The sequence below is a fragment of the Papio anubis genome, chromosome 13, assembly GCF_008728515.1.
Source record: "Papio anubis isolate 15944 chromosome 13, Panubis1.0, whole genome shotgun sequence".
NCBI lineage: Eukaryota > Metazoa > Chordata > Mammalia > Primates > Cercopithecidae > Papio > Papio anubis.
In genome coordinates, this window is record NC_044988.1 from 93374484 (window position 1) to 93444835 (window position 70352).

Here is a 70352-nt window from a genome sequence, read left to right on the forward strand (position 1 = left end):
CCTGAGTTTGCTGGAACCTTGCCCAGAGTGATGTTAAGCTCACCACCCCATATATTTGCAGAATCTCTTGGCTTCCAGATTTTGAAAATGCAAAGCACCCTTGTCCATTCCTTAGGCTCTTGGCTCTCTCTGGTTTGCCTAGATTCCCTAGGGAATCCTGTGCACAAGTTCTCTTGATGCCCTAAAATGGACTCTTCCCAGCCCAGAGGTTTCCATTTCTGTGCCTCCCAGTGCCCTCTCAGAATTGCCTCACCTTCCCTGGCCTCCTGTTCCCTTTCATAATGTTCACTCTAGTCTTGTGGTATTTTCCTTGCTAGTTGTGGTGGGTTGAATGGTGACCCTCAAAAAGAGATATCCGTGTCCTGGAATCTGTGAATGTAACTTCATTTAGAAAAAAAGAGTCCTTGCAGAAGTAATTAAGGATCTTGAAATGAGATCCTCCTAGATTACACAGGCAGGCCCAAAATCGAATAACAAGTGGTCTTATAAGAGACAGACAAGGAGAAGACACAGATACAGAGGAGAAGAAAGCCACGTGAAGATGGAAGCAGAAATTAGAGGGTTGCAGCTACAAGCCAGTGAACACGTGGAGCCACCAGAAGCTGGAGGAGGAATTCTTTGTTGAGAATTCTCTCTTACAAGGCCAGGTGTGGTGGCTCATGCCTGTAATCCCAGCACTTTGGGAGGCCAAGGTGGGAGATTCAATGGAGCTCAGGAGCCTGCACGCCTTGGCAACATGGTAAAACCCCACCCCTACTCAAAGTACAAAAGGAAAAAATTAGGCAGGTGTGGTGGTAGGTGCCTGTAATCCCAGCTACTCAGGAGGCTGAGGCAGGAGAATCATGTGAACCAGGGAGGTGGAGGTTGCAGCGAGCTCAGATCACACCATTGCACTTCAGCCCGGGCAATAAGAGTAAGGCTCTGTCTAAAAGAAAAGAAAGAAAGAAAGAAAGAAAAGAAAGAAAGAAAGAAAGAAAAGAAAGAAAGAAAGAAAAGAAAGAAAAGAAAGAAAGAAAGAAAGAAGGAAGGAAGGAAGGAAGGAAGGAAGGAAGGAAGGAAGGAAGGAAGGAAGGAGGAAGGAAGGAAGGAAGGAAGGAAGGAAGGAAGGAAGGAAGGAAGGAAGGAAGGAAGGAAGGAAGGAAGGAAGGAATTCTCCTTCACAGCCTTCAGAAGGAAGGCTCTACTGACACCCTGATTTTGGACTCCTGGCCTCCAGAACCATGAGAAAATAAATTTCTCTTGTTTTCAACCACCCACTTATGGTATGATGAAAGCCATGGCATCTCACGGAAGTGAATCCAGCGGCGGAGAGGGGAGCTCCTAGCTCTGCCTCCTCTTGGTCACGAGCCTTCTTTGGGATGACCATGTTGGCCTCCCCACTGGCTTGGCTGCCTCCAGCCTCACTCCCTCCAGTCCCTCTGCTGCACCACGGCTGCCAAAGTGACATTGCTAAAACACATGACGGCGTTGCATTCCTGTTTGAAACCTGTATCAGCTAGAACGCTTTCTGTTCCAAGTGACAGAAAACCCAACCTAAACTGGCTTAAACAAAAAGGAATTTATTGGATCACAAATCCAAAAAGGCCAGAGACTAGGGCTGGCTTCATCTCGGTTGGATTTGGGGCTCAAAAGATGTCACTGGAATTCATTTCACTCCACCGTGCTGCCTTCTGTTGTGTTGGCTTCGGTCTCAGAAGCCCCATTGTTGTGAGGTGGTGACAGCGGCCCCAGCCCCTACATCCTGTCAGATTAGAGACCAGCAGAATGGATCAAAGACCTCTCCCAGGTCCTCAAGCCAAAGCCCAGATGGGCTCCCATTGGGCCAGATTGCCAGTCCCTCAGCCAATCACTGTGGCCACAGCAGTGGAAAGCATGGATTGGCTTAGGTTTGGGTCACATGTCACTTCTCCTGGAGTCCTAGGGGAACTGCCTCTACCAGAACCGCTGGACTGGGAGGAGAGAAGAGGAGGAAAGGAGTAGGACACAATCCCCAAAGTCCCACCCTAAATATAGTAAACGCATGCAGAGCAGCCAGGAAAAAAACCCAGCATGTCCCTCAAATGCTCTTCCATCCTCCCTGCCAAGGTTCATCAAGATCTAAGTCCCTGGTCTTCAGCCTCACCTCCAACTTGCTTGACAGCCCCAGGCATATCCTGTCTTTTCCTGCCTATGTGCCTTTGCATGGTCACCTTTGCCTGGACCACTCTTTTCCCCTCCCCGAGCCCTGATCTGACTAGTTTCTACTCCTCCTGCTTCACTGGACGCTTTCTCTCCACTTTGGGCCCAGAGCATCCTTCACCCCTTCGACAGAACTTGACTGCTAACGAGTCCGGCTCCTCCACTGAACTCTGCACTTCGTAAGGGCAGAGACTTACTTTATTTTTATTTTTAACAAACACATAAAGCCCTTTCCAAGGGTCAACCACCATTTAAGCTCTTTACAAGCATTAACTCATTTAATCCTCATCATAAATATATGAAGTAGGTTCTATTATTAACCCTACTTGTAAAGATGGGGAAACTGAGGTACAGAAAGGTCATATCTGACTTATCTGTATATTTCTTTTTTATTTTTTTTTTTTTTGGCAGAGTCTCTTGCTGTATCACCCAGGCTTGAGTGGAGTGTAGTAGTGTGATCACAGCTCACTGTAACCTCAAACTCCTGGGCTCAAGTGATCCTCTTGCCTCAGCCTCCCCAGTAGCTGGGACTACAGGGTCATCTTTGTATTTCCCAGATCCAGCCCAGGGCTAAGCACCTGGTAGGTACTCAAAAAATACTTATCTTTCAGACTGTCTCTCCTGGTCTCTGCCCCTAGTCCTACCAGGATGGCTGCATCTTCCAATCTCCCCATTTCCCAAAGTTGCCCAGATTCTGGATCTTCCCAGACTGGAAAGGGAGTGTTGCTAAGGCCACCTCAACCGGAGCAACTCTGGCACAGCATCTGGTGTCCAGGCCAGCAACCCAAAGGCTGGCACAGAGGCCTGTGACATGAGGAAGGAGCCCCATCTGGACCCTTTAGGCCTATGAAAGCCCTGTTGTGGGAGGATGAGCCCAGGAGCCCTCCAGGTGGCCCTCTGCCTCAGTACTCATGATCACTCCCCCTGTGTTCCTGAGCCCAGTCCAGGGATCCCATTCCGACAGTCAATTACCTGCAGACTGCTGAGGACCGCTGTGTCCTCAGAATCCTAACCTGAAAGCTCCCAAGCTTTAACTGGTTCCAGATGAAAATGTGCATGTATAGTCCTCACAGGAGCGATGACTGACGACTACCCACAGCCTCCACTTCTGCATATTGGCCTGACTCTCTCTTCTGCCTCCCTCTCCTCACTCAGCTGGTTTCCTGTCCCTCCTCCATCACTATCAGAGCTGCCTCGCTTTCCCTCCCTCAGCAGCTCCTTTCTCTGTCTGTCCCTGTCTGACTGTCCATCTCTGGCCTTAGCCAGATTCCTCTCCCTCACTTCTCTTCTGCCTGTCTCTTTTCTTTTTTCTTTTCTCTTTTCTTTTCTCTTTTCTTTTCTTTCTTTCTTCTTTTTCTTTCTTTCCTTTCTTTTCTTTCTTTCCTTCCTTCCTTCCTTCCTTCCTTCCTTCCTTCCTTCCTTCCTTCCTTTCTTTTCTTTCTTTCTTTCCTTCCTTCCTTCCTTCCTTCCTTCCTTCCTTCCTTCCTTCCTTCCTTCCTTCCTTCTCTTTCTTTCCTTTCTTCCTTTCTTTTCTTCTATTTTGAGATAGAGTCTTGTTCTGTTGCCCAGGCTGGAGTGCAATGGCGCGATCTTGGCTCACTGCAACCTCCGCCTCCTGGGTTCAAGCAATTCTCCTGCCTCAGCCTCCCGAGTAGCTGGGATTATAGGCGTGCGTTATCACACCCAGCTAATTTTTGTATTTTTAGTAGACACGGGGTTTCACCATGTTAGCCAGGCTGTTCTCGAACTCCTAACCTCAAGTGTTTCAACTGCTTTGGCCTCCCAAAGTACTGGGATTATAAGTGTGAGCCACTGTGCCCAACTCTCCTTCTCTCTCTCTCTCTCTCTCTCTCTCTCTTTTTTTTTTTTGAGATGGAGTCTCACTTTGTTACACAGGCAGTACAGTGGTACCGATCTTGGCTCACTGCAACCTCTGCCTCCTAGGTTCAAGCGATTCCTCTGCCTCAGCCTCTTGAGTAGCTGGTACTACAGGTGTGCGCCACCATGCCCGGCTAATTCTTTTGTATTTTTAATAGAGACAGCGTTTCACCATGTTAGCCAGGCTGATCTCAAACTCCTGACCTCAGGTTATCCACCCTCCTCAGCCTCCCTAAGTGCTGGGATTACAGGCGTGAGCCACTACACCCAGCTTTGTCTCTTAATGCTTGACTGTTCTCTACTGTGCCCCCTGCAGTGCATCTGCCTGTTTATGTTCCCTGGATATCGGGCTGTCTGTCTGTCTTCCAGCTGCCTTCACCCCCATCCTTGGTTACCTGGGCTGTCCAGTAACGAGCCTGGGACCTCTTTCCCATCAGAGTGAGAGGACCCCTCCGTAGCAGGGCAGCCTCAGAGACCCCCATCCATGACTCTCTTCCATTCTCTGAGCCTCCTCCTGGATCCCTTTACTCCTTGGGGTCCCTCTGCCCAGCCCAGGAGGCAGGAACCCTCAGAGCCACATGGGCAGGGTGGCTGTTTGCTGCCCTGAGGACCAGGTCTCGGCAGCCTCCGTTAATGAGCGTGCCTTTGGTGACACATTCATTATTCCTGTTCGGTCGCTTCGAGTCAAAACTGATTAGTTACACTTACCGCCGCAAAGATGTAATGATTTTATTGTTTATCTTCAATTTATTTTGATTAACATCTCCGTTCTTTTCATTGCAAGTGCAATTAGGTGCAATCTAACAGCGACTACTTTAATTTTGTTGAAATTAAGATGAATAAGTGACGGCTTATGGTGCTTTGTTTAACAAATAAATCATAGTTAAGAGGAGTGTATTAGTAATAAATGAAAAAAGACAGCTTAATTAAAATGCATGGAGCCAGCCTCTTGATGTACATCCAAAATCCAAATCTGAATTCCAAAAATCAGAGGGAGCTGAGGGTTAGGAAGACCCTTGCTGCCTCTCGAAACGGTGAACAGAGGAGACAGTGTGGCTTAGTTTTGAGACTGCTGTGCAGAGAAGAGCAAGGAGTACATCATGATCCTCATGAGGTGGTCGCATCTTATCCACAAAAGCCACCCAGAACCCAGGTAGAAGCAGATTTGGGAGGATACAGGAAGAGAGGCCTTATCCCCCCTGGGGCCGGGGGGTGGGGGGGACTGGCTGCCAAGCCCACATCCTGAATTCTTCCTGGGAACCCGTTTCGGGCAGGGGACAGGGCCCCCCACCCCTACATCGGGGGATCAGCCCATTTGCCCTATTGAGGAGCTCAGTGCCAAGCCCAAAACCCTAGGGCAAGTCTCGCAGTGCGATCTCCTCCCTGCTGGGCTGAGAGGGACTTCCCCATCTCTTGATTTGGAAACAAAGTGCAAAAAGTCAGCCCTGGAAAGTTTCCCGTGTGAAGTTTAAAAGCGCCTGTGCTGAAGAGGCCGACTTTGAAGCAGCTTGCAGGGGCCCCTCGGCAGGCTCCTGCGAGTCAGAGGGCCGGCCTCGCCTCAGATCCGTTGCGCCTGCCTCTGCAGGGCTGGGAAATGGGAATTGTTTTTAAGTTGAAAAATTACTCGTGGAGCTCACTCCTTTGCCACTGCTCTTCTTTTGTTCTCAGTCATCGCCTTCCTCTGCCTTCTCCTCCTCTTTTGCTCCCTCCTTTTAGCAAAGAGGAGCAGGCGGACCGGGGTTCAAATCCGGGCGCAGGCTCTTACTGGCTGTGTGACCTAAAGCCAGTGACGCAACCCCTCTGGACCCTAGCGCTTTAACAGAAAAGCGGGGTCAATGGTGCCCTTGAGGCGGAGCGCTGTGGAGGCTGGCCCAGGGAACTGCACAAAAGTGCCCAGCACCCGCCTGGCCCCAGGAGGAGGAGCCCCAGAAGCATCAGCTCCCTCCCACTACAGAACCCTTTGCCTCCTCCTCACAGAGCTTCAGAGGCAGGTCTCCTCCCCCTTTCCTGTGGCTCTCTGAGCTACTGAGTCTTCATCCTTCTGTGTTTAAACTCCGCTTTTCTTTTTCATCCTCCAAATACATGTTTCCGAGTGTCCACCTTGGTGCCACACACACAGTGCCACACCCTAATGACGGTGCCAGGTGAGAAAACACACGACGCACCTGCCCTCAAAGAGCTTCCAGCCTCATGCCTCAGGTCCCCTGTGGGACTCCTTCATCATGGTCATTGCAGCCCTGTGTGCTCAAAAATGTCTTCCCAGAAAAAGGAGTGCTTTGTGAGGACAGGGCCATGCCCAGCACAGGGCCTGGCACACAGCAGGGGCTCAGTGGCCAAGGATGATGCCTCCTGTGGGCCTGATTTAAGGGCACAGAGAGAAACCAAGCCTGAGCATGTGTTGCCAGAGAGGCCACCGTCGGGTGGGGGCATGGATGCCATAGTAGACATGGGTGCACAGTGCTGGGACATAGCAGAGGAGGGAAGAAGAGATGGCAGCCCCCAGGAATAACCAAAAGCAAAGAATGAGTCTGCATATTGGCCTGGCTTCTTCCTTCCAGCTCAGAAATCAGGACTCATGTGACTGAGAGTTCACAAGAGCAGTTTCTATGCGCTGAGGCAGGGACTTCCCAGCACAGCCTACAAGACACTGCGCGCCCACGCCTGGCCCCGCCCACCTATGCAGCCTCATCCGGCTCCCCACCCCACACCGGCCACTCAGGCTTTTCCACTGGCCTTGCTCCCTCACACCAGGAACTCTCTCCCTCCACCACCTCTTTTAGCATCCCCTGCCCACTTCCTACCAACCGTGATCCTGGTGCCCCAACTGACTTCAGATCTCAGTTTCGATGTCATCACCTTTGGGAAAGGCCTTCCTGAGCCCCAGACCAGGTCAGTTTCCCTGGATAGCTGGTCTCATCATACTCTCTATATTCCATGGCACTTGTATAACTGTCATGAAATTGTGTAATTGCTGTCCACAGTCTGTCTGCCACCTAGAATGCAAGTTGCCTGAAGGCAGAGGCCATGCCTGCCTCGTGAATTGCTGTCTCCTCAGTGCCAAGCAAAAAGCTTGAATAAAAGCTGGATAGAATAAATAACTTATGGACTGGGCACTTTATGGATTCCACAAATGACCCCAATGGCAATCCTGAAAAGGACGTAGTTATTGCTCCCATTTCACAGATGAAGAAGCTGAAACTTGGAGCAGTGTGACTTACCCAAGCAAGTGGTCTTGAACTCACATTTCTCTGACTCTGAAGCCACACCTGTCCAGGGAAACATCCTTGAAGCTTAAAAGTCAATCATGGTGTGATGGGGAATGGGGAGGGAAGGAGGGAGGATAGATTTTACTCCTGCTTGGGTCTAAGGACAGGGAGAGAGCATTGCCCCTCTGCTTGGTGTCAACCAGGGAGGAACCAGCAAGTGACAGGGCCTATCAGATCCAACTCAGGTTGTGCCCAGTCAAAACCTGAGGACAGGGGAAGAGGAACCACAGTCACTTTTCAGGAGGGGCTTTAGGGATTCTGGAGGAAACCACCATTGACTATTCCCGCGGAACTGGCCTCTGATACTGGCCTCTGATACTTGTCCTCGAGGTTGAGGAAAGGTGTTTTGTGGGGCATATATGGCGCCCAGCGAGCCCTGGGTGGCCGCTGCATTTGAGGAGGCGTGAACTTCAACAGGGGACCAGAGGCATGGGGCACCTCCTGCGTCCCCCATCGCCACCCCACCTAGAGCTGCTCAGCAACTCCTTTTAGAGATAGGAAACTGCAGCCCCGGCGGCGAGCGACTTGAAGCCGGGAAATGGCTTCAGTTGCATTCTGGGGGCCGCTGTTCCAAGGAGAGACAGAGAAAGAGATAGCAAGTCCCCCAGAGCAAGGCGAGAAAGGGGGGAGAGTGAGGGGAGGTAGAAGGAAGCCGGAGAGGGAGGGAGGAAGTGGTGAGAGCAGCCGAGGAGAGAGGGGTAAGAGAAAAAGAGAGAGTCAGTGAGGAAGAGAGCCAGGGACAGCCAGAGAGGCCGGGAAAGGCGAGGAAGGAGGCAGAGAAACGCTGCGGAGACCGGGAGATGGAGAGAGACAGGGGGAGGCGGGCGGGGACGGCCGGGGGTACCGGTCGCCGGAGCTGGTGACAGCCACGGAGCAGGGGGCGGGGGACGCCGAGCGCTAGCGGGCGCGGGACGGCGGCGGGAGGGGCGGGGGGGCCGGGGACGCGGGAGACGCCGCGCCGCCCCCTCCCGGCGCTCACCGCCTCCCCCGCCCCCGCCCCCGCCCCCGGCCGCACGCGCCCGCAGCCTAATGACCGCAGCCAGCCCGCGCCGCGGCCCGCGCCCACTGCAGGCGGCCGGCAGCTGGCAGCGCGGGGCGAGCGGGGAGCCGCGCGCCGCAGCCCGGGTGGCAGCTCCCGGCTCCCGGCCGGCCCTGATTGATTTGTCAGCCGAGGCGAGAAAACGGCCCCTCTGATCCGCGCGCCCCGTCCTCGGCTCCCCGGGCGCCGGGCCTCCCTCCTGCGCGCCTCACCCGGCTCCGGGCCGGCCCCGCAGGCTGGAGCACCCCGCCGGCCCCAGGAGGGAGCCCTCCACCCCCCAGCCCGGGCCCCGGCGCCCCTCCCCGGCCCTGCCCTCCGCGCACCTCCTCAGGCTCGGCCCGGCCCGCCCGAGGGCCCTGGGGCTGCCGACGGCCCCCTCACCCCCACTGGGCACCGTGCCCGCGCCCCCGGCCCTCACCCTGCCGCTCCCCCCAAGCCCGGCACCCCCACCCCCCGCCCCCCGGCCCTGGCCCGGGGCCGCCCGCAGAGCCGGCCACACCCGCTGCGGAGGACTCGCCAAGGTAAGGAAGCGCTTCGGCGCGCCCCGGGGGCCTGGAGGGCTGCGCGGGGTGCCGGCAGGGCCACTGCAGGCACCCGCGGACCCGGACCGGGAACCACCGCTGCCACCAAGCCGGGAGCACGCTAGGGCCCCGTCTGGGCTGGGAGGGCTTTGGGCGAGTCGGGCTTGTCAAAGGGAGGACCCGGTGGGAAGTGGCTGGCAGTTGCCGCTCTGTCTGGAGCGTGGGGGAATGTCACTCTCAGGTACAGAGATCTTCTGTCCAGGTCTTTTTCTCTTTTAAGGAATTCTCTTCCTCTGTCACTATCCTCTTCGAATCCCTAACATTTTATAGACATTATTTTCCTGTGTCTCTTTTGAGGAATCACCTCTTTGCCTCCCTTCTTTTCAAGCAGGAGTCTTTTCATTCGTCTTTCCCAGTTAAGCACATCTTCTCCCTCTCCCAATTTAGAAGGATTTTCTTCCTCTTTCTCACTCCCCAGTTTCAAAGGAAATTCTCTGTCCCCACAATTTGCAAGCACCTTCTGTGGCTCACTTTCCCATTTCCAAGGCTAGACCCATTCCTGTGCTGCCCTTCACCCCCCCAATCCTGGCTGTGCAGATCAATTTGTCTTCAGCTGGAGGGATCTACCTTGTGTTTTTCTAGTGCACGGGCCAGCTATGGGGACTCCTCACCCAAAGCAAGGCACCAGCAATCCCTGGCAGCCCGCAGGAAAGGGGCAGCTGCCCAGCCGAAGCCCAGGTGCATGGGGCATTTGTTTCCACGGGGCAAAGAAGGAAGACTTTACCCTGAAACAAAGAATTGAGACCAACCGAGACTGTCCCAGCCTCTTCGTTGGCAGAGGAATCTCAGCTTCTGGACTGAGGAGCTACATCTATCCCCCTCCCCCACCTCTTTAACTTTAAAATAGTTTAATGAACACAGAGAGAGAAATCATTTTTTTTTTTTTCTGCGTGGTGAGCAGTCTACAAAGAGAAATGGGAAAGGAGGGAGAGAGCCTTAACTCTGATCCCCGCAATTAGTTCCCTGGGATTGTTGGGTGGGGGGGCAACCCGGGAGCCTCAGTTCTTCAGATACAAAAGCATTTAGATCGCTTTAGACCGGTTAATCCTGAGTCTGGCTCGGGTCTCTTTTGTTTCCCAACTCCATTGTGGGTTTTGTGCAGTTTCTCTCTGTTCGCGTGATTGACTAGCCAATAGATGGTAATTATCCAAATGTCCCCTCTGTCCTTTGACTGACTTCTCTGTATTATGGGCAACTGTCATGCATTCTGTCATTCCATATCATATTACACATATTATCATATGAAGCCTCCCCCCACCCTTTAAAGGAGGGAGCCTCAGCCCAGATGCTGCTGCTTTTAAAAGGAAGGGCCCCGAATAATTTGTGCGGGGAACGGTCGGGAATATAGAGCAGGGGACTCCCGAGATGGGAGGTTCTGCAGGTAATTTGTTTGGTTGGGGGGTAGGGGTGGCCTCTGAGGTTGGGGTTATAAGAACTGTGCTAGGGGCTTGGAGCAGGCTTATGCCAGCTTGTATTCCTCTGGCCAGGATCTTGGAGTAGTTTGGATGGATCTGGGATACCTTCTGGAGAAACTTGGAATCCATTTTTTGACCCCAGAATATCAGAAAAATCTGCAGGATCGGGTCCTTTGGGAGTAATTAGTTCTTAGCGACACATGCTCAAGACAACAACCCTTGGGAATCCCAAAATATATCTCTTCTACCTGTGGCCCTTCACAGGATAAGTCCTTTGGACTCCTGCCCCGGTTTGCTGCCAAGCAGGCTGGGGATGGAGGAGCCAGCTGTGTCTGTTTCAAACCCCCACAAGCTGACGCTGAAGCTCTGAGAAGGGACAAGCTTTTCCAGTGATGCTTTTGCACATATCAACTTAGTGCCCCTTGGTGCAGTTGTGCTTGCCATCACTTAAGAGGGAGGCAGGATTTATAACAAGGAGACTTTGCAGAGAGAGACTCTGGGGTCCTCTGAATCTGTGGGCAGGACTAGCCTTTCTTTTGCTAAAATGTGAAAGAAGTGTTTTATTATTGCAATGGATATGAAGTGCCGCCCAGATGTACAGCCTCACAGGCAGTTAATTACCTCGTTCTTCATCAAATATATGAGCAATAAATTCTCCAGGAAGGGAAGTGTGTGTGTGTGTGTGTGTGTGTGTGTGTATGTATGTAGATAAATAGGTGGATAGATAGATAAATGCAGGAGAGAGAAAAACACACTCTTTTAAGACCACGGAAAGAGACGGACTATTTTATGGGAAGCTTGATACACTGCTGCAAGATGCTTTGAATTTTTCAATGATCAAATATACATGATCAAGCTGTGCATGTTAGGGTGCGAGGTGCACCAACGGTCAATGGCTATTGATCAGGCTGTTAAGTATTTCTGTTCAGTTTTATAAATATAGATGGATCCCAGATGATTTAAACAATTGGAGACTTAAGAAACTAGCCTTCTACATTTCTTTGGAGAAGGGGAAATGGCTGGTCAGTTACATAAACCCAAACCATTGTTCACCCCCATACTTCCTCCCTACCCCCAAAATACCTTGGAAAGGCATTTTACAAATGTGAGACTCATTTGCAAGAGTGTTCAAAAATAGAGTAAAAATATTCCAAATGTTTTGTTTGGGGTCTGCCAATAATAGTCACCTTACCTGAGCCTAGCCTTATTTACAGGCTGGGAGTTTACTCTCTCTCTCTCTCTCTCTCTCACACACACACACACACAATTTTGCAACCACAATTTTGACCCAGACTGCCAGAGAGATGGGGAGGGTGTCATTTCTGGGAGTGGGATCTAAGGTCCCTAAAACCCTTCTGGTTAGGAACCCACATGACCCTTCCCAATGAACTAATTTCTCACCAGTCTAAAGATCTATTTAGAAAGGTGTGGAGGGGGTGAAGGATGGAGATTTAAAGGTAACCTCTAATTGGTCTGGAAAAATTCGGCTGATGACACTTTGAAAACGTCCCTGTTTCTTTTTCATTCTTTCTCTCTCCACCGCCCCCAATCCCTTTTCTATTTTTCTCTGATATTACCTTCTAGAAATTAAAAGTGGACTTGAAAGAAAGGAGCAATGAAAAACAGTGAGTGGGAGGAGAGAAAGCGAACTTTTTATTTTTATTTTTATTTTTTTTGTGGTGCATGGCAATCTTAATTACAACCACCCAATTAGCTATTTTGTATTTTGTAAAAGGATTCAAGAAATCAGCCTTCTCCCAGATCGGTAAAACTTAAGCATACAGACAATTAATAGTTATGTTTTGTTTCCACATCTTAAAAAAACAAAGTGTAGATTTTTAATTTTTCTATCTGCAGACCAGTCTTTACCAGCTAAGTGCCCCTCACTGGAGGAGCTGAGGCATCCCTATTGATAAAACCCCGTGGAAATTGAACCAAAATTGGCATCCCTCAAAAAAGTTGATCCACCTAGAAACGGATGAATCAGTCCTGATTGGGTGGACATGCCCTTTCACCTCATTGTGTCTGACCTATCACTTAATTAATCTCTCCCAGAGCAGAGCTGTTGACAATACCAAAGATAAGCAGTATTTTGAACAAAGCAGGAAGCTTTTAAAAGAACAAGCCACAGTGAGGTTTGAGCCTCTTAAAGATGTGTAAATCATCAGCATTAGGATGTAGAGTTCCTTTATAACGTAGCTGAAGCTCAGAGGTGATCCCATCTTTACTAGAAACTTTCTGTGCCTTTCTTTAGCCATGGATGTCTTTAGACATTGATATTCTGCCTCTCCCCTCTGCTGCTGGTTCCCTTTCTCCTGTCTCTCCCTTTCTTTGGATTCATACTCTCCATGGCTCCTTTCCTGAAAATTGTCCTCTGCTTTCCAGCCTTGCCTTTGGCTCTTCAGATCCTTTTTATAGTGTTAGGGCTATCGAGGTGGTCAGTTTCTAAGGCTTTGGGGGACAAACTATTGACTGCATCTGCTGGTACCTATGAAGGAGGACATTTGTGCTGCAGGCACCTTGGTGACACCCAGGGAATAGTTCATTAATTAAAAGACTTGCTAATTGCTGCTTGAATTACTGTACAGAAAGAATGAAATGAGTATGTAAAAGATGACAATTTGGGGAATGCATTTTTTTTTTGTTTAAAATATTTTTATAAACAGGTCTTAGAAAATGTGTTGCTTTTACTGTTGACTCTATCGTCAACAATTCAACTGAGCTTCAATTAATGATAATATATGGTCTGGGATCCTTCGCTGGGCCTGATTGATGGAAGAGCTTTGTTGAATTTGGTGCAGGTGGCACTGTTTAATAAGCACAGGAAAGAGTGAATAATGTAGTGCTTGCAAAGAGAAGTAAATGCAAAATAGATCGCTCTAATTATGGCAGCCCCCAGGAATGGAGACGCAAGCTGAAATGGCCAAGTAGCTGGGAAATTCCAAATAGTGTCGATTGTCCCCTGCCTTTTTACTTTCGAGGGCTGACACGGTAACTTAAAAGTAAATTTGGGTGAGCTCATCTGACTCAACACAAGCACAAATTCAAAACCTGAGTCTGATGACCTATCAATGTTTGCCTTCACTGTCTAGAATCCATTACCAGATAGTAAAATTCAGCACTGAAACAGGGCCATCTGAGCATTTCTTCCTGCAAGAGATCAGCACAAGCTCATTACAACTAGCATTCATATTTTATTGCAAAGTGTCAGGAGCTTTTGTTTTTGTTTTTGTTTTGTTTTGTTTGAATTTCTTTATGCTTGAGAAAATTAGCCTATAGGAAATCAAAGTGTGAATACTTAAGCAAACAGAATTTCTCATATACCTGCAAGGGCTTGTAATGATTTTCATTCATGCAAAGATAATCAATGGGACATTAGTTGTTTTAATTAATGGAAGAATAAAAATGTTGGGGAGGGGTGCCAAGGGACTGAGCTTCAGCTGAAGCATATGTGGGAAATGACTCATTCCTCACCTAAAGAGACAATGCCAACTTCCCAAAAGCAGTAGAGATTTGCTAATCAAACCAGTGGAAAGTTGGACTCGGGCACGGGAGGGGTCCTGTTGAAAGTGCAGGGTGGGAGATGGTGGCCACACTGGGCATTTTTCCTCCCCTGCAATCTCACTGTTCCCCTCAGAAAACTACCACGTCCTACATCATCTTCTAGGAGAGGAATTGTCTTACTTCCTAGGAAGTTGCACTTTGTGCTGGGAGCCTAGTATGCTTTGTGATGATAAAATAGTGCCAGTGGCTGGGAAGCTCAAATCAACATTCTTTAGCCTGGACTAAGGAGAGGCTGGGGCTGAATGGGTGTGCTAGACATGGGGTGATCTGTAAAGCAGTGGCTCCAGCAAGTGGGTAGAGACCCTCGTCCTCTGATTGAGGACCCAAGGAGGAGCCAAGTCCAGCATCTTTAGCTAAAAACTCCTTTTTGTTATGTAGAAATGTTTACCAAACCCACCTCCTGTCTAGTCAGTGCTGGCTGGGCAATCCAGTCGATAGGTGTTAGTGTATGGGAAGCTCATAAAAGGTTTATGGGGAAACTTGTGCTTAGAAATGGAGTTTAGAAGTGTCCTGCCGTCAGAAAAGGATGGCAGAGATGCCTTTGAATGAAGAAGGGCTGTGATAGGAAAAATGTGTGGTCTCAAGTGCTTGGAAATATGAGTTGTCAGCCAGTCAAGAGTTCATCTGCTTCCTCTTCTACCCCCGTCCCCACTTTTTCTATACAAAATCTTTCGGATTCTCCTTTAAGCAAAATGTGGTTTCCTATGTGAGAAAATTTGTTGCGGGGTTTTGTTTGTTTGTGTTTGGTTTTTTTGTTTTTTGTTGTGTGTGTGTGTGTGTGTGTGCTTCAACCTGAAAGGCTTGCAGAGCAACCAGGTTAGCAAAATAGCCTTTCTAGGACTGGATATTACTTTGGGCTAGATTAAAAAGAAATGATTGTCAATAAATGACTGTAGTTATACCAGTTGGGGAAAAAATGGCATCTTTTGCAACATTTACTTTTTTTTTGGTTTTGCTTCCAGGGAAATTTACATCCTTGCGTGGAAATTAGCCGTGAGGGGATGCAATTAGCTCTAGTGTATTTTGTTACAATTGTTCTTTAAGAAAAATCTGATCTGACAGATTTATAACTGTCGACAATGTGATTTAAGCAGGGCCTAGATACAAACTTTCCCCACCCTAATCAATAATGGTAAATCCTTTTGCTGAGGTGAACAATCTCTGACCCAGTATTCATATTTCTTTTACCAATTCCCTGTAATAAAATTGAACATTTTGTCACCACTTTGAGAAACACTGCCAAACACCTTAAAACACATGTCACATGCCAGCAGCCCCTCATTTCGCTCCTCCGGGAGTTTCTACATCTGGAATCATAATCACAGATAAAAACCTTGACAAAATTGCATCTGAGCACATTCCTCTCCACAGCCTTTACTTTCTCATAACATTTAATACAATATTAATACCTGCTACCGAAAAGCAGGAGGGAGGAAAAGGGCTGCCAACCTCCACGTTTCCTGATGCATCATGTTCAAACCTGAAATTCACACTTCGTGTTTCATTTTAAGTTCAGTGCATTTAACAGGGCCCTAGAGAGAGAGCCCTGGTTAGTTCCCCAACCTGCTCAGCTGACGCCCAGGGAGGCGGTTTCAGAATTGTTCAGATTGCTGCAGGGAGAAGAGGAGGAGGAATTGGGCTCCTCTCTGCCTGCAACAGGCCAAGCTACTTATCTATTCTAGTGTCACAGACACGGGGTTCCTCTTCGGAAACAACTAAGGCTCCACTAATTTTTATTGTCGATAGCGGTGATAAGCAGATTTTCTGTATAGTGTGACCAAGGCAATGAGCTGATTTCATAAAGAAGGAGATAGCTATGCCTGAACTGATTTGCTGCTGACTGACAGCCTCTCACATCAATATAAAACACTCCCTGCTTTGCTGAATGAGGCCCACAAGCCTGGGAAAGGTGTGTGGGGGGGTCCTCATTGAAGATACAGGGCTTTTCTGCTCTCCCTGTGACTCAGCCTCACTCCACCCTTTCTTGGAGATAACCGTAACCCTGCATTCCTGTGCAGTGGCAAGGAATCACCCTTCCTCTGCCTTACAAACAGGAGACAGAGGTTAGAGAGAAGGGGAAAGTGCAGGAAGCATATCCCACTGGGGGTTTCCTGGGGGCATGTATGATACTCTGGAGATGGACTTTTGCATGTTGGTGGCTTTGTTCAGTCCCTGCCACTCTAACCAGAATTGGGGTTGAGACAGACTAGGATTGTCCCCTCCCTTTACAAAATGTAAACCTCCAGGTTTCTGGAAGGTTTAAATCGGTAACATCTCTAACACCAGCCTCAGTGTAGAGGGAACACACACACACACACACACACACCCCTGAGCATTTCCACTTTGGTGAGGAAGGAGTATAATTTGCTGAATGGTGCAAGCAAGCCAGGAGGACAGAAGATGCTACACTTTACTCTGGGAATAGAGGCGGGCAACTGGCCCTGTGACTGCAGCCAACAGCTTTAAGAACACAGTCCTTTCTGCTTCAAGGTTAGGGGGACATTCTCGCCTCTTTCTTCTTTGCAGTTATTATTCAAGAGGCTTCCCCCGACCCCAGTCCCTAGCACCATCCTCAGAGCTTCAGACCATACACTGGCAGTGAGCAAAGGGGGCCCCAGGCAGGCGGGTCTGGGGCCAAGGAGGGCGGCTCCCCTGCGCGGATCCTTCCCTGGTGGCTCCCAAATCCGGCGTTTTCTCTGCCGCCTCTCCCTCGGGGGAGACTCGGAAAGGCTGCAAAAATCTGGGCGCCCGCTCGCTCGCTTGTCAAGAAGCAAACTGTCTTCACATTCTCCAAGAGCAACATCCCTGCCTAGGAAGAGGAAGGAAGAGGCAAAATAAATAAAACCAGTTAATGTTGTAGTTAACTTGCAAATCAAGTAAATCTGTTGGTGCCGTATTTGAGAAATAAACCATCACAGCGTCACAGCAAACACACACTTCTGAACGTCTTCATTTTGATTTAATGGTATATCAGCGTCAACTATCGCTTCCTCTGCTGGTACACACGGCCTGATGCCGCGGGAGGAGGGTGCCCATGTTTATCACCGAGTGAGATGACTAATTACACCTTGTCAATCACCGGCTATGAAGACATAAAACCAGCGCGCACAATGAAGTAGTTGCCTGCAGCGTCAATTAGTTGGCGATTCTGAGGTTATTGCGTGGCCCTGCTTTGGCCGCCTCTAATAACGGGACAGAGCGCCGGGAACCGCGCACTGATCAATCACCCTCCTTCCGCGGCCGCCCGGCTCCCTCCCTTCTCCCCCGCCCGGTCTGGCCTCACTTTCTCCGCGCGGCTTGCGCTTCCTCCCTTCGCGGCCCCGGCTCCGTGGCGCCAGCAGCCCCGGGAACCCCGGGAAGTTTGCGCGCCGCAGCTCCGCAGCCGGCAGCCGGGAGCCCCGCAGCCTTCGGGGAGCGCCGGGGCTGGTGGCCCCTTTGTTGGAGGAGGCGTGGAGGGAGCGCTTTTGTTCTGAGTTAGTCACGGTGGCCGGCTGGAGGCTGCTACCTCATTATGCGCCGGGTCTGCTTGTCTGCGAGGAAGCAGATGGTGGGGAGGTAGGCAGCGGCGAGAGTGGCCAGACCTGAATTCCGTTCACCTGTCACCTCCCACAGAAGGCAGGTTCGGGGGACTTAGGGATTCGTTGCCACTTTCGGGGGCAGGGGGAGGTCCAGGGGCTGCCGTTTCCGGCGCCTGCGAAGGTTCCTTACCTGTCGGTGCCCGCTCCCCCCACCCCCTGCCTTTCCCTTGGCTGCAGCTTCTCGCACCGCGTAAATGTCACTCACGTGTCAGGATGTGTGTTTACAGCCTGTTCCTCTCCTTGTTTAGTCTCCGCGGACAGGGCTCAGCGGTTGCGTGACGTTCCCCGCCACTGGGGGAGATTAGCAAAGTTACCGGCCTCTGGACCCCGGGGCCCAGGCGCCCAGATCCCGCCCCGCGGCAGGAGATGCGTTTGAGCCTCTTAAAGACCGAGCGCGTCCCAGCCTGATGCAGAGGGATGAATAGACAAGCGAACCGGGCGGGAATACCGACTGCCTGAGTATCTGGGGTCGGCCCAGCTTTGGACGTGGGCTGCTGGTCCGAGAGGTGGCGACGGAATCGCGTGTACGGGGGAGTGGAAAGTCGCACAGTGTGTTTCCACGTTTCTTGAGCAGCCCGCGACAAGAGTTGCTGAGTACCCCACCCCCCGCCCCCAGATCCTAAGGCAGCCCCTCGAGCTTTCAAAACGTATTGTATCCAGCCCTCCGGGGAGCGGAGTTACACCAAGGACAAACACTCTAGCGTCGTTACAAATTTTTTCTACCCCTTGGGCGACCTCCAGATGAACCCTGGTGACTCTTAGATTGGATTTTCATTCCTTACTTTCTTTGAAAGAAAGTGCCCCAGATGCGTCAATAAAACATGCCTATGTATCCGTGTAGGCGTCCGCGTGCCTGCGCGCCGGCCATGTGCAGGCGCCGAAGCACACGTCTGTGTGAACACACGGGCACGCGCGTCTTTGGGTTTAGTGGTCCTTCCCTCGCGTTGGGGCATCTGTACACATGCAGCACATACACATATAATTGTAACTTCAAGTTTTTTCAAATATGCAAAACGACCTCGTAGGAGCACTTGCAGTGATTTAAGTAGAATCGCCTGAGCACGCAAGTGCAGGTATAACGTGCAATTTACCATTTTGCAGTTGCATCCTTCTTCCCAGCTCTGGACACTTTACACCTGATGCGCATGTGTAAGACCCTAGTGCTATAGTGGTGCTGGCTGTGATTTTGCCAACAGAGATAAAATTCGTGCTCGCTGTGTTTTTGCCAACAGAGATGAACATGTATATTTGCACACATGAACACAAGTTCATGTGCTTGGGCATTACACGCATACATATATTTGTGCACACATATATTTGTGTGTGAAAGTTACACACGCGAAAAACATGATTTCATCCTCAACTCTGTACCCTGTGAGGTAAACCGCAGGTCCTGACTATCCCCTTACCTGTCCTGGCAACAAGTCATTTCAGACTGACACCCGCCTTGTCTCTATTAGACAGAGCCAAACCTGCCTCCGAAGCAGACCCAGATGGGACTCTGTAACTGACGTGTTTATTCAGTTTTTGTCTACAATCATTTTATTTCCTAAATCCCTCCCCACCAGACACCTGGGCATTTCCCTCCAGTCCCCAGGAGACTCTAGGGTGAGCATGAAGCCTGGAGGCTGGGGGTGGCAGTTGGGATTTACCTAGCACGCTAGGTTGTTGGCCCCTGGTGAGGTGGTGCAGCCAGGCGGATAAGGAGGACTGGCGCCATCAGCAGGGTCTGAGACAAGGTGTGCCCAGTGGGCAGAGAATGGGCCTGTGGTTTTTAAGAACCTCACTGATATTGAATGTATCTTGGAGTGAGAAAGTTTTTAATAGAAAAGGAGAGGGCGTGATGAAATAATTTGCTAAGTGCCTACTATGGTCCAGGCATTTTACATCCACAGTCTCTTTCATTCAACACATCCATGCGGAGGAGAGCTTCTTGTCTCCTATTATAAAGGTCAGAAACAGGCTAAGGGAGGAGAAGTCACTGTCTAAGTTTACAGTGCATGTAAGTGGCAGAGCTAGGACTCGAACCCTGGCCTTTCTGAGTTCCTAAAGCCATGCTCGCCCCCACTCTTCCAGGCTGGGGAGAGAACGGGAAGAGCGAGAAACTACACGCTGGGCTGCAGACTGGGCCCTAGCGGGCTTGGAGCGTGGATATGCTGGCTGGCCCCCCTCCCCTGGAGTCACAGCTCTCGCCGGTCTCGCCTCTCAGGCTCAGCCGGATACCCAGGAGGCCTGCGCGGCCGCCTGCAGTCCGCTGTGCAGAGCCCGGGCCGAAGGCGGAGCTCGATGGGAAACGGCCGAAGGCTCTTGCAACTCTGCCCCAGGCCTGCCTTCCCGGGCCTCCCAGGCGGGTGCCGGAGGCCGCGGCTCCAGGCCGAGGGGAGACCGCAGTGAGACAAGCATCCCCTTGCTGCGCCTTCTTAGGATAGAGGGTTTAATTTTCCTTTCTGAAGATATCGCAGGAAGCTGTTCGTATCTTAAAAACTCCAAACCCCGCGCTCTCCCTCCTCCCTGCCTTCCCCCCACTCCGCCCTCCAGCCTCGCCCACCAGCTCCCACCATCTCGACTCTCCTCTGCTCCTCTTGCCTCTCCCCTCCCTCTGGGGTCTCCCGCCTTCCCGGAGCACGCGCTGCCAGGGCCTGGGGCGCCGAGCGGCCAATGGCACGGCGGCAGGACGTGATGTCAGGCGCGGCTGTAGAAAAGGCGCGGAGGCTTGCGCTGGCGCGGACTGCTGAGCCGGGGCTGGGCTAGGCGCGCGCTTGGAGAGCCTTGCGCGCGGCTGGGCCCGCGGCCGGCGGCTCCTCCTCCCACTCTGCTCCTCCTCTTTTTTCTCCTCCTCCACCTCCTCCTCCGCCGCCTCCTCCTCCTCTTCCTCCTCCTCTTCAATTCTCCGGGTGGCTCGGCTCGGCTCGCAGGCTTCAGAGAAACCCCTACTCCAGTCGCCGACTCAGCGCCCAAGAGGGTCGCCTTGGGCTGGGGGCGCACCCCAGGGAGGGGAGGGGTCCAGGCAGCTGGGCCGCCGCGGGCACCTAGCAGCTTCTGGGTGAACCCCGACCCCAGCCGTCGCCGCCTTGGGCAGAGTTTGCGCCCCTGCTTTGCGCCCCGGGCGCCGAAGCCGGGCGGGCGATGCCCGCGGCGTGAAAGCGCCCGCGGCGGGCGCCGACCTCTGCCCTAGTCTCCTGCTCCCCCCGCCCCGCTTGCCCCGTGCCCTTGTGACCCTGGCTTTGGCGCCGTCGCCCAGGCGCCCCGCAATGTAGCTGCCCCCGCGCCTCGGCTGGAGGCGTCCTGCCCCGCGGGCGCCCGGGGCCCGGAGCCCGGCCTGGGGGCGCAGCCGAGCTCGGGCGGGGCCGGGGCCGCGGTGGCGATGCACCGGGCCCGTTAGCGCCAGGAGCGCCAGGCAGCTGAGGCGGGGGGCAAGCCCTCCCTCGGAGGAGCCGCGCCCCCGGCCCCGCCGGTCCCGCCGCGATGCTGTTCCACAGTCTGTCGGGCCCCGAGGTGCACGGGGTCATCGACGAGATGGACCGCAGGGCCAAGAGCGAGGCTCCCGCCATCAGCTCCGCCATCGACCGCGGCGACACCGAGACGGTAGGCGCGCGGTTGTGGGGTCGGGGCTGAGAGCTGGGATGGGGCCGGGCCAGTCAGCGCCTCTGCTCCCCGAAGTTTGGGGAGCGTCCTTCGTGCGGCACGGGACTGGGTGCTGGGGATCCTCGGTCAGAATGCAAAGCCGGTGGCTCCCGGTTCAGGGGAAACCCGGCTGCTGGGACGGAGAAGGGAAACAAGGTTGAAACCGAAATCTCCGCCCTGGCGGGTAGAGGGGAGCGTTTCTTCGGAAGTGGAAGCAAAGTCCCATCCGCGGCCCAGGGCAGCTTCCTTCTCACCTTGCCGGGCGCCGGGGTCGACAGCCCCGCGCTCTCCTCCACCTCTCGGCTCCGGTTGCTGGCGGCGCCGCGGGCGGCGCCAGGGAAAGGCGAACCAGCCGGGAGCACTGGGGCTCCAGCCGGCTTGGGCCGCTCTCGGCTTTCCGGCAATCGGGGATCTCCCTCAACCCCCTGCGCGGTTTCGGAGACCGAAGCCTTCGGGGCCAACATTTGTCGTTGTTCGCGTCCCCAGACCTTTGACTGGTCAGACTTAGCCAGGTCAGGGCTGGGAGTTCAGGCTCTGGCCTGGCCCTCGCCGAAGGAGACTCCATTCGGATCTCTACACCTGGCTCCGCAGGCCTAGCCCCAAATAGCCAGTTCCTCGCCTCAGACCTCCCTGGGGGCCAGAGGAGCAGACACTGCCCAAGTAGCGGGCCCAGAAGTGACCTTTAGGAGGCCGCGGAGGTGGGGAGCACGGGAGAAGCTTCTCTGCTTCGGGAGCAGGACCAGCGGCCCCAGTGGCCTCCCAGCCTCCGAGCCCTTCTTCGGTTAGACCTTCTCTGCTGGTCAGTTTGGATAGGGGAGGATTTGGGTTGAACCTGTCCTTCACCCAGGGACTTTGAGGGTGTCCCTGCACCCCATTCACCTCATCCCTGAACCCAAGAGGGCCCCAGCCTGTGTGGCAGAGGAGCCAAAAGTTGGCTGACTTGTCCTGGCCTTAACCTCTGGCCTAAGGATCCAGGGATCACTGGAGCTGGGGCCCAGGAACTCTGCTGTCTCTCCAAAGAGGAGTCTGTGTGGAGGGTAACTTAATGGTCACCTTACCCCCCGCCCCCCGGCTCATTTAAGAAACAGTTTGGGGAAAGCTCTTGGAGGGCTTGACTGGAGTAGCTGTCCTGGTCCCTAAACACAGCCCGAGCATTTTGGGGGAAAGGACAGGGAGGACTGGAAGGGAGAGAGGTAAGCAGGAGAGCCATTTAGGCCGGGATCCCGGCCTGGGCCGGTGGCAGGCTAGGGCTGCGCTGGCGGGCCTGGGTTCTAAACCGCCCAGAAATGAAAATGGGCCTTTTGGGGTGGGGGGAAGCCCGCCGCATGCCCTGGCAGCCCCCTCCGCGTTCAGGGCTAGCCGAGGCCACAGAGGGAGCTGTGGGTGCCAGTTTCGCGGCGGCGGAGGGGTCTCTGGCTGACGCAGGCGCTGCCGTCTTCCGCCTCCCTCCCTTCGCAGACCATGCCGTCCATCAGCAGTGACCGCGCAGCGCTGTGCGCTGGCTGCGGGGGCAAGATCTCGGACCGCTACTACCTGCTGGCGGTGGACAAGCAGTGGCACATGCGCTGCCTCAAGTGCTGCGAGTGCAAGCTCAACCTGGAGTCGGAGCTCACCTGTTTCAGCAAAGACGGTAGCATCTACTGCAAGGAAGACTACTACAGGTAGCCCCCCACCCAACTGCCCCTCAGGACCCCTCCCCCCAGTCTCAGGCACAATCTTACAGTTTGGCCCTCTCCTTTCCCTTTAGTCCCAGGAGAGGGTTCACTACTCAGGACTCCCACCCCCACCCCCCCCCCCGCCCCAGCTTCTCCAAGCCAGCACAAATTGGGTGATAACCTTTTAAAGCAGCAATTTGGGGAGCTCTTGGAAAGGTCTACAAAGTAAGAGAACCCGAAAAAAAGCAGAAGCTGCCCGCCCCCTCGGAGCTCAGACCACAAAAAAGCTTGAGTTGGGATCCTTGCTCCCCTCTCTCTTTGAAGTTTCTTGAGTTAATCTGAGGTTATAGAAACAGGCACCCCTAAACCTAGGCAGCCCAAGCTGGACAGAAACACAGTTGGAAGGAGAGCTGTGGGAGTGGGTGCATTTCCAGGTCTTTTGAGAAAATGGGAGTGAAAGCTGGCCAAGATCAAAGAACCAGAATCACTAGCAGACTCCAAGTTCCCTGTTTCTCCTTCTCCCCAGTTTTAGGGTTAAGATCTATGTATATTCTCTCTGTTGTCTCTCTTTCCCTGTCTCTGTGTTTCTTCCAAATTACAAAAGTCAGTAGGATTCCCAGGCGCTGGTTTGGAGGGAGGAGTAAAGGTTGAGAAAGGGATAAGTGGTAAGTGTCTCCCTCCACTCCCAGGTAAAGGCTTTCCTAGGGCTTGCGGAGACTCTGGGTGAAGTAGAAGTCTTTGTAGGCATGAGTGTGTCAAGGGAAACTATTTTAGGGCAGGACCAGGCCTGGGTCAAAATCTAGTTCTCTCTCCCCCGCCCCATCCTCCAAATAAAGGCCGGGTTGTCCATCTTGAGGAGGGGATTGCCCACCGCAGTAGCAGCGGCACCTGGAGGAGGAAAAGAGGGGTACCCAACCGTGTGTTCCCACAGCCCCTCCCTCCATGGTCCCTACAGGCGGTTCTCTGTGCAGCGCTGCGCCCGCTGCCACCTGGGCATCTCGGCCTCGGAGATGGTGATGCGCGCTCGGGACTTGGTTTATCACCTCAACTGCTTCACGTGCACCACGTGTAACAAGATGCTGACCACGGGCGATCACTTCGGCATGAAGGACAGCCTGGTCTACTGCCGCTTGCACTTCGAGGCGCTGCTGCAGGGCGAGTACCCCGCACACTTCAACCACGCTGACGTGGCAGCGGCGGCCGCTGCAGCCGCGGCAGCCAAGAGCGCGGGGCTAGGCGCAGCAGGGGCCAACCCTCTGGGTCTTCCCTACTACAATGGTGTGGGCACTGTGCAGAAGGGGCGGCCGAGGAAGCGCAAGAGCCCGGGCCCTGGTGCAGATCTGGCGGCCTACAACGCTGGTGAGTGCGTGGCGCGCGGAACGCCCCCGTAGGGTTGGGGGAAAGTGCGCGGCCTCGACGGCCGGGAGCTGGAGTGAATGTATGCTGGGCAAATAGAGAGCCTTAAGCACCGGAAGGCCTTGCAGAAGGGACGTTAGCCCCCTGGGCTTCCAGCCTTTGCGTCCTCGGCTGGAGCGGGAGGAGAGGGTGCAGTGGTCCCTTGCTGCCCCGGGTGCAGGGCCTTGTCTCTGATACATTGTTTTTTTTGGAGATGGCTTTTTGGTTTGGGCCTTTGCCCCACTTTGCTGGGCAGGAAGTGTAGGGATGGAGAAAGCAAGGCGGCGCTGACACCAAACAGGCTTCGGGTTGGCGCGGCTGAGGGCGGGGAGCTGTGGCGACGAAGGCAGGGCGGCGAAGGAAAAAGGCAGGGCGGCGAGGGTCCCGAGAGAGGGCTGGTTGTGACCAGGGGCGCCGAGCTCGGCCTGGTGTGCCGCCTGACGGCGTGAAATGTCCCAAGGGCGGCAGGCTTGGGGATCTCGGGCTTGGAGAACTCAGGAAAGCAAAGGCTGCGGGTCCTTTTGCTCGGCCCGATCCTCCTTTAAAGCCAGGTCTCAGTTTTCCCGGGCTCCTTCCTCCGAGTTTCCTGGCGCCTGCTGGGGTGAGGGCCGCGACCCTCGGAAGCGGGCGCCCGGGCAGGACGAGACCCGAGCAGGCCTGGCCTCGCGCCGGGGTGGAGTGGGGTGGGGTGAGATGGGGGGCTCGGTTCGGATTTCCGGCATCTTTGAACCTCAGGCCATTCCCGGAGAAGCTCTGCCCCCTCCCGCGCCCCTCCCTGCTCAGGACAGCTGCAGAGGTTCTGAGTCCCGGCAAATGAGCCGTCAACATCTGCCCGAAGTCTGCAAGGCCCGGAAAGGTTTATGACTCTCCGGGCTTCCGAACTAGAGTTTATTTGCAATTATTTTATTTCTTTCGTTTGCAACAGAATTAGATTTGGAGATTTTGTGTCCTTCCTCCTTTTCCCTTTAGTTAATGCACAAGTGGAAAAAACAAAAACAAAAACAAACCCAAGACTGTCCAGAGGGGGCTACGGCGGGAAGAAGTCAGTTATTTTCATCTTAAAGAATCTGAGTTGAATATGGAGGGAAATGAGGGGCGGATGGGGGTGTCCCCGTTCGCTCCAACGAAATCGCTTGTTGGAGGATCATGGGGCGTGTGTCTGCGTGCGGAACTGGGAGGAAAACGCAGTCCCCAGTTTGGTGAATGGTGAAGCAGCAGTAGGCCGGTCGGTGGCGCGGATCTAAGATTTGCTGACGGCACTAGCACAGATGTGGCTCTCTGGAACTTCCATCCCTAATCTCCTACCACCCCGAAAAAAAGAGACAAAACCGAGTTCAGACCGGCTCCCCCCAAACCAAGCCGCTTCTATTTATCAAGTGGGGTCAACTTCCACTCGGAAGCACCTCGCGGGGCTCGGCTCCAGGGCACCTGGTGGCTGGGGAGCTGTATTGTTTTCCTGGGCACGCAGGTTCGGCGCCAGGTTTAGGATTGTGCAAAAAGAGAGTAGAAGGTACAGAGAGTTATTTCTGCTTTTTGCTGTTCAGCCGCCGTTTCCCCCAGCGAGATGGGCTGGAGGCTGAATTTCAAGCCTTGTTTAACCTCTACAAGAGACACCCTCCATTCAGCCATCTCACTTTCTCTCTGGCCTCCCTCTCTCTTTTTTTCCTTTCCGCTCCCTCCGTCCTTTCTCTCTATCTCTGTCTCTGTGTGTGTCCCTGTTTGTTTCCGTGCCCTCCTCTCCGACCTTGCCCGGGGCTCCTAGTCCTGGGAGAAACGGCGTTCGGTGCGCCAGCCGTGGCTATGCGGCTGACTCTTTCGGGGCTCACGGGACTACGCTGGGGAAAGGGGGGACCTCCCCGGCCTCTTGGGGCCCAGCCCAGCCTTCCTAGGTCTGGCGTCCGCCCTTCTCTCCCCTACCGCACTGGCAGGAGAGAAATAGCCGCAGTGTGGGCCGCGGGGCAGTTAGGACTGGAAAGCGGGGACCCTGGAGGGTGCGATCGTGGACGGTGTGCGGGCGTGGGTCTTGTGCGTGTGCGTGCAGCGTTCCGACCGCGGGGACACGAGCTTGTTTGTGGCAGTGTCCCACATCCAGTGGCCCAGTCACGCGGACCCCTTGCAAAGCCTCTTGCTCTGGGAACAGTCCCTCCAAGGCGCGGCGTCACCTTACTGAAGGGCGGCGAGCTGGGGGCCTAGTGGGGAGGGGGCGCCGTCGGGGCGGCCAGCGCTGGGCTTACAGCAGAGCCGAGGGCCGCGGGGTCGGAAAGTCCTTCCGGGGCGGGGCCGCAGCGGCCTCTTCCCGCAGCCCCTCGGGCCCGGGCCCGTGTGGAACGGAAACCTCCCCCCACCCCGGGCGGCGCTGCCAGCGGGCTGGGGGCGCGGGAACGGCGGCAGGAGCGGACGAGGGGCCTGGGCCGCGCACTTTGCGCCTGGGTTTGCGCGCCGCGGCCGCGGGAGTCCCGCGCGGACCGGCCGGACGCCCGGCCTCCCCCAGCCCCAGCTTTTTGTGTGTGTGTGCCTGGCGGCGTAATTACTGATTTGATTCCAATCCATTATTTAGACAATTGAACCTACAATCTCGTCTTTAGTAAAATGAGGCGAAGTCAGATTTGATTACAGGTTCAGTCCCAGCGACAAGAGCTCGAAACCCGATGGGTTAATAACAGATCACGAGTAAATTATTCATGATTTTACGAGCTCTTTAGCTCCATTGAATCGGCCTAATTGAGAGGAAAAAAAAAAAAAAAGGAGAGAGAAAGCCTGGGTCCTCCCCCTCCCCTCGGCCCCTCGCTCCTCCCCGGATCCGATCCTGGGGAATCTCGACCCGCCCCCGGGCACTGGAGGCGGGAGTGAGGGGGTTCGGGGCGCCGGCCAAACCTGGGCCCCACGTCTGCCTCCCCCGCCGCCGCCCCCTGCCCTCGCCTCTGGCCGGCCTCGGCCTCGCTACTTAGGACCGACTCCTTTCCTTTTTTCTCCACTCCTCTTCTTTCCCCTTTTCACCACTCCCCCGCCAGTAACGGCTTCAGAAAAGGCCTCCCCGGCAGGGACCAGGTCTCCTGGAGCCTCGGGATTCAGCTCGGCCACCGGACCCTCGCCACAAGCTGCGCCTGTTTCCGGGACTCGCTTTCCCCTCCGCTCTCACTGTCTATTTCTTGCTGTCTTTGTAGCTGTCGCTCTCCCGTTCTCCCGGGTCCTTCGCTTTCTTTTCCTCTGTCTCTCCTCTGTTTTTCCTGGCTCTGTCCATCTTCCGTCCCTACCCCCTCTCTCTTTCTCTTCCTCCATTCTCCCTTTCTGTGTTTGTCTTTTCTCTCCTTTCTCTGCCCTTTCTGTCCCCCTCCCCCACACCACTACCCCACCTAGGCGGCACTCAGGGCAGGTCCCTTGGGCCCATGGGGGCGCCGGGGTCCCCACGGAGCTCATTAACAGCAGCCAGGCCCAGGCGGGGGCTCGGTGAAGGGATGGGCCCAAAGATACCCCGTAGGGAGGCCTGCCCCACCCCCAGTGGAGCTGGGGACTGGGGGAAAGAAAAGGGTTGCTCACCTCAGCGGGTTCCAAGCAGTTCTGGTGGATCAGGTTCAGAGGCATCCTCTGATCCCCTTTAAATTGCCGGACCCCCCGCTCTTCACTCTGGGCGTGCTCTCTGTGGGAATGCAGCCCCCGGGGGTGAGGGTTCCTGAGTGCGGGTGGAAAGAGGCCCCTAGGAGGTGTAGCCCCTAGCTAACAGCTCCAAAGGCAGGGGCAAGACCTGTATCTTGCAAATTCTCTCTGCAAGGGACTGTTCCCTATCTGGGCAGGGGAAGGGGGAGGTCACCCGCAGAGTAAAAGTTCTTTGGAGGTAGTGTGGCCAGACAAAATGCAGGATCCCCAGTTAAATTTGAATTTTGGGTAAATAACAAATACATTTTTAGTGTAAGTGTTCCTGGCAATATTTGCATTTTGGAAAAATAACGAATAAATTTGAAATGTGTAGTATAAGTGTCCCGTGTAATATTTGAATTTTAGGTAAATGACAATTTTTTAGCATAGCTGTGTCACCTGTAGTATTTGAATTTTAGGTAAACAACAAATACATTTTTAGTATAGGCATGTCCTTTGCAATATTTAGGACGTGCTTACACTAAAACATTATTTATTATTTTTCTGAAATTTATATTTAACTGGGCAACCTGTATTTTCATTTACTAAATCTAGAGCTCTGTTATGGGTATGTAATAAGGACACAAGATACCTTCTCAGTTCCCCACTTTAGGCGGACTGAATGTACACCCCTTTTGAGGCTTACCCCAAGGCAAGACCTTAAGTGTGGCATGGCTCTGGAGGTGAGGAGGGGACCTTGGGAGGGGTCCTGCAGGTCCCCATCAGCTGCCAAGTGGCTGAGCAATTTTCTGAGACCCAGGGTTTTACCCATATTTCCCACCCCCAATGCCAGCCAGACATTGGCAGCCTGGCCCCCATGAGGCCCCTTGTGGATAGGGACAGGCTCCCTCCTCCCTTCGTGGTGTAGTGGAAGAAAACAAGGAGAACTCCAGTGCTCAATCTAGGCTCAACACATCAAGATCAATCTAGCCTGTTACCGGTGGTGTGGCTGTGTACAAGTTGCTTCATTTCCCTTAGCTTTAGTTTCCACATCTCTAAAATGGGAATAGCCACCTCTCTGAGCGGTAATGATGTACAGTGACATTTGTAAAGCCAAACACACACCACCGGTGTCTACTACATGTTTATTTCTGCCTCGGACTTCCTTTGCCTTCCACTGCGGCACTCTTTGTGGACTGCGCAGATCTCTGAACTTCCTGGAGCCTAACTTGATCCATTTGTTCAACGAGGAAACCATCTTACAGGGTAGTGATGAGGATTAAACTGCAAAATACAGTTTCCAACCTTTGGCCCAGTGCCCAAGGCCCGGGGTCTTTCAGTACTTTTGGATGTGGCAAAACGAGCGTGAGTCTCTGTCTCAGCAATTTCTAGATGCCAGTCCCAGGCACGGTAGGGGGAGATGGCGGAAAGCACTCATCCTTAGAGTGCCTTGGGAAACCGGAGGAGTGCAGGCCCAGAGACCTTGTCCTGCTGTGTCAGAAGTCAAGTGACTTCCCTTGCTAAGCCTCAGTTTCAACATCTGTAAAAATGGCAAAAATACTACCTGGTGCTCCTAGGATTGTTTTAAGTACCTAAAGAAAATGTGCCTGGAAAGCCCTTTAACACATCACCTGGAGTTCATTCAGCCATCAACAAGTCATAGCAGTTGTTGTTGCTGCTGCGGCTGCTACTTTTGTTTTTATTATCACAACATAATGGCTCAGAATGATTTTTGGATTCTCCCAGAGCCGGGATTCAGTGCTGCAGTTCCTAGCAGAGTGATCCTGGGTGGATCACTCTCTCTGCGCCTCAGAGTGTCTCCATCTATCAAATGGGGGTAATGTCCCCAGTTCGTTGTGCCGCAGACATGCAGCAGGGTTAAGGATAGAAATGTTTGGCCGCGGGTGGGACGAGGGTGGATTTGGCATGGGGGGCGGGTCAGGAAGTTCACCCACCAGCTCTGTGTCTGCTCCCTAGCGCTAAGCTGCAACGAAAACGACGCAGAGCACCTGGACCGTGACCAGCCATACCCGAGCAGCCAGAAGACCAAGCGCATGCGCACGTCCTTCAAACACCACCAGCTTCGGACCATGAAGTCTTACTTTGCCATTAACCACAACCCCGACGCCAAGGACTTGAAGCAGCTCGCGCAAAAGACGGGCCTCACCAAGCGGGTCCTCCAGGTCAGCCAGGGCCAGGGGTGGGGGCATCTGTGACCACCGGGGACCGGGGTGGAACCCTGCACCCCCCGCCGTGGGCCTCGGAAGGACCTTCCACCATGTGTCTGCTTCTCTGTGTGTTTATCTTCCTCATTCTCTTTCTTCACCTCTCCAGCCTCTTTCTATCTGTATTTCAGTCTTTCTTCCTTACTTTGGCTTTTCTCTTTTTCAGTTTTGACCTCTCTGTTTTTCTGTTTGTGTATGGCTCCATCCTCTTTGTCTCCATACTCGGTCTCTTTTCTTTCTTGTAGACCATTCTTAGTTTCTGTTTGTTATTCAAGTGACACTCATTTTACACATGTTCATGTCATAAAAGATTCAAACATTTCAGATAAATCTAGAGGCCGCCCCACCCCATCCCAGGACGTCCACCCAAGGTGACTATCGTTAGCTCCTGCTTCTTGCTTCTCACCCACTCTAGTTTCTCTTCTCTTGCTGTCTGCCTCTGTCTCACTCCCCCCTCTCTCTTCCTTCAGGCATCTCTCTAGATTTATCTTCTGCCTCCCAGACTCTCCTGGAAGCAAGGTTTGGTGGTGGGGATGTATGTGGGCAGATTCCGCGGGTGGGCAAGTGGGGGTGGGGCTGCCCAGAGGACATGGTGGGGTGGGGAGTGGCTGGGTGCCTGTGAAACTGAGCAGAACTGCACTTACATGTGTGGGTAACTTCTTAATAGAGAAGATCCAGAACTTTCACCAGATTTCCACACCCTCAGAGATGTTAAGAACCCTAGTCTGGAGGCACAGGAGGAGGTCTCAGGCTTCTGCATGACCCAAAGTTGTGGCAGAGTCGTGAGCCACACCTCAAACCGTCAGCTCCTCCTTTTACTCATTTTAGGGCCTTAGGCAAGTCACTTGACTTTTTGTAGTCTGTTTCCTCATACATGAAATGGATACAATAAATTATGCAGCGGAGTTGTTCAAGGAGCCACTGAAATGACGTGCCTGTGGTGCGCCCTGACGCTTGCTCAGTGGATGGTAGCCAATAATAGCATTAACTAGATTCATTAGCTGGCATGAATTCACTAGTATGAGCAATTATTCTGGTAGCTGGACCTCAGTTTCCCCATTCGTACGAAGAGAAGGCAAGACAATGCCTCCTCCCTTTATAGCAAGTTTAACCAATTTATTCTTCAGAACGTGTGGTTATAGTGCCAGCGACACACATTTTGAGGGTAGAAAACCGAGGGAGGAAGTAACCGGACAGTCTCACAACAGGAGGGAAGGTGGTGGGATTCGAGTCCAGGCCAGTCTGACCCACCCTCCAGCCCCAGGTCTCCGGGATTCAGGGCTGGGAGGTGACGAAGACGGAGGGCTGCGCAGCCGTCCTAAGACAGTTCTTGTGAGTTTGTCAGAAACTTAAAAAAAATTAAAAAAGAAAAAAAGGCCTTTTATGGGGCCGGTTGAGGCTGTGACGCGGCGCAACCGCAGCTGCAGCTGCGGGGGGAGCCAGGAGTTGGGGCCCCTAGGCTGCCGAGGCGCCCCCTTGCGCAGCGCTGCCCACGGGGAGCGGGCGACGAGCTTCCTGCGAGGGAGGACTGAGTGACGTAGCAGAGGGAGGGAGCGCCGGCCAATGGGATGCTGATGCGCCTCTCTGGGCCCGCCCCTCCCTCAGGGTCCGTTTTGCTTTCGAGTCCCACTGGCCTGGGCTCCTAGTGAAATGGAGGACATGGCTACACTCGCTGGGGTAGCAGGTCTCTCTCGTCTGTTTCCTTCGTTCTTTGCCTTCTTGGGGTTAGGTCAAGGACCTTCTTTGGCGCCCCCTCCCTTCAGCCGTGGGTGAGTTCGGATTGAGGACTTGGGGTTGCGCTGCCTTTTCTCTGGTTAGTAGGACCCTTCGTCCTTCCCCAATCCAGTTGCTCCGTGGCAGGGGTGTCCAATCTTTTGGCTTCCCTGGGCCACGTTGGAAGAAGAAGAATTGTTCTGGGCCACACACAAAATACACTAACATGAACGATAGTTGTTGAGCTAAAATAATAATAATAATAATAATAATAATAATAATAATATTTTAAGAAAGTTTACGAATTTGTGTCGGGCCACATTCAAAGCCCTCCTGGGCATAGACAAACTTGCTCTATGGAGTGGTGCCAGGAGAGGGAGGGCAGTTCTACGAATTAATGCCTGAGCTGGGGATGGAACCGGGTTCAGGAAGACCTGGGCTGGGTTCTCTGGCTGTGTGTCTTGGACAAATTAGTTACCCTCTCTGAGCCATAGATTTCTTATCTGTAGAAAGGGCACCATTAGGGCGCACACCTCTCTCGGTTATTCAGATTAAATGAAATGAAGAGTAAGTACCCATAGTTGAATCAGAATCTCCAGTGAGAGCCAGTCTTTGTTGGCCCTGGGGAGGCAGGAGGCTTGGTCACCTGACTTAGGAACAAATCAGATTTCCAGGAGAGGTACCTCTTATTCTTTCATCTGATGAAGTATGTATTGGCACCAGGCCCTGGGAACACAGAGACGAACAAACCATGGTCCTGGCCCTGAGGAAATTCACCTGTTAGGTATAGAGACAGACCCATGTACAGTTTCCTCATGGTGTGATCCGTTGGGGCACCTACTGAGGGAGCCAGAGGAAGGACCAACTACGCTGTGTGCCAGGCATCATGATCCCTCTTCCCCCACCATCCAGATGAGAACATGGAGGCCCAAATGATCTCCACTTGTCCCAAATCACACTTTGCTAGTTACCTGCAGAGCTGGATCAAAATCCAGGCCTGCCTGATCAATGGACATAGTTCTTTCTTCCTTGAGCCAATCTGGCAATGACTGTCTGAGTGTGAGTTTCATTTAGGGTGTGTATAGTGGGGGTGAGGCATACGTGTAGCACTGTTCTCCGTTTTTCCCAGACCACATTTGCACAAATCCCAAATATTCCTTATTGCACATGGTGATGCAGCAGTTTACAAAGCATTATCTTTCCAGTCACGTGTCTACCTTACCTTAAGATTTTTCTGCCCATTTTACAGATGAGAAGCTTAAGACCTAGTAAGATGAGGTGATTTGCTGCTGATTACAGGAGCCAGGCATTGGCAGGGTAGGGCTTGCCCGCAGGTGCCCCGACTGCTGATGGGGAATCTGGGGAACATGGGATGGGAGCAGTTTTAGGTGAGGCAGTTGGTAGTATGGCTTTGAAAGGTAACAGACTGGTTTTAATCCTCTCTGAACCTGATTCCTTATCTTTGAAATGGGGATGAGAAGGATACCTTACTGGTGGTTGCACAGAGTAAATAAGATGACGTACTGTGTAATTTACAGAGTATAGAGTCAGGACCCAGGCATGCTGATCTCATTCACTCATTACGCAGTACAGTTCAGTCTCGTGCGCTCATTTACACGGTACAGTTCAGTCTGCAACCCTCTTTGCACACATTTTTAAAATGTGATTATCTTCATTTTGGAGATGATGAAACTGAGGTTCTGAGGGTCTAGAACCCTGGCCCTAAGTCTCACAGCTAGTCAGTCATGAAGCCAGGAGTCAAGTTCAGATTGGTCTGATTCCCAAGCTCTTTCCAATATTGCACATGGAGGGATTGTGACTTTTCTCCTATTGGATCTGGCTGCAGAGTGCAGCAGAACAGTGGGAGAGGAGGGAAGGCGTAGGTCACAGATGCCATGTCTTGGTAGGGAAGCAGAAACCTCTAGTAAAGTGCTCATCACATAAAAGGTGCTCACATTTGCCATCAGCAGCAGCATGGCAGCCACAATACTCACTATCAGTGGGCGAGGTGACTAGGAGACAGAATGTCCACTTAGACGGAGGTCCTATAAGACTTTAAGCCTAACAAATGCATGGAGATCATGTCTCACCACATAGAAGTCGCTCTGAGTTGCTTTTCTTCCTTCCTGTGGAAGGGCCAGGGAGGCAGAATATTAAGATGCCCTAAGCTTGGGGAAGCGGGTGATGAGCTGATTGATTTGGGTGGGTGGAGGTCTCCGTAGGGGTTCCCTGGTGTGCCTTTGGAAGAAAATACATTTTAACCACCAACAGTTTAAAAACCATCTTTCATGCTGGGTGCGGTGGCTCACGCCTGTAATCCCAGTACTTTGGGAGGCTGAAGTTGGCGTATCACTTGAGTTCAGGCGTTCGAGACCAGCCTGGCCAACATGGTGAAACCCCGTTCCCTACTAAAAACACAAAAATTAGCCAGGCGTGGTGGCACACACCTGTAGTCCTAGCTACTCAGGAGGCTGAAGCAGGAGAATCACTTGAACAACCCGGGAGGTGGAAGTTGCAGTAAGCTGAGATTGTGCCACTGCACTCCAGCCTGGGCAACAGAGCAAGACTCTGTCTCTAAGATAAATAAATAAATAGCATCTTTCAGGTGACTAGTTAGTTATAATTAACCTGTGTGAGAATTTAGAAGTTGAGAACTCTAGCTTTCCTCTGGCCACTCACCTGTTTGACAGATATATTGACTGCCATGTGCCGGGCAGGCTGGAGGCACTGAGGATTCAGCGGGGAACAAGACAATGAACAAGACTGGCCGAGCATGGTGGCTCACGCCTGTCATCCCATCACTTTGGGAGGCCAAGGCAGGTGGATCACCTGAGGCCAGGAGTTCAAGACCAGCCTGGCCAACATGGTAAAACCCATCTCTACTAAAAATACAAAAATTAGCTGGGCACAGTGGCACGTGCCTGTAATCCCAGCTACTTGGGAGGCTGAGGCAGTAGGATCGCTTGAGCCCAGGAGGTAGAGGTTGCAGTGAGCCGAGATTGCACCATTGCACTCCAACCGGGGTGACAGAGCAAGACTCTGTCAAAAAAAGAAAAAAAAAAAAGACGGTGAACAAGACCCCATTGGAACATCCACCCAGAGGGCATTGTGGAGCAAGGTGTGGGATAAACAATTGACAAGGTACTAAGATTAATCTCTGTGTTTTTCTTTTAAATGATTCTAAGATCATATAGGTTTGGGAAAGGCTCAAGGTTGACTATGTCTTTCTCTTGGAGATCAGAGCATGTTAGCATTAATACAGGCATTGAGAAATCTGGAACAGACTCAACTTTGTCTAATCTAACATTTCCCAAATTTTATTTGGCCATAGAATTCTTATTTAACTCTTGAAAAGAAATAAGGCCGGGCGCGGTGGCTCAAGCCTGTAATCCTAGCACTTTGGGAGGCCGAGACGGGCGGATCACGAGGTCAGGAGATCGAGACCATCCTGGGTAACACGGTGAAACCCCGTCTCTACTAAAAAAATACAAAAAACTAGCCGGGCGAGGTGGCTGGCGCCTGTAGTCCCAGCTACTCGGGAGGCTGAGGCAGGAGAACAGCGTAAACCCAGGAGGCGGAGCTTGCAGTGAGCTGAGATCCGGCCACTGCACTACAGTCTGGGCGACAGAGCGAGACTCCGTCTCAAAAAAAAAAAAAAAAAAAAGAAAAGAAATAAAATGGTGGACGTGCTAGGTAGGAAAAATGCAAGGGTACAACGAGAGACCTGACCTGCTGAAGGAGGTAGTCAGGGAAGGCTTCTCTGAGGAGGAGGTGTGGTTTATATCAGGGCAAGTCACTTCATTACTTTGAACCTCCGTTTCCCCACCTGTAAAGTGGTCTTTTTCTTGCCTGTCCATCACCCAGGTCAGTGATGAGTGTCCAATCTAGTCCTGGATGGCCTAAGCTGTATGGAGTTTCACAGATGATTTGGCCTGAACCTCTCATTTCAAAGGAGAGGAAATCAAGAATCAGAAAGGTAGAGTGACTCTTCCCAAGAACCACAGCAAAGTGATTATAGGCCTGGGACTGGAACCAAGGGTTTCTGATGTCCAGTTCAGTGGTTATTACTTTTGGTTTTTTAAAGAAAACTTCTTTAAAAGTTTACAAAATGCCGGGCGCGGTGGCTCACGCCTGTAATCCCAGCACTTTGGGAGGCCGAGACGGGCGGATCACGAGGTCAGGAGATCGAGACCATCCTGGCTAACATGGTGAAACCCCGTCTCTACTAAAAAATACAAAAAACTAGCCGGGCGAGGTGACGGGCGCCTGTAGTCCCAGCCACTCGGGAGGCTGAGGCAGGAGAATGGCGTAAACCCGGGAGGCGGAGCTTGCAGTAAGCTGAGATCTGGCCACTGCACTCCAGCCTGGGCGACAGAGCAAGACTCCGTCTCAAAAAAAAAAAAAAAAAAAAAGTTTTCAAAATGCTAGAACTGCCATACCAACAGTTTAGAAAACTAGGAAAAACAGAAAAAAAAAAAAAAAGAGAGAGAGAGAAAAAAGCCTTACCCTTCTAAGAGCACAGGAATCCAATAATTAAAGTGTGTAATTTAGAGGTTAAGTAGTGGCTAAGGGCATAGAACCAGTCTGTTGGAATTCACATCTCAATTCTGGCTGTGCAGTAAGAGGCACACAGTCTCTACTCCTGCAAATTGGCAATAATATTCACATCTACCTCATAGGGTCATTATAAGGACCAAATGAGTTAATGTGTAAAATGCTTAGGACTTTGCTTATAAAATGCCCGGTGCTGGCTGGGTGTGGTGTCTCCCGCCTGTAATCCCAGCACTTTGGGAGACAGAGGTGGGCAGATTGCTTGAGCCCAGGAGTTTGAGACCGGCATGGGCAACATAGTGATATTCCATCTCTACCAAAAAATATAAGAATTAGCCAGGAGTGATGGCATGTTCCCATAGTCCCAGCTACTCAGGAGGCTGAGGCAGGAGGTGGAGACTGCAGTGAGCTTTAATCGCACCACACTGCACTCCAGCCTGGGCAACAGAGTGAGACCCTGTCTCAGAAAAGGAAAAGAAAAGAGGCCAGGCGCAGTGGCTCATGCCTGTAATCCCAGCACTTTGGGAGGCTAAGGCAGGTGGATCACTTGAGGTCAGGAGTTTGAGACCAGCCTGGCCAACATGGAGAAACCCCACCTCTGCTAAAAACACAAAAATTATCTGGATGTGGTGGCACATGCCTGTAATCCCAGCTACTCAGGAGGCTGAGGCAGGAGAATCACTTGAGCTCGGGAGAGGGAGGTTGCAGTGAGGCAGATTGTGCCATTGAACTCTGGCCTGGGCAACAGAGCTAGACTCTGTCTGGGGAAAAAAAAAAAAGGCCGGGTGCAGTGGCTCACACCTGTAATCCTAGCAGTTTAGGAGGCCAAGGTGGGCAGATCACAAGGTCAGGGGATGGAGACCATCCTGGCTAATACGGTGAAACCTGTCTCTACTAAAAAATGTAAAAAATTAGCCAGGCATGGTGGCTCATGCCTGTATTCCCACCTACTTGGGAGGCTGAGGCAGGAGAATAGCTTGAACCTGCGAGGCAAAGGTTGCAGTGAGCTGAGATCGTACCACTGTACTCCAGCCTGGGCGACAGAGAAAGACTTCATCTCAAAAAAAAAAAAAACAAAACAAAACAAAAAAAAGATGTCTGGTACTTCATGGGGAATAGTATTCATCATTATTATTTTCTTTATGAAGGGACAATACCAGAGGACATAATTTTTTTATCCTTTTTTTTCACCTAACAGCCATCACAAGACATTTCCCCTGTGGCATTGTGGAGTGGCTGTGTCATGACTCCCACTTGCCGCATCTGAGTGGACACTTTGGATGCAGCCATTAGTTTGATGTTATTAAAAATGCCATGATGGGCATGAAGCTTTCATCTTTTGGCTGATTTCCTTAGCATCCCAGGTGGGGATTTGCTGGGGCAAAATGGGTTTCCCACTGGCCCTCCTGGCTTTCTTGATGAAAGAATTCTGGGGAAGGAGGTTTGTGAGGCAAAACACAGCTTGCATGGCCAGGCAGTGCCTGGAAAGGGGGCAAGAAGCAACCTGTGCTTCTTCATCTATCCAGGACTTATTGGAGGTCTACTGTGCACCAGGCTGGGGCACCCCTGGCCTGGTGTTAGTTGTGTCCTGATGATTCTCTGTGTGAACTTGGCCTTGTTGTCCCGGACACACAGTCCAGAGAACTTGAGGCATGTGAAAAGAGAGGCCTGTCAGTTTCAGAAGGTGGGTGGGTGGGGCAGATCACACCTTGTTGCTTGCGGCTGCCTAAGAATCCCAGCTGGTCAGAACCCTGAGAGCCATATGATGTGGTCTAACCCTCTTGTTGTACAAGTGAGGAAACTGAGGCAGGTCCAGAGATGAAGGACAAACCCGAGGTCACGTGGCAGTCCCAGGACTGGAAGCTGCTCTTTCCACTGCACCATAGTTGCTTCTCTGTTTATTCATTCATTTATTCACTCATTCATGGGCTTGCTACCTCCGTCAGGACCATGTGGCAGGGAGAGCATGGACTCTTTTAGGGCAAATGGTCCTAAGTCTCAGGTTGCCCTTTGTGTGACCTTTGGCAAGTGACTTCACCACTCTGACCCTCTCTGGTTTTTAAATCTATACAGTGAGGGCAGGCGCGGTGGCTCACGCCTATAATCCCAGAACTTTGGGAGGCTGAGGTGGGCAGATCACCTGAGGTCAGGAGTTTGAGACCAGCCTGGCTAACATGGTGAAACTCCGTCTCTACTTAAAATACAAAAAGTTAGCTGGGCATGGTGGCAGGTGCCTCTAATCCCAGCTACTTGGGAGGCTGAGGCAGGAGAATCGCTTGAACTCGGGAGGTGGAGATTGCAGTGAGCCGAGATCACACCACTGCATTCCAGCTTGGGGGCGACAGAGCAAGACTCCATCTCAAAAAAAAAAAAAAGAGAAAAGAAAAAGAAAAAACAAAATTAGTCAGGTGTGGTGGCGGGCACCTGTAATCCCAGCCACTCGGGAGACTGAGGCAGGAGAGAATCACTTGAACCTGGGAGGCAGAGGTTGAAATGAGCCGAGATCGCGCCACTGCACTCCAGCCTGGGTGACAGAGCAAGACTCTGTCTCAAACAACAATAATAATAATAACAGTAAATAAATAAATCTATAAAATGAGAATAATAATAATCGAACCCACCTACTTGGCTTTTCATGGGAATAACCTGTCACAGTGCATGCTGGAGGGTGGCATGGGGCCTGGCACGTAGTAAAAGGTACATACATGTCAGCCATTCCTATGACTACATATTACTGATTCTTAATCCCTGCCAGTGTCTGCCATGTGCCGGGGGATATGAAGATAGCATAGACAGGGTCCCTGCCCCCATCCACCTCTCAGGAGTGGGCTTTTTGAAATACCTGGGAGAGAATTCTAGTGAAGCCCTGCCTTAACACGAAGGACAAACCCCACGCAACCCCAGAGCAGACTGGCTTTTAATCAAGTTGTTGAATTTTCATCCACCAGATTCCCAGCGCCTCAGCTCTGGAAAGCAGAGAAGGCAGTTGTGGACGATGGTGTCATTGTTTACAAGCCCACTGTTAGGGGCAACAGCCTGAGAAATAGCAAACAGCCAGCAACCAACCGGGTCCAGCCCTGCCTGAGGTCTTGCAGCCCCGGATGGATGAGCAAATGAGCATCCAGCAAAGCACCCTCCACCCTCGACCCAGGCTCCCCGCTCCAGCTACTGCTCAGAGAGTCAGACGCACAGAGCACAGGCTGCTCACGGGTCACACGCACACAGGCCAGGACAGTGGCAAAGTGGCGGCACAAAGGCTCCAGCTTTCTCCACCCCAATCTGCATGACTCTGGGGAAGTCACTTCCTCCCTCTGAGAGCCTCTGGGAGCTTTCCCCATCCATTTTCTTCATCAGCTACTCCTTAGGCCACCAGGACACAGTCTCTCCCCTACAGATTTCTGCTGGCCGGGAAAGGGAAGGATCTCCCGACCCCAGGGAGAGCATGTCGAGGGTGGTCTGAGAAGCACTGTACTTACTTGCCAGCCCCCAGAAGGGGTGACGGGCTTTCTTTGGGCAGAGAGCCAGGGAAAATGTGCCTTCTTCCTGGGAAGATCCAGCGCTGAGGAGGGAACTTGGCTTCGTCACTTCACAGGGTCTGGATCTCCCACTTTACTCCAAGATTCTCGTGGATGTGCTTTTAATTGAGCCCAAATTGTGTTAGGCCACCAGAAACGGGGATTGGAGGCCACAAGCCCCTGCAGCCAGGGTGGTCCCAAGGGGTGGGTGGGGCCAGGAGTCAGCCCTCCCTCTCCTGCCAGAGACACTGGGAAGACAAGGCAGATGCAGGACATCTGGAAATGCGCAACTGGACACCCCAGAATCTGCAGAGTGCCCTGAGGCCCTTTGTTTTATGGGGAGGCTTCTGGCGGGTGTTTTCCTCACGCAAAGGGAAGTGAAGGGGCCCTGTCTTTCGGGCCTTTTTCCTTGGAAGGTTCAACACCCCCCCACCCCCAACAGTGGCCTGGATTTCCTAAGCCCCTCCCAAAGTACTGCGTGGACCTCTGGGTACAGCGGGTCTCTGTGTTTGTGCTATTAGATGGGTGGTTGTACTTGGGTACTGGCTGTGTAGATGAATTTCTTTTTTCTTTTTCTATTTTTGAGATGGAGTCTTGCTCTGTGGCCCAGGCTGGAGTGTAGTGGCGTGATCTCGGCTCACTGCATCCTCCGCCTCCCGGGTTCAAGCAGTTCTTCTGTCTCAGCCTCCCAAGTAGCTGAGATTACAGGAGCGCACCATCACGCCCAGCTAATTTTTAATATTTTTAGTAGAGATGGGCTTTCACCATGTTGGCCAGGCTGGTCTCGAACTCCTGATCTCAAGTGATCCACCTGCCTCGGCCTCCCAAAGTGCTGGGATTACAGGCTTGAGCCACCATGCCGGGCCTTAGATGAATTTCAGTGTGTCTTCCTGAATGCATACAGGCATGTGTGCAGAGATATGGGAGTGGACGCGTGTGTGTCTGTGCCCAAGGAAAAATGAAAGTAATCCCATGTTCTCTCACTGACATTCTTTTCGCACCGAGCTCAGCCCCAGCTCCGAGCCCTGCCGCACGTCCCTCATAAGCCGGTACGGGATGCAGCAGGTCAGGAGAGAGACTCTGCGGGTTTCAACTTCCCTGGCCTCGCTTTAATTTGGCTGCTGTTCCCACGCTGCCTACCTCCACCCACCTCCACCCTGAGACCTGGGACCCAGTGGCCCAGGGTACCTGGCGGCTTCTCCAACCGATGATGGGGAATAGGTTCTGTGTCTTTCATTCTTAGTAACTCATTATTATTGCCTGATTCTCATGTGTTCTTTATCCCATTCCCAGACTTACTGACCACGAAACATTTAAAACATTTTACCAACAAGAACTTGTGGGGTTTATTGTCTGCTGAAAGGCAACTGCCAAAAAAGGAAAAAGAAAAAAAAAAAAGAAATGTCTCAAACAACCCTTAGGAAAAGGATCAAGATTTGTCTGGTGTGTGTGTTTGGTGTGTCTGATAGAAATGCAACTCGAGGCACACATTTAATTTTAAGTTTTAAATGTTCTAGTAGCCTCCTTAAAGAAATGAAGAGAGACAAGTAAAATTAATTTTAGTGATGGATTTTGTTTAACTCAGTATAGCCAAACTATTATCATTTTGACATGTAATCAATATAAAAATTATTGCGATATTCTACCTGCTTTTTTTTTTTTCATATTCGGCCTCCAGATAGGTTGTGTGTTTTCACCTGCAGACTGGTTGAATTTGGTCTAATGCCATTTTAAGTGCTCAGCCACCATACGTGACTCGTGGCTGTGACATTCAGGAGTAAAGCTCAGCTCTGGAACCTCCTATCAGAAAGAGAAGCCCAGCCATAGCCCATTAGAGAAAGTGAAATTTTTGTTTTATTTTATTAACAGCAAAATATGGGTCGGGTGCAGTGGCTCACACTTGTAATCCCAACCCTTTAGGAGGCTGAGGCAGGAGGATCGCTTGAAACCTGGAGTTTGAGACCAGCCTGGGCAACGTTGCAAGACCCCGTCTCTACAAAAAATAAATTAAAAAGTTTGTGGGGCCGGTGATGCTCACCTGTATAGCCCCAGCTACCCAGGAGGCTGAGGTGGGAGGATCGTTTGAGCCTGGAAGTTTGAAGCTGCAGTGAGCTGAGACTGCGCCACTGCACTTCAATATGGGGGACAGAGCCAGACCCTGTCTCCAAACAGAAACAAAAACAAAAAAAAACCAAAAAGCAAAACATCGCCAACCTGACTTTTTGGATCCTCTTCGCCAAACGCAGATTAGTGTCCCCAGAGGCAGCAGAGCTCTGAGTGAAGCAGTCGGGGGTATGCTCTGCCTGCCTTCTGCTCAATAGTCCTTCCCTGTCGTCCCCTGCAGGTCTGGTTCCAGAACGCCCGAGCCAAGTTCAGGCGCAACCTCTTACGGCAGGAAAACACGGGCGTGGACAAGTCGACAGACACGGCGCTGCAGACAGGGACGCCATCGGGCCCGGCCTCGGAGCTCTCCAACGCCTCCCTCAGCCCCTCCAGCACGCCCACCACCCTGACAGACTTGACTAGCCCCACCCTGCCAACTGTGACGTCCGTCTTAACTTCTGTGCCTGGCAACCTGGAGGGCCATGAGCCTCACAGCCCCTCACAAACGACTCTTACCAACCTTTTCTAATGACTCGCACCCTCCCACCCCACAATTTCTTTAAAAAAGAAATTATCTTTAGTTGAATTCCAAGTGTATTTTAAAATAGAGGCTTTGAGCAACTAACTAACCACATTTTAGGATCTCGCCTGGAAACAGAGGAAAAAAAAAAACAAGTGTGCACCCGGCTAATGCAGCGGTGTGGACCGAGGAGCAACTTGGAAGATCTACCTGCAACACAACATTTGTGTCACTGTACAGTTTTGTGGACTGAGCGAGGAAAAACAACAAATAATTTAAGTTGGCTAGAGCTTCTGTATTTTCAAAGACTGCCACGTGCCTTAGGAATACTGTTTTATCTCCATACTTTGGATGACTTGTTCATTTTTCTCTCCCTCTTTTTCTCTGTATATTTATGACCAGAGCAAAAATGTAAAAAACAAAAAACAACAAAAAAAAGTTTGTTACTTTGAATAGTCCTAAAAAGAAAAAAAGAAAAAAAAAAAAAAAAGGAAAAATCAAACCCCCTCCAACGGTCGCTTTGTTGTTTTAGAATTTTAAGGTGGAAGTCTGTTCGAATATCAGAATTTGTAAAATCTAACCAGTAATAAAACCACTTATCGAAACTACTTGGTCCTGCTGCCATTTGGTTGGGTGTGAAATTCACAGGACCTAAGAGTTTTACCGAAGCCCAGAGATAAATTCTAGGTCTTCACGTCTTCATCACATATTCCTGGGGCTCCTGTCTTATGCCAGGCTTTGGACAGATTATGGAGATGCAGAGACAGAGATCCAGTTCCTGCTCTCAAGGAATCAGAGTGGTGACACAGGACAGACAAAAGAGATCTTAACAGGGTGTGATATGTCCTCAAGTGGAGGATATGCAAAGTCTCCATTCATTCATTCATTCATTCATTCATTCTTTCAAATATTTAATGAGCACACCCTGCCAGATGCTCGTGATGCAGAAGTCGGAGGCTCTTTTCTGCTCCTGGCTGGGCTGGAAGGCATGTCAGGCCATGAGGCAGGCCTCCTGAAAAACCTGCAGCTTTTCCCTATGAGTAGTGAACGCAGTTACCAAAGGGCAGCTTAAGCTCTGGTTTTCCTAATGACACAAAATCTGAAAATCGCCAGAGAGGGCAAAAGCAAATGAATTCTGTTCCTTTCCTAAAATTTCAGGGAATCTCAGAAACCCAGAGAAAAGACACACCCAGAGAGAAGGGAGGGTTGGAGCCAGGCAGTATGAGGTTAGAATTCATACTATTGAGCCGGGTGAGCTGAAAGAAGTCGTTTCATTTCTTTGGGCGTCAGTTTCCTCAGCTATGAGATGAAGGAATGACCCTTGCGCGGCAGTTGTAGTGGGGGCAAAGGTAAGATGTGTTGAAGGGCCCAGCAGAAGGCCTGACATAGAGTAGGGCTCGATGCATTGTAGTAAATGACAGATAGGTGATGTGAGGACTCCGCAGGTGGACAGCAGGAATGTGTGTATCCAGGCATCCTCTGGCATTGCTGAATGCACCAAGCAGGTGTGGTGTCTGTCCCCCAGACATCTGACACCCCTCATTTCTCACTGTGAGCCCTGCTTCGGAGTACTCTGCTACCAGCTTCATTGGATGTCAGCCGTTACCCACCCAAATGTCCCTGCAATGACTCCACCAACTTGATCATCCAGATGGAAAATCATGGCCACTGTCAGGAGGAAACAGTCAGGCAAGAGTGGCAGAAGCACCATCCAGTCCAGGACTGGAGTCTCTCTCTCCTCCTCCCTCTGCCATCATTGTTGGGACAGGGTGGAGGGAGGGAGTGGGGCAGGAATGGGCTGAGTGTGCTTCAAGCCCAGACTGACTCACTTTCTGAAATGTTTTTTAAAAACCCCAAGTGCATTGCGTGCGCCCGTGCACGCGCACACACACACACACCCCAACCAAAAAAACTATTGTTGTTGTTATAATGTCTGGCAAACAGTAGGAGCCCAATAAAATTTTTGTAAACTTTTATGTTGCATATACAGTGTACACACATTTGTAATGAACAGCTTGTAGTGTCTTTCAAACGAACACACCCATTTAACTACCACCCAAATCAAGGTGTAGGAAACTTTCACCACCCAAAAGTCTCCCTCAGGGCCGCTTCCTTCAGTCTCTCCCAAGATAGCTCCTATTTTAAAAAATCTGTTTTTGATCAATACATTTTTCGCTGAATGAATTCAGGAGACTTAGCAAGATTAGCCAACTTACAGCTAGTGGTGGAAGAGCTAAGATTTGAGCCAGGTCTGTGCCCTCAGATCAAAGGCTCTTACCCTCAAGCAGACACATGTTCATAGTCACTCATCCAAGCAAGGGGGTTAAGAACCTCAACTTTTCTACCTGCCAGATGGGGTCATGGAATCTGTCTGCCACTGATGACTCCGCGAGGGAATGCAAGCAGAGGGCCTGGACTGCAGACAGACAGACACCGTGACGCCAGTTACCCCCAGCAACTCATACGGGTGCCCACAGACACACACGCACGCATGCACATTCTTGAGGCATTCATGGATGGATAGACCCACAGGCTAAGGTCCTCACACAAAGCCACACACACACAGATGCTTGCAGACAGACATAAACAGGCCCAGACGCTCACCAATCTACCTAGACAGACACCCAGACCACCCCACACAGGGAGCCCCGCTCATAAACCTGGGTGTACACACATGCAGATACTCACAGGCACCCAGACGCCCCCGCGTAGCCTGCTGTGCCCCTTGCTCAGGCCCCAACAAAGCTGAGTCTGATTCCTATCTTGTCAGTCAGCACTGGCACCCAGTTGGACAGGGCCCTGGAATGATGCCCGGGGGTCTCCTACCCCTGCATAAGAGCATGTTGAGAAGCCAGGGCTGCTGTTGGGCCAGGGGTGGGGACGCCTCGGAGGGGGCATTGCTCTCCACAGGCTCAGAGACTAAGACACACACAGACTTGGGAAGATAGGAACAGAGACAGGGACAGAGACTGCGAGGCAGAGACAGAAGGGGACAGTGACAGAGATACAAAGGCAGAGAGAGAGAGACATAGGCAGAGAGAGAGGCAGAAAGGCAATAGGGAGGGAGAGAGAGGAAGGGAATAAAACAGCAACACAGACAGTGAAGAGGCAGAGACCCACAGGGATGGAGACAGAGACGAAGAGAGTGTCAGAGACACTGGAGAGATGGTGAGACACAGAGAGAAAGATGGAGATTGAGAAGGAAGACTTGGTAAAGGGAGACACTGGGACAGACTCAGAGGCTGAGAGAAACCAAGACTGAGAGACAGCAGGAGAAACAGAGACGGCTTCTGTGAGACTGGGAAGGAGAGACGCTGAGGGAGAGGGAGAGGTGAGCTCAAAAGCCAGACAGAGGCGGAGTGCAGTGGCTCACGCCTGTAATCCCAGCGCTTTGGGAGGCTGAGGTAGGCGGATCATGAGGTCAAGAGATAGAGACCATCCTGGCCAACATGGTGAAATCCCATCTCTACTAAAAGTACAAAAATTAGCTAGGCATGGTGACAAGTGCCTATAGTCTCAGCTACTCGGGAGGCTGAGGCAAGAGAATCGCTTGAACCCGGGAGGCAGAGGTTGCAGTGAGCAGAGATCATGCCACTGCACTCCAGCCTGGTGACAGAGCAAGACTAGGTCTCAAAAAAAAAAGAAAAAAAAAAAATGCCAGACAGATAAATCAGCGGCGACTCAGACTGAGTGACAGCAGGTAAGGGGAGGCAGGTGCTGAGGCTGGTAGGCCAGCTCTGTCCACCATAATGGGAGAGAGGGAGACAGTAGCGTCACCACAGCCACCTGCAGCTCTGGGGACCTATCCAAACCTCCCCACATACTGACTGTAGTGGGGATTGGGGGCCACCCAACCCTCTATAAATATGGAGATATACCTTGTTCTTGAGACCCACACCCAGGCCTGGCATTAGGCAGTCTTCAGGGCCAGGGGTCTCCACCCTAGCCCTACCCCACCCTGCCAAGTCTGCCTTCCTCCAGGGTGGGCAGGTCTGGAGCAGACAGAAGAGAGCTTCGCACTCTTCTCTGCTCTGAAAGAGTTTTGGCAAGGTACTCAGCCACTCTGAATCTCAGTCTCGTCATCTGTAAAATGGGACCAATGGTGTTCACTTGCAGGGTGCTGTGGGGATTCAGTGAAAGCCTGTGTACCTGCTTTATTCATGGTGTGACTAACTCCCAGGGGGGCCACAGTGATGGTGTGAGGCACTATCTCAAAGTTGAAAGAGACTCAAAGGAGGAGATGGGTTGGGTTGGGCTCTTGAATGAACAGAAGGTGATCAGATGGAGAAGTGAGCAAGGGAGGATCCCTGGCTGAGGAGCAGGCCAGATCACAGGCAAGAGGATGTGCCGCAGGCTCAGGAGTGGAGGGCAGCTTCCCAGCTGTGGATGCCCTGGAGAGGTTGGTGAAGCTCAGCTCGAGGAGGACCTTATCTAAGGCTGGGGGATGTGATGAGGCCAGGGGCCTGAAGGTCCAGCAGGACTCCCTTGCTTTTTCTCGGGTGACAGAAACCCTCTCCTCCCCGTACTTATGCTGGAGTCCCACGTGGCAGCACTGGCTTCCTGGAGAGCAGTGTTTGCTGCTGTGGACTGCATGACCTGCTGGCAAGGATGGACAACTCCAGGCTACACCTGCCAGCCGCTGCCCCAGGGAGGGCCACTGTGGGCTCTTTGGCTCCTGGAGACTCTGTGTGGTGTGACCTCGGCTCACTGCAACCTCTGCCTCCTGGGTTCAAGCAATTGTCCTGCCTCAGCCTCCCCAGTAGCTGGGATTACAGGCATGCACCACCACACCTGGCTGATTTCTGTATTTTTAGTAGAGATGGAGTTTCACCATTTTGGCTGGGCTGGTCTCAAACTCCTGACCTCAAGTGATCTGCCTGCCTCGGCCTCCCAAAATGTTGGGACCACAGGCGTGAGCTACTGTGCCCGGCCTGCCAGCAGGCCCTTTGTACCTTCCTTTTTACCCTGTGTCCCTCCCTCTCTCCTCAACCCAGTGCCGGGCACCCGAGACTGGTGATGTGGAGATGATTTGGCCAACAGCCCTTGCCTCTGGCTCCCAGGCTCTCTGGGAGACAGGTATGATAGCCAGCTAAGGTACAGCAGCAAGGAAGCCTGGGAGTTACGGGAGCCCAGGGTTGGAGAGTCTCATTCTGCAAATGGTGGAAATCCTATCTAACACTCTGCAACCAGCGTTGATTTCTTACAGTCATTATCTCATTGAATCCTTGCCTCTGGGAGGCAGGGATGAGCACTTTGTTTCACACAGAAGGAAGCCAAGGAGAAGCCACTTGCCCAGGATGACACAGTTCAGGGGCCACAGAGACATTTCCATGACAATTCAATTGAATTCAGCCAGCATGAGTCAATCTGTCCCTGGTGCCACGCATGGTGGCTAGGGGTACCTAGGCAATTGCAATCCTTGCTAGGGGCTGGCAGATGCAGACTAGGTGCGAGGACAGCTGGGACTGGGCGTTCAAGAAGTCAAGAAGCCCAGAAGAGGCTGCCAACACAGACTGGGGTTTGGGGGGACTTTTAGAGTTGGAAGAGCAAGCAATTGACCTAGAAGTGTTTGAGTCGGGAGGAGGGACGGGGGGAGAGGGGAGAGGGCAGAAGCACATGCTCAGGGTGTGGTATTTTTCCACTAGTGAACAGCACCCTTGTGGACAGGAGAAAGAGAATCACTGCCAATTCTTTGGAGCTGGAAGCAGCCGAGAAGAGCCTCTGGCTGGCGCTGCTCATCAGAACCACTCCGGCAGCGTTTCCACATTCCCCTGCTGGCTCACCACCACTTCCTGGGGAGGAGCGCAGGCTAGTGTGTCTTATAAAAAACTTGTTATTGTGGAAAATTTCAAACATATACAAAGTAAACAGAAGGGTACAATGAACCTTCATGTACTCCCTGCTCAGCTTCCAGTTATCAACATTCACTCAGTCTTTTTTTTTTTTTTTTTTTTAGACTGAGTCTTGCTCTGTCACCCTGGCTGGAGTGCAGTGGCATGATCTTGGCTCACTGCAACCTCTGCCTCCCGGGTTCAAGTGATTCTCCTGCCTCAGCCTCCCGCGTAGCTGGGATTACAGGTGTCTGCCACCACGCATGGCTATTTTTTTGTATTTTTAGTAGAGACGGGGTTTCACTGTGTTGGCCAGGCTGGTTTCGAACTCCTGACCTTGTGATCTGCCCGCCTCGGCCTCCCAAAGTGTTGGGATTACCGGCGTGAGCCACCGCTCCTGACCAACATCCACTCACTCTTGTAACCTCTATACTCCACCCATTCCCTGCTTCCAACTTAATGATGATGATTGATGGCGATGACCTGTGCATTTTTTTTTTTTTTTTTTGAGGCGGAGTCTCGCTCTGTCGCCCAGGCTGGGGTGCAGTGGCCGGATCTCAGCTCACTGTAAGCTCTGCCTCCTGGGTTTGCGCCATTCTCCTGCCTCAGCCTCCCGAGTAGCTGGGACTACAGGCGCCCGCCACCTCACCCGGCTAGTTTTTTGTATTTTTTTAGTAGAGATGGGGTTTCACGGTGTTGGCCAGGATGGTCTCGATCTCCTGACCTCATGATCCGCCCGTCTCGGCCTCCCAAAGTGCTGGGATTACAGGCTTGAGCCACCGCGCCCGGCCGACCTATGCATTTTTTTTAAAAGTCCCTCAAGGATTCTGACAGGCACATCCTTCATCTTAGGGATGATCAGGGTAAGCTCAAAGAGGAGAAGGGGCTTACCTATGGGCACCTAGCTGGGATGCAGCAGACAGGGGGTTGTCTGGCTGAAGGACACTTAGTGAGTGCCAGGCCCTCTGCTGGGCAGTGGGGTCATGAGTGAATATGATGGTCCCCGCCTTCACGGAGCTCAGAGTCTACCAAGGAAGACAAATGCCAAACACCCTCAAAAGTACTTACTGATGTCTGTGATGAGGCCTGTGTGAGACCATGAGAGTGTAGACACCGGCAAGAAAAAGGAGAGCTTCTTGGAGAAAATTATCAATAACCAGCTAAGTGTATGGAAATTAACTCACAAGTGGGAGGAGAGGAGAAACGAGTAATAGTATGTGCAAAGGTCCTGAGGCCCAGAGGTCCACAGCTCTAAAAGGTAGCCAGCTGGCGGGAGCTGTCAGAGCAAGGGCCAAGGTAGTGGGAGGTGGGGCTGAGGACACAGCCAGGGGCTTTCCAGGGAGTATGTCTGGGTCTCAATTCCAAGAGCACCAGGAAGATAGAAATGAAGGCAGGGGAGGAGGGGGCAGGGGGTGAATGTGAGGGGCCTCTTAAAGCTGTCAAGTAATGGGACATCTGGCTAGGTGGAGGCAGAGGGAATGGACCAGTTATAGGGGGAGGGAGAGCCAGGAGGGATCAGGATCCTAACCAGGTGGATGCTGTGGCCCTTCACTACAATGAGGAAAGTCATCAGCAAGAGGAAGGGGGAAGATGATTGGGGATTTGTGGTTTAGATTTGCTGAGTTTTTGACGTCTTTGAGACATCCAAGTACTGGCCTGGTCTTTCCCCTCAAGGGGCTCCCAGTCAGATGGAGGAGGCATGAAAGGGACCTGGGACACTTATCCAGTGCTTCTCTTCTTTGAATTTCCCAGCTATCCTGAGCAAGCGTGTCCTCAAACTGGCATTTGAGGCTTGGTCACAAGTTAGTCCCTGCCCACTTCTCTGGTGCAGGACTTGGGACCTACCTACCCATCTTTGGGCTTAAAGCCAGCCAGGTGCACCAAACTCACCAATACTTTGCGTGCTGGGTGGGCTCTCCACCTGGGGGTCTTCCCAAAAACTTCTGCTCAAGTGTCCCCTCCTCTCTGGAACCTTCTCTGATGTCACCTCCTCCCTCCTCACCACGCAGGGCTGAAGGGGGCAGGGGTGGATGTGAGGGGGTTCCTAAAGCCACCAGGTAATGGGACATCTGGCGAGGTGGAGGCAGAGGGAATAACCCCAGTGGTACTTGTCTATTCTCCCTGCATCCCTACCCCAACATCAACAGGGCCACATGGGGCTGGCCTGTGACTGCCCGGCTCAGTATGAATCTGTGGGTGCATATGTTTTGAAAGTATTTTATCCCCTCTCTTTCCTGCTACTGTAAGCTCCATGACTCAGCCTCTCCATCTTCATATTACTCCTGGCCCGGATGAATCCCTCCTAAATAGTTCCTAAGTCCTAGAGAGGGTAAATGTTAGCTTGAGCGTTGACTACGGTTGAAATCTAGTCCTTAGGGGTTGGGTGCTGGATTCTGTCCTGCCACTTACTGCTGTGGGATCCTGGGCAAAGTACTGAGCTTCCAGGATTTGTCGTCTGTAAAACGGGGGTAGTGATGCCACCTACTTCTTAGGGTTTTGTGAACGTTGAATGGTGTAACTCACGCAGCCATAGCGTTTAGCAGAGTGCCTGGCTCATCACAGTCCTCCGTTCCTGGGAGCTGTTGCTATTTATTCAGCTCCGTCTTTCCATTCAGGCCCCTCTAGCGTGTTTGCCCCTTGAAAAGAGGCGAGGGAGGGCTCCCACTCTGGGACGGCCGCAGTGGTTCTCAGAGCTTGGGGTGGGGGTGGGCTTGGGGTGGTTCCGGGCAGGGGGGTGGCCGCAGGCCTGGAGCTGTCAGAGGAGGCCCCTGGGGACTGGGAAACAGGGGCGGAAGCCAGAGCCGAGGTCGGATCCGGCGAGGTGGGCAGAGTAGACATCCTGCGGGGGCGCCCCCTGCGCGGACCGAGGCACGGTCCCGGGGGAGCCGGCCCGGGCACCGCGGCCATCGGAGCTGGGACGCCGGGTCTGGGGCGACAGAGCCGCCGCAGGGGCCGGATGAGGGCGCCCCCTGGCGGGGCACCGCGGCATCGCCCCGGGTCTCTCCCTCTCGTCCTCTCCAGGCTGGGTGGGGTGTTCGCGGAGGAAATTCCCCTCAGGGAGGGGTGTCAGGGACTCCGGAGAGCTGTTTCGGGCTCCGGACGCTTTCCTGGGCTCCAAAACTGGGAGTGACGCTTTTGAGCCCTCACGTGTGCGTTAAGCCGTACTGCGTTAAGCAGGTGGCAGCCCACGGCACAGGCATTGGCGCGGTGGGTCCCCCAGGGTCCTCCTATCCCTTAGCCTCATTCCTTGGGCTTCTGGGCAGGGGTGTTGGGCTCAAGCCTGAGAGGATCCTCCAGTATGGAAGGGGTGAGGGTTGTGCAGTTCCACACCCCCATCCTGGGTGCCCCCAGGGTCTGCCTGCGGGGCCCTCGGAGGACTGGACCCTGTGTATGGCCTGTGATGAGTGGGGGTGGGGCTGCTGTGGGGCTGGGTGGAGGTCTGTGGTGTGTGCTGCTGTCAGCGAATCTGAGTGTGGCTGTGCTGCGGTGTTAGTGTGGGAGCGTCTGTCTGTGTTGAGACGTGTGTTTTTGTGTACGTTTTTAGGGGGATGTGTACAAGTATGTCTGCAAGTGTGTCTGTGATCAGTGGTGTGTGTGTGTGTGTAATCAGATGTATGTGTACTCAGATGTGTGTGTCTGTGTTCAGAGTTTTGTGTGAGTCCATGTGCTGATCGTTCAGGTGTACACAGCTGTTCAGGGTGGCTTTGGCTCGTGTGATGCAGGTTGGAGTGTGTGTTGGGGCTGAGGGGTGAGCTGGGCCTGTCTGAGGAGGGAGTGAAAGCCCTAATCAGTTTCCACCCACCAGAAGGGTGGCGGAACCCCTGTCCTGTCTGCTTCCCTCAGCACCGTCAGGCCCAATATTTTCCTTTCCTGCCTCCCCGACCCCCACCTGCACCAAAGGCCAGCTCTTTATGCCTCATTTTAGAGACAAGAAAGCCAGGCCGAAGTGCAGGGGCACTGGCCCAGGAACACTTGGCCGAAAAGCAGTGGAGCCAGGGTCTTGGCTGGACTCCCGACTCCAGCCCGAATTCTTTCCTCTCCCAGGAGGGCCCTGTGCACCCTTCGCCCAGCCTGAGGCTGGGGTGAGGACAGCTTTCTGGGCTGGGCTGCGTGGGGAGCAGGACACAAAAGGCCCAGTGTCTGCCCCTGCCTCCCCCTCCTGGCCCTGCCCTGCTCCAGGAGCCGGGTGGGTGTCCAACGCCAGACTGGGCAAAGAGGGGCACGTGATACTCATGTTCACGCGGGCACCCAGCCCCAGAACTGGACCCACCTGAGCCCTGCATGGTCCCATGGGCTGACTCTGGTTGGGTGTGACGAGGAAACAAAGCTCTGGCCACATTTTAGGATCCTGGCGCCAGCTCTCAAAGCGCTCCAGCTTGTCCTGCTCTGGGAAGGGATTGATGAGTAATTAAGATGATGATGATATCAACACAACATATTAAAAGAAACAGAATGATTGCTACTGTTTGCTGAGGCCTGACTATGTGCTGTTGCTAAGTTCTGGGAGGCAGTGATGCACACTGGTTAGGACCTTGGACCACAGTGTCAGCCAGAGCCAGGATTATTTCCCAGCAATGTTGTCCAGCTGTGTTACCTCGGTCAAGTATATACTTTAAAGTATATACTTAAAAACCCTTCCTGCCATTGAATAAGTATAGCAAGTATTTGCTCTTATTTTTGCGATCTTCTTGGCTCCCTCCCTGTGGTGACCTGGGAGGTAGGTACTGTTATCCCCACTCTACAGACGAGAAAACTGAGGCTGAGCCATTTGCTATAGGTCACAAAACAAGGGGTGTCCAGGCTGGATTCTGATGCCAGGTCCTGTATCCCAGGCTGTATTCTCCCACTGATGTTGATAGGTTAAGTCATTGCTGATAGTATTAACCCTCTAATAGTCCAGAAAGTACTTCTTCCATGTGCATTGACTTTGACTCTTATCAGAGTCTTTTTTTTTTTTTTTTTGAGATGGAGCTTCTCTCTTGTTGCCCAGGCTGGAGTGCAGTGGTGCAATCTCGGCTCGCCGAAACCTCCGCCTCCCCAGGTTCAAGTGATTCTCCTGCCTCAGCCTCCTGAGTAGCTGGGATTGCAGGCATGTGCCACCACACCCGGATAATTTTTGTATTTTTAGCAGAGATGGGGTTTCTCCATGTTGGTCAGGCTGGTCTTGAGCTCCTGACCTCAGGTGATCTGCCCACCTCCGCTTTCCAAAGTGCTGGGATTACAGGCGTGAGACACTGCACCCAGCAACTCTCATTAGAGTCTTAAGATGAGTATTTAATATTAGCATCTCCCTTGGGTGAACGGGAGAAATTGAGGCCTAGAAAGAGAGAGTGGCTTCTCCAAGGTGACACAGCAAGTAGATGGCAGAGTCAGCATTCTAGGTCTTTCCATTAATAAACAGCATGATTTTAGGCAATTATGGTTTGGGGGGTATGCCTACTGTGCTACTGTGCATTGGGCTGCTTGCTAACACTGTGCTCACATGATCCTTTGTGATTCTTATAACATCCTCTAGTCATTCCACATTCTACTGGGTTTCTTCACTGGTCCTGGCTCTGTGTATACATGTATCTCCACTCCTCTCAACCTGGACCTCCAGAGGACCAGACCAAAATGTGGTTTACCATGGAGTGCCCAGGGCCAGCACTGGGCCTGGCACAAAGTAGGTGCCTAGGCTGGCAGGGAACACATGGTTCCACAGGCAAGAGAGGTTATCAAAAGAAGTGGGTTGATGGGAGGCTGGGTGTGGTGGCTCACACCTGTAATCCCAGAGTTTTAGGAGGCCAAGGCAGGAGGATCACTTGTAGAACTTCGAGGCTCCAGGAAGCTGTGATTACACCACGGTGCTCTAGCCTGGTGGCAGACTGAGGCCCTGTCTCTAAAAAGGAAAAACAAGAAAAGAGGGGCTTGATGGGAACTGGCGAGGGAATATAACTGGACCACTGGACCAGTGGAGTCAGGGTGGGAGGTTCACGAGGCCACCCTGAAAGGCACATGTCTGTGCTGAGACGGAAAGGCAGGTGGCCATGACATATTGACATTCCATGGAGACTCGGTCCTGTGGGATATTTTGTGCCAGACATTAGTTATGATTTAAGGGTGTAGTATTTATCTCTTTTAATCCTCGAAATGTCTCACTTAATTCTCAAAACTTGAGGTTGGTACAAATATTAGTCTCCTTTTACAGATGAAGAGATTTAGGTATAAGGTGTGAGATTATGCAGCTGGCAGAGTTGGGATATGAACCCTGGCCATCCGCCTCCCTCTAAGCAAAGATGGGTGTGGGGTGGGGGTGAGATGCACCCTCACTTGTCCCCTTTCATTCGTCCCGCAATTCTGTGAAGGTCTGCCTTAGCTCTCCTTCTATTTTTTATTTTTTTCTTTTTTTGAAACAGAGTCTCACTTTGTGGCCCAGGCTGGAGGGCAGTGGCTCCATCTCGGCTCACTGCAGCCTACGCCTCCTGGATTCAAGCGATCCTCCCACCTCAGCCTCCTGAGTAGCTACCTCTCCTTAATTTTAAATGAGGAAAGCAGGCTCCGTGTAAAGAGGAGTTCTACCCTAATTTTCTCTCAGCACAGGCCCAGTCCGCGGTGCCTTCCTGGTTCCCATCCCTCCCTCACCGCCGCCCCTGAGCAGGGCCGGGCATGCAGCAGGCGTTCATGGCGTGCTGCTGATGGATGCCTGGACCGGGTCCCCTGGGCTCTGAGCCCGGGGCGGGGGTGGGGCCATAGCTGGGCTCCGGGGGGTTGGGAGGGCGCGGAGGGGAGGGGCGCAGGGGGTGCGGGTTGGGGGTGCGCAGGTGGTGCGGCTGGGGCTGGCAGGAGAAGGGTTAAGAACAAGCACTCATTAACTGACTCCTGCTTGCTGAGCGCACGTGCAGGGTGGTCTGGGCTTAGGGTTCAGGGAGCCTTTGGGTGGCCCCCTGAGAGCTGGTCTTCCAACACATGGGACCCCCGGAGTTCAGCCCGAGCCCCCGGGGAGCTGTCAGGACGGGTCCTCTCTGGGGTGAGCCAGCGTCTGGGGCCCGCGGCTCCCAACTAGCAGGCCGGGAAACGCCTGTTGCTGCTTTTGTTTTTCCATCAACAACCGGGCTTACGTAAACTCCTCGCCGGCTCGGGGCTGCCAGCGCGGGGGAGGCGGTCTAATCTGATAGGGGCTGTGCCAGGGCCGGGGTTCCCTGCGTGTCCCAGCACAGGCCCCGCGGAGAGAGCCCCAGCGGTGGGCTGGGGGCGGGGATTGGCACCCCCGGGGGTCCGTCCTCCCAGTCCCAGAGGGGACAGCTGGGTCCTCTCCCTGCAAGACATAAGCAGGGGCAGTGGTCCTCAACCTCCCATCTGCAGGTGTCCAGCAGGAAAAGGACCCCCTTCACCCCCGCCCACAGAGAGGGGTAAGGAACCTGCAGTGACACTGGGGTGGCTTCGTCACCTGGGTCCCCTGGCTTCCAACTCCAGCTTTGTGCTAGACTAGTGGTGCTCAGAGTACAATGTGCTTCGAAAAAAGGGTCCAGGAATCAGCGCGGTGGGGGTGGGGGAGGGGGCGGCGGGAGAAACTTTTTGTTTTGAATTTTTTTCAAAATTCCGGAAGTGCACAATAGTACAATGAACTGGTACAGGCCCTTGCTAGACTCACCAAGTGTCAACCTTCTGACGCTTTTGCACGCTTGCTGTCTCTCCCCATCCCCTCCCCACGTATATCCTTGAGGTGGACAATATTTTTGTCCCCATTTTACAGGTGGGGAAACTAAGGTTTAGATAGCGAATATAACTTGTCCAAGAAAGTATCGAAGCTGACATAGACAATCTCAGATCTCAGATGAAAACTTTTACTCTTTTGCTTTCTTGGTGATTTTTCTGAGTTATATACATTTCTCTCTCTTTTTCTGAGTGGTTACCACATACACATAGTATGTGTAAAATAGGCAGTTTCCCTAGCCGGACATCCTAGTTCCTTACTTAAAAGCAGGCTCTGTTACCTGTTTCTTGCCCATCTTTCCAGAGATATTCTATGCCTGTGAAGACATGTTCATAAAGTATTTTTCACAAAATGGTGTGTGTGTGTGTGTGTGTGTGTGTTGTTGTTGTCGTTTTGAGAGAGGGTTTCTCACTGTACTCCCAGGCTGGAGTACAGTGACACCATCATGGCTCCCTGCAGCCTCCACCTCCCAGGCTCCAGGCGATCCTCCCACCTCAGCCTCCCTGGTAGCTGGGACCAGAGAGTGCACCACCATGCCCGGCTAACTTTTCTATTTTGTGTAGAAATGGGGTTTAGCCATACGTGTCAGGTTGGTCTTGAACTCCTGGGCTCAAGCAATCCTCCTGTCTCAGCCTCCCAAAGTGCTGGGATTACAGGTGTGAGCCACTGTAGCCAGCCTTACAAAATGGTATTGCATTGGACAGATTTTTCTATACTTTGCTTCCCTGCTGCCTGCCTCTTAACTATGGTATCACAGGGACTTCTCCATACTGGAAATATAAAATGCTCCTTTCTTTTAAACCGGTGCATAGTGTTCCACTGAACAGATGTTCCATAATTGATTTCACTGTGCCCTATGGACAGGAAATTAGGCTGTTTCCAATCTATTGTTATTATAAGCAAAACTGCAACACATATCCCCATTCCTACATCAATTTGCACGTGTGCAAGTGTATTTGTATGGTAAATTCCTAGAAATGGAAATGCTGGGTTAAAGGGTATGCAGATTTTGAATTTACTTAGATATTGCCAAATCGCTCTTCAGGGAGGTTGCACCAATTTGCCCTCCCACTTGCAATGAATGAGAATGTCTGTTTCCCACACTCTTGCCAACACAGCGTGTTATCGAACCTTTTTATCTTTGTCAATCTGTTAGATATAAAATAATATCTCGTAGCTGTAATCTCATTTCTCCTACTACAAGAGAGGTTGACCATGTTTTCATATGACTGAGAATCATTTACATTTCCTTTCCTGGGAACTGTTTGTTTATATCCTTTGCCTATCTTTTAATTAGGTTGGGTTTTTTTTTTCTTCCTGATATGCAGGAGCTCTTAATATCAGCCCTTTGTTGATAACATATGATATGTCTATACTATATGTGTCTTTTGACTTTATTTATATTATTTGTATGCAGAATTAAAAATAATTTTATGTGGCTAAATTTATCAATCTTTTTATTGCTGGATTCAGTTTTTTAAAATCCATACTTTAAAAGGCCTTCTTTACTATATGAATGTAAAGTACCCCTAGGTTTTCTTCATTCTAGAATTTGTTTTTGTGGAAGATGTGAGGTAGGGATTCTGCTCTTTCTCTCTGGGTGACTCTGGTTGTCCCAACACTATTGATGAAATAATCTATCTTTTTGTCATTGATTAGCAATGCCACTTTTATCATATACTAAATTCCTGTAACGTATGCAGCATTTGAGTGCTTTAGCAGTTTCCCTGGGCTATCCTAACACATTCCCACAAACTGTGTAGTTGAAAACAACAGAAATTCATTCTCTCGAAGTTCAGGAGCCGGTAAATCTAAATTAAGGTGTCTGTAGGGCCACGTTTCTTCTGGTGATGCTGGTGAACAGACCATGCCACACATTTCTCCTAACAGCCGGTGGTTGTTGGCATTCCTGAGGTTGTGGCACCTTCACTCTAATCTCTGTCTCTGTCTTCACATGGCCTCCTCTCTATGTTTATGTCTGTGTCCAAATTTCACTCATTTGTGAGGACACCAACCATTGGATTGGGGTCTAATCCAATATGACCTTCATCCAGTATGACCTCATCATGCTTTAACTACATCTACAACGATGTTTCTAGTTAAGGGCATGTTTGCAGTACCAGGGGTTAGGACTTAAATGTATCTTTTATTGCAGGGGCACAATTCTACCTATTACAGCTATGCATTCTTTTTTTTTTTTTTTCTTTTGAGATGGAGTCTCGCTCTGTCACCCAGGCTGGAGTGCAGTGTCTCTGCTCACTGCAACCTCCGCCTCCCGGGTTCAAGCAATTCTCCTGCCTCAGCCTCCTGAGTAGCTGGGATTACAGGTACACACCACCATGCCTGGCTAAGTTTTGTATATTTAGCGGGGGTGGGGTTTCGCTGCCAGTTTGGTCTCCAACTTCCAGCCTCAGGTGATCTGCCTGCCTCAGCCTCCCAAAGTGCTGGGATTACGGAAGTGAGCCACTGCACCTGGCCACTTTCAATTTTTCTATTCTGTTCCATTGATCCATCTGCCTAAAATGCGCCAATACCAGTATTTAAAATATCATAGATGGATCTTATGTTCTAATATGTGTTAGACTAGTACCCAGTCATTACTCTTTTCTTTCAAAATTTTCTTGTTTATATTTTCCTTGTTTATATCATATTCCTTGTTTATATGGAGTTTAGAATCAACTTATCGGCTTGCTTATTTTTAAAAATCCTATTGGCGTTTTTATCACAACACACACAACCATTTTATATGCTCAAGTTTTCATTTGTGTCCCTCAGCAATTTATTAGTGTTTACTTCCAATAAATCTCATACATTTTATTTTTGTTGCATTGATTTCTAAATATTTTGTCCTTTTGGCTGCTATCATAAACAGGAACTTCTCTTTCACTATCGCTTCTAACTGGTTCTTTACTTTGATGAGGACTATTAATTACAATATACTAATTTTGCAATCAACCACCATACTGAGTTCTTGTATTATTATTATGTATTTTTTGAGACAGGATCTCACTCTGTTGCCCAGGCTGCAGTGCAATGGCATGGTCATACTCCCCGCAGCCATGAACTCATGGACTCAAGTAATCCTCCTGCCTCAGCCTCCTGAGTAGCTGGGACTACAGGCGTGCACCACCATGCCTCGCTAATTTTTTAATTGTTTGTGGAGATAGGGTCTTGCTATGTTGCCCAGGCTGGTCTTGAAATCCAGGCCTCAAGCAATCCTTCTATCTTGGCCTCCCAAAGTGCTAGGATTACAGGCATGAGCTACCATACAAGGCCTCTTATATTATGTATAATGGCTTTTCAGTGGATTCTGTAAATAATAACCCATTTTTCTCCTCCTTTCTAATTCTTATACATCTTATTTCTTTTCCTTGTCTAATTGTGTAGGCTGGTACTTTGTCAGAACAATGTTAAGTAATAATGTTAAAAACAGATGGCCAGGCACGGTGGCTCACGCCTGTAATCCCAGCACTTTAGGAGGCTGAGGCAGGTGAATCACCTGAGGTCAGGAGTTCAAGGCCAATCTGGCCAACATGGTGAAACTCCGTCTCTACTAAAAAATACAAAAATTAGCCGGTCATGATGGTGGGCGCCTGCAATCCCAGCTACTCGGGAAGCTGAGGCAGGAGAATTGCTGGAACCCGGGAGGCAGAGGTTGCAGTGAGACGAGATCACGCCACTGCACTCCAGCCTGGGCCGAAGACAGCGAGACTCCATCTCAAACAAACAAACAAACAAACAAACCACAAAACAAAACAAAAAATACAGACACATTTTCTTACTCTTGATCATAATGGGAACGCTTTCAGTGTTTCCTCTTTAAGCATGATGCTGGCTTTTAGGTTGAAATTAATATTTTATCGTGTTTAAACATTTTCCTATTTTATTAAGAAAGAAAAGCTCTTTCTAAACTTTCTAGGCTGTCTCCTTCTCTGGCCTCCTCCACGTACAACCCAGACCCTTCAGTACTGAGTTAGTCACTCACCTCCTCAGTGCGCCGTGTTGTGTACGGCATTCTAGCCATTACCCCTTGCTAGTCCCTCTTCATGAAATACCCTTCTCCCAAGCTTCTCTCAGGCAAGGTGCAGATAAATATCATCTCTGGGAAGCTTCCCAGGCAGTTCTTCCCTCGACCTTGTCTCCTCCGCGCCCTTCTCATGATGACCTCTATGTAATTACCTGCGTTCACCTCTGCTCTTCACACCAGCCTGTGAGCATCCTGGTGTGTGTGTGTGGGGATGGGGGTGACATGTCTGGGTTATTTCTGTGTGCTTGGATTAGGGCCCCGATAGAGTAAATACATCATCACTGTGGTTTTGGATGAATGAATACTAAATAAAAGCTAACATTTACCAAGTGCTCAGTAAGTGCCAGGCTCCAGGGTAAGCACTTCCCACTCACTGTCTCATTTACTACAGCACCCTGTGAGGTAGAGGTGTATTGTCTCCACCTTGAGATGAGCAAATTAAATCTCAGAGAGGTTAAGGAACATATGCAAGGTCACACAGCCAGGAAGTGACTTCAGGTTGGTCTGACTCCAGGGCTGAGAATTTAAGTCTCTAGGCCATTCTGAATGGCTACAAATGTTAGCTTTTATTTTTTTTATTTTTTTATTTATTTTTTTTTGAGACGGAGTCTCGCTCTGTCGCCCAGGCTGGAGTGCAGTGGTGAGATCTCGGCTCACTGCAAGCTCCACCTCCCGGGTTCACGCCATTCTCCCGCCTCAGCCTCCGAGTAGCTGGGACTACAGGCGCCCGCCACCACGCCCGGCTAGTTTTTTGTATTTTTAGTAGAGACGGGGTTTCACCATGTTAGCTAGGGTGGTCTCGATCTCCTGACCTCGTGATCCACCCGCCTCGGCCTCCCAAAGTGCTGGGATTACAGGCTTGAGCCACCATGCCGGGCCCATGTTAGCTTTTATAGCCACGAATACGGTAAATGTATGAATGAACAAATGGTACACAGTGAGGCCTGGGGGAGTGGAGCGGTGCTGGGCTTGGACATGGCACCTGTCCAAGTGCCATGGAGAGGAGCCCTGAGATGGTGATTCTTTTCTTGTTGTTGTTGTTAAATACAAACCCTTGTGTCGAGGGCTGACGTTCAATAGATTGCAGTGAGGGAGCTGCTCTGCTACGTATGATGATGAGATGATGAATTTTTTTTCTTTTTAGATGGAGTCTTGCTTTGTTGCCAGGCTGGAGTGTGGTGGCACGATCTCAGCTCACTGCAGCCTCCGCCTCCCTGGTTCAAGTGATGCTCCTGCCTTAGCCTCTCGAGTAGTTGGGACTACAGGCATGCACCACTCTGCCCGGGGAATTTTTGTATTTTAGTAGAGATGGGGGTTTCACCATGTTTGCCAGGCTGGTCTCGAACTCCTGACCTCAGGTGATCCACCCACCTTGGTGTCCCAAAGCGCTAGGATTACAGGCGTGAGCCAGCGTTCCCAGCTGAGATGATGTTTCTTTTTTTTTTTTTTTTTTTTTTTTGAGACGGAGTCTCGCTGTGTCGCCCAGGCTGGAGTGCAGTGGCCGGATCTCAGCTCATTGCAAGCTCTGCCTCCCGGGTTTTTACGCCATTCTCCTGCCTCAGCCTCCCGAATAGCTGGGACTACAGGCGCCCACCACCTCACCCGGCTAGTTTTTTGTATTTTTTTTTAGTAGAGACGGGGTTTCACCGTGTTAGCCAGGATGGTCTCGAACTCCTGACCTCGTGATCCGCCCATCTCGGCCTCCCAAAGTGCTGGGATTACAGGCTTGAGCCACTGCGCCCGGCCGAGATGATGTTTCTTAAGTGACCCAGAGGGTGGGACAAGAAGTCGGGGCAGGGGTGGGATAATGGGACTATCTGATCTGGTTTGCTCAGGACTGAGGGTTTTCCTTCAATACTGGACTTTCTAGTGCTAAAGTTAGAAAAGCCCTGGCCAAACCTGGATGAGGTGGTCACGCAAGAGGCGCAGCCATCAGCCCCGGATTTCCCGTTTGTGTGAGCAAAGGCTTCTCATGGTCAGGACTAACTAGGGAGCGGGGAGGCAGCCCTAGCAGAGAGTGAGCTCCCTGTCATGCAAGGTATAAAAACAGGACAGGGGAACACTTTCACTTTCATATTTCCCCCTCATCTCTTTGGAATTCCTGGGTGATCTTAACTTGGGGTGTGGGCTCCCAGAATGGTTCTGCTTTGTTCCAAGCTGGAGGGCTCCTGGAAATGACTGAGACAGGCTGAAGGCCCAGTTGCTCACCGTTTGGTGGCTGAATGCTCCTATGGATGGCCTAGGAAGTGTATAAGTGGGCAGAGTTGACAACGTGTATCATGTGAACCTCCTGCCAAGCCCAGGAGCTCCTCCTCCTAATAGCCCTCCTGAAGAAAGGACCCAAGAAAGGGGAACAGAAAACTGTGACTCAGAGGGATGAATGAGGAGATGGCGTAGGCTGGGGAGCAGAAGCTTGAGTCGCCCACCTCCATCAATTGAGTGGTGGATACCTGGGGACAGGAGCTACTCCGAGGCAGGAAAACCCATCTGGTCCATCTCCCAGTACCCGGAGTGGACTTTAAGCTCAGCAGAGTCCCCGGCACAGGCCCTGGAACTCTCCTGGCGGGGATGGCAGCAGCAGGATAGGCAAGTCTCTCAGGGGAGGGCTGGTCGGGGGGCAGGTCCCCAGCAGGGTGTCTCATCAGGGCCTGAAGTTTCTCCAGGTTGCAGCTGGGGATGGACACATAGGAATAAGAGAGAGAAATGGCTGGAGTTGGGAGTGGGGAGAGCTGGAATTTATTTAAAGGCCTCTGTACTTGTTGACTAACAGCGAGCTTGTATTTTGTTTTGCTTTGGCTGATATATACTTTACAGGATTATTTTTGAAAGTAGCATATAACATTTGATGATTTTTTACATATATATACACAACCATGTAACCACACCCACATCAAGGCATAGACATTTCCAGCGCCCCAGGAAGTTCCTTTTTACCCATTCCTGGTCTATATCTGCCCTCAGAGATAACTATGGTCCTGTCTTTTATCATCTTGAATAGTTTTGCCTGTTCTTGAACCTCGTGGACGTAGAATAATATAGCAAATGCTCTTTTGTGCCTGGCGTCTTTGACTCCGTGTTATTGATAGTGACAGGAGGCAGTCAAATGCCTAGGCAGATAGGGGTGGGTCTCCAGTGACACCTGACCTTCAAGCCAGAGACAGTCCTGGGTAAATCCTCAGACCGGATTGAAAACCCACCTTACCATTTGGCATGCTTTCCTCTGATTGGTCCCAGTCCTTCACTTATTTTACCTACCCTTTCCTAATTGGTTTTCTACACTGTCATGCCCACCTTTGAGTGGTGTCTTTGCTTTAACCTTTTTTTGCATACTCAAAAACCAGTCATCATGCATTCCCTGTTATGATCCCATAAAAAGCTCTGGGCTCAGCCATACTGGGGTCTTCCCTGCCTTTGGGCAGAAGAACCATCCCTCCTGTCACCTCTTTTTGCTGAGAGCTTTCCTTTCACTTAATAAACTCTACTCCACTCACTCTCCGGTGTCTGCATGCCTAATTCCTCCTGGTCGCGAGACAAGACCCTGGACCTAGCCGAGCTAAGGAGCAGAAAGACAGCATCATTATAATGGTGTGATTCACCCATGATGTTGCATGTATCAGTGGTTTGTTCCTTTTTTACTGCTGTGTAGTTCTCCATTGTAGAAATGTGTTACGAATCATTGATCCGGTCTCCTGTTGATGGGCATTTGGGTTGTTTCCAGTTTGCCAGTTTGGGGCCATTATGAACAAGGCTGCTATGAACATGTGTGTCAGGCCTTTTGGTGGCACTCACATCTTGGGTGTATACCCAGGAGTGGAATTGCTAGGTCATAGCTGTGGTGTATATTTAACAAAGCCTGCACTTAGTACTTTCGTTATAAGAGAAACTTGGAAAAATCAACAAGTGATTTGTTATAACTTTAAAAGGAGTACATACAAAAAGTTGTTTGGGAGGTGAGCCCAGAGTTCTCTGGGGCCCCAGTGGCAGCTTCTGGGGTGTGTGACTTGGATTACTGAGGGGAAGGTCAAGTTGGGCATGGGGCAGGGAGGGAATGGGCTACACCTGGGCCCTTTCAGGCCCCCTCCCAGGAAAGGGAGGGTAAGGTCTTCCAGGATGCTCTCACCAGGGGGAGATCTGATAGGTGCTCCTATAAAGAGTTTGACTGGGGACCTCACTCTCCCCACCTGTGCAATGGGCTAGGGCATGGTGGACTCAATGGCTTCTGAGCCTCTGATGGCTTTGGGCATCTGCCTGGGAGCCTCCTCTTTCAGCCCCTACATTACGGTCTGTGGCAATACTGACACTGGCAGGTTTTAAGGATCAGGGGAAGGTCCCTGAGCCCCAAAGCTTCTGCCAGGGAGAACCCTGTGGATCAGGGCTCCAGAAACCTCCTCCCACCCCCAACCTGGCCCCAGCTGTGCCTCAGGCTCTCTGAGAACTAGGGGGAGACAAGGGGAGCCAGGCTCTGCTTTTTTCATGAAGCCGGAGCAGCTGCTGCCTAGAGTTTGGGAAGTTGTTGTTCTGCCAGTGGGGTTCCCCAAGGGAAATACCAGTGCCAGGGCCCTGAGCACAGCCGGGTGATCCAATCACCCCCAGTGAGCTCAGGGCTTGCCCCCATGCCTAGTAGCTGAGCAGAAGCACTTAGCAGCCCAATCGAATACTTCTCAGTCTGGTGGAAATGCTCAGCAGTGTGTTTAAATGACTCAGCAGCCCAGCGGCAGTACTCAGAGGGCCAGCGAAGTTACTTACTGAAACTAGAGTAATGCCTATCCGTCTATGGTAGCATTCATTCATTTGGGAGGGGGGAAACCCCAAAACTAAACCAATAACCACAGAATGGTTCTGAGTCCTTATCTTGGCCCTGGCCCTTCTTTGCTGTGGTTTCCTTGTAGGGATATCCACTCTCTTTGTGGTTTGTTGGGATAAGTCAATGCGCTGATGTCTAGAAAGGGCTTCTTGTAGTGGTTGGCACGCAGTGGACTTTCAGCGATATTTACCGAGGGCCTGCTGTAAGCCAGATCCTATTGTTGCAATTACTGCGGCCCTTGGGGAGGCAGTCCTGGGAGGCGGAGCTTTGGGCAGGGACAGTTTCTATGAACAAAATGCATGAGCTTTAGTCATGACTTGAAACATTATGTGCGCCTTCAGAATTCTTTTATTTATTTATTTATTTATTTATTTATTTAATTTTTTTTTGAGACAGAGTCTCGCTCTGTCACCCAGGCTACAGTGCAATGGCATGATCTTGGCTCACTGTAACCTCCACCTCACAGGTTCAAGCGATTCTCTCTGCCTCAGCCTCCCGAGTAGCTGGAATTACAGACACCTGCCACCACGCCCAGGTAATTTTTGTATTTTTAGTAGAGACAGGGTTTTGCCATTTGGCCAGGCTGGTCTTGAATTCTCAACCTCAGGTGATCCGCCCGCCTCGGCCTCCCAAAGTGCAGGGATTACAGGCGTGAGCCACCGCGCCCAGCTCAGAATCCTTTTAGAGTGTTCTCTCTGGTCCTCCGTCAGTTGTGTTTTAGAAAGCCCTGATTCACAGCCAGATTCATTCCTCCTGCCTTCCCACTCTCCCTTCTCAGCCTCACCCACTGTCAAGTTCTCTTCTGGATACTGGGCTTCAGAGATACTGGATGTGGACCCTGTGAAAACAGGTGATTAGAACACATTAGAAGATGTAGTGAGTCTACTGATAATATAAATACAGATAAGTTTCTGTCCACCCATTTGTCTGGTTCCACATCGTGAGCAAATAGCTGGAGGAATTACTTGAAGGGTATGTTTGGTTTGATCTGACTTGGTGGCTCAGGATATAAGGGGAGTGGGCCAAATAGATGGGCAGGGGTCCTCCAGGGTTTCTCAGATTGATGGCTGATGACAGGCTATTTATTTGTTAATTGTGAGACCGTGTATATTAAAATGGCATAGACAAAGAAAACAAGTGGGTTTTAAATGTGAGCTCCAAATCGGTAGACAATATGGGTGTTAAGTTGTGATCAAGCTGCTGATGACTGGCAACTCCAGATAGCTCCTTAATGATGAGTAGATGTAGGCATTGATTTCTTTGACTATGGATAATGATCTCCCCAGCTATGCAGGAGAAGCCAGTTAGTAGCAATTACAAGAACCAGCATCAATTAAACACTTTCTTTGTGTGATGCACCATGCTAGGCACTTGAATGCATTTTGTCTCCCTGACTCCTCATAGTAACCTGGGGGTGGGAATGCTTATTAATTCAGAGGTTAAGTAACTTATCCACCTAGTCGGTGGCAGATCCAGGATTCAAACCCAGGTTTACCTGTCAGATGGCAAAATCCATGCTCTAAACCCCTTGTCTACACTGCATTCTGCCTCGGAACCCTGCAAACTCATCAAATTCAAAACTCCCTCTCCTTCTGTCTGAAACTATAAAGTGAGGAAATTAGGGTTGCTGGGTATGAAATCAACCTAGAAAATCCAGAGTGTCCTACCAGCAATGACCAATTAGAAAATGTAAATGTAACAAGAAAGAGGATATGAAAACTGTAAGGGCCTAATAATCAACTAACAAAAGGTGTGTAGCAACTCTACGGATAAAATACAAAGTATTATTGAAGAACACATACATATTCAAGAATAAATGAAGGTATGTACCATATTCATGGAAAAGAAGACTCAATATCATCAAATATACTTTAATTTTTCCCCAATTGATTCATAAAATCAGCGCAATCAACTAAAATTCCAATAAGATTTGTCATCAAACTTGTTAAGCTGATCCTAAATTTAACACAGAAGGATAAAAGGGCAAGAATAGTGAAGGCCAATCTGAGTTAGAACAAGGTAGGGGTCTTCACCAAACCAATATCCCTATTTATTTATTTATTTATTTGAGATGGAGTCTTGCTCTGTCACCCAGGCTGGGGTGCAGTGGTGCAATCTCAGCTCACTGCCAGCTCCACCTCTCGGGTTCATGCCATTCTCCTGCCTCAGCCTCCCGAGTAGCTGGGACTACAGGCACCCGCCACCACGCCCGGCTAATTTTTTGTATTTTTAGTAGAGACGGGGTTTCACCGTGTTAGCCAGGATGGTCGCGATCTCCTGACCTCGTGATCTGCCTGCCTCGGCCTCCCAAAGTGCTGGGATTACAGGTGTGAGCCACTGCACCCAGTTATTTATTTATTTATTGAGATAGATTTTAGCTCTTGTTGCCCAGGCTAGAGTGCAATGGCACGATCTCAGCTCACTGCAACCTCCACCTCCTGGGTTCAAGCGATTCTCCTGCCTCAGCCTCCCAAGCAGCTGGGATTATAGGCACCTGCCACCACGACCAGCTAATTTTTTTGTACTTTTAGTAGAGAGGGGGGTTTCACCATGTTGGCTAGGCTGGTTGCGAACTCCTGGCCTCAGGTGATCCACCTGCCTCAGATTCCCAAAGTGCTGGGATTACAGGCATGAGCTACCACGCCCAGCCAATGTACTAATTTATGATAAAGCTTTGATAATAAACACATCCTGGTTGTTAACACAGCAATGGACAAATAATGGAACAGAAGAGGGAAACCAGAAATTGATCTAAGTTATATGGGACCTTGGTGTATGATCAAAAGGCATTACACATCTGTGGAGGGGAAGCATGGGCTATTCAAAAATGGAGTTTAGAAAAGTAGCTATCCCTATGGAAAAATGAACCTTAGATCCTGTCTCACATCATACACAAAAATAAACTTGAGATGAATTAATGACCTAAATGTGAAAAACAGCTTACAGAAGAAAAGTTGGAAAATTTCCTTATGTCTTGGGATAGGGAAGGAGCCCTTAAGTCACAAAAGCTAGGCATCATAGGGGAAAATATGAAGTTTAAGCTCAGCCACATCAAATATTTCTATACAATAGATAAACTACTTGCAAAGTTAAAATTCCAACAATAGTCTGTGGGAAGGCATTTGCAGCATATGTAACAGATACAGGGTTAACATCCAAAAGATTCAAAGAACTCCTATAAATCAACAAGAAAAAGACAAACAGCCCAGTAGAAAAATGGGCAGAGGACCTGAACACAAAAAAGGAAACAGGGAGAGTGAATAAGCATAAGAATCAAAGATGCTTAACCTCTCTTCGTTGATGATTAAACAACAAAGAGAGGCCAGGCAAGGTGGCCCAACACTTTGGGAGGCTGAAGTGGGAGGACCACTTGAGCCCAGGAGTTTGAGACCAGCCTGGGCAACATAGTGGGACCTTGTCTCCAAAAAAATGTTTAAAAAGTAACCAGACATGGTGGTGCATGCCTGTAATTTCAGCTGCTTCAGAGGCTAAGGTGGGAGGATCACTTGAGCCCAGGAGGTTGAGGCTGTACTGAGCCGAGACCATGCCCCTGCACTCTAGCCCAGATGATAGAGTGAGACACTGTCTCAATAAATCGAACAAAAAACTCCCACAAAACAACAAAGAGATTCCATTTTATACCCCTCAGATTCACAAAAGTTGGAAGGTTTGACACTATTGAGTTGGTGAAGATGCTGGGAAAGGTGAACTACTACATTTGAAGATACTACAATTTGACAATACCTATAAAAGTCACAAATATGCATACCATGTGACCAGTAGTTCTGCTGCTAAGAATGACCTCTAAAGAAACCCTAGCACATTGGTCAAGGAAGCATTATGGATGTTAAACTTGGAATAACCCACATGTCTATCAGCAGAGGAATTAAATAAATCTGTGTTACCTATTTATTTATTTATTTATTTATTTTTATTTTTACTTTTTTTCTTTTTGAGATGGAGCTTTACTCTGTAGCCCAGGCTAGGGTGCAGTGGCATCATCTCGGCTCACTGCAACCTCTGCCTCCCAGGTTCAAGTGATTCTCCTGCCTCAGCATCGCGAGAAACTGGGATTACAGGTATGCACCACCACACCCAACTAATTTTTGTATTTTTTTAGTAGACGGGGGTTTCACCATGTTGGCTAGGCTGACCTCAGGCAAACCACTTGCCTTGGCCTCCCAAAGTGCTGGGATTACAGGCATAAGCCACCGCACCTGGCTTGTGTTATCTGTTTATAAAGTAGAACACCATATAGTAAACTAAATTGAGCTACATTGAGTTTTGTAATTGAGTTACATATTTGAACACTGGTTAATTATTTAAAAGTATAATTTTGATTTTTAAAAGTGTTATGAGTTGAACCATGTCCTCTATAAAGGCACGTTAAAGTCCTAATTCCAGGTACCTAGGAATGTGGTCTTATGTGGAAAGAGGGTCTTGTTAGATGTATTCAAGTGAAGAGGAGGTCATTGGATTAGACCCTAATCCAATACGACTGATATCCTTATAAGAAGAGAGATGTTTAGAGACAGACACACACAGAGAGGAGAATGCTATGTGATGACAAAGGCAAGAATTGGAGTGATGCAACTCCAAGCCAAGGGATGACGAGGATTGCCGGCCACCACCAGAAATCAGAAGAGGCAAGGAAGGATTTTACCCAGAGTCTCAGAGAGCACATGGCCCCGGTGACACCTTGCCTTCAGACTTCTAACTCCTAGAACTGGGACAGGATAAATTTCTGTTATTTGAAGGCACCTAGTTTGTGATACTGTGTTACGGCATCCCTAAGAAACTAATACAAAAGTGAGTTGAAAGATTATAATCTGGCCGGGCGCGGTGGCTCAAGCCTGTAATCCCAGCACTTTGGGAGGCCGAGACGGGCGGATCACGAGGTCAGGAGATTGAGACCATCCTGGCGAACACCGTGAAACCCCGTCTCTACTAAAAAAATACAAAAAAATAGCCGGGCGAGGTGGCGGGCACCTGTAGTCCCAGCTACTCAGGAGGCTGAGGCAGGAGAATGGCGTAAACCTGGGAGGCGGAGCTTGCAGTGAGCTGAGATCCGGCCACTGCACTCCAGCCCGGGCGACAAGAGCGAGACTCCGTCTCAAAAAAAAAAAAAAAAGAAAGATTATAATCTGACACTGTATTAGTCTGTTCTCATATTGCTATAAGGAAATACCCGAGACTGGGTAACTTATAAAGGAAAGTGGTTTAATTGACTCACAGTTCAGCATGGCTGGAGAGGCCTCATGAAACTTACGGTCATGGCAGACGGGGAAGCAAGGCACCTTCTTCGCAAGGCGGCAGGAAGGAGAAGTGTCCAGTGATGCAGGAAGAGCCCCTTGTAAAGCCATTGGATCTCATGGTAACTCATTCCCTATCATGAGAACAACATGGGGGAACCACCCCTACAATTCAGTTATCTCCACCTGGTCTTTCCCTTGACATGTGGGGATTACAGTTCAAGCCGAGATTTGGGTGAGGACACAAAACCTAACCATATCTGACACCATCTATGTAAAATTTTAAAGCACACAAATAGCAGTATTATATGTTGTTTATGGTTTTAATGAACTTAGAGGCTGGGTGCGGTGGCTCATGCCTGTAATGCCAGC

General features: G+C 51.0%; 1 protein-coding gene and 1 long non-coding RNA gene across 2 annotated transcripts; one reads left to right on the top strand and one right to left on the bottom strand.

The window, feature by feature from the left end:
• Positions 1–16313: 16313 nt before the first annotated feature.
• On the bottom strand, positions 16314–18078 carry LOC101011156. The gene is made up of 2 exons (XR_162582.4): positions 17705–18078; positions 16314–16730 (listed from the first exon to the last, which is right to left on the bottom strand). It is a non-coding gene; the product is annotated as an uncharacterized LOC101011156 (long non-coding RNA).
• A 2150-nt stretch (positions 18079–20228) lies between these two features.
• On the top strand, positions 20229–42978 carry LHX2 (LIM homeobox 2). The gene is made up of 5 exons (XM_003911251.3): positions 20229–21084; positions 22582–22784; positions 23734–24137; positions 29724–29929; positions 42095–42978. Exons 1-5 carry the CDS (start codon positions 20965–20967, stop codon positions 42380–42382), a joined length of 1221 nt encoding a protein of 406 aa, XP_003911300.1. The 5' UTR covers positions 20229–20964; the 3' UTR covers positions 42383–42978.
• The last annotated feature ends 27374 nt before the right edge of the window (positions 42979–70352 follow it).

Excerpts from the sequence above, each read along its gene's own strand:
- LHX2 (XM_003911251.3), top strand. The coding sequence starts at position 20,965 with ATGCTGTTCCACAGTCTGTCGGGCCCCGAGGTGCACGGGGTCATCGAC. Across the intron at positions 24,138-29,723 it reads TCTGGCGGCCTACAACGCTG|CGCTAAGCTGCAACGAAAAC; the intron begins GTGAGTGCGTGG and ends TCTGCTCCCTAG. Across the intron at positions 29,930-42,094 it reads TCACCAAGCGGGTCCTCCAG|GTCTGGTTCCAGAACGCCCG; the intron begins GTCAGCCAGGGC and ends CGTCCCCTGCAG.